This window comes from Patiria miniata, unplaced genomic scaffold (assembly GCF_015706575.1).
Source record: "Patiria miniata isolate m_02_andy unplaced genomic scaffold, ASM1570657v1 HiC_scaffold_3, whole genome shotgun sequence".
Lineage (NCBI taxonomy): Eukaryota > Metazoa > Echinodermata > Asteroidea > Valvatida > Asterinidae > Patiria > Patiria miniata.
Genome location: NW_024037069.1, coordinates 7932334 through 8004422, shown reverse-complemented (window position 1 = coordinate 8004422; position 72089 = coordinate 7932334). Strand labels below are relative to the sequence as shown.

The 72089-nt window shown below is 40.0% G+C and overlaps 6 protein-coding genes and 2 long non-coding RNA genes across 8 annotated transcripts in view; 6 read left to right on the top strand and 2 right to left on the bottom strand.

Annotated features, from left to right (window-relative positions):
* The first annotated feature begins 7059 nt into the window (after positions 1-7059).
* LOC119737257 (plexin-B-like) lies at positions 7060-8115 on the top strand. The gene has a single exon (XM_038211454.1). The coding sequence runs from the start codon at positions 7060-7062 to the stop codon at positions 8113-8115; it is 1056 nt and encodes a 351-aa protein (XP_038067382.1).
* A 2492-nt stretch (positions 8116-10607) lies between these two features.
* LOC119737442 lies at positions 10608-12018 on the top strand. The gene is made up of 3 exons (XR_005272380.1): positions 10608-10709; positions 11442-11574; positions 11926-12018. It is a non-coding gene; the product is annotated as an uncharacterized LOC119737442 (long non-coding RNA).
* Positions 12019-20985: 8967 nt separating this feature from the next.
* LOC119737191 lies at positions 20986-22042 on the top strand. The gene is made up of 3 exons (XR_005272348.1): positions 20986-21007; positions 21582-21749; positions 21972-22042. It is a non-coding gene; the product is annotated as an uncharacterized LOC119737191 (long non-coding RNA).
* Positions 22043-22673: 631 nt separating this feature from the next.
* On the top strand, positions 22674-24840 carry LOC119736415 (tyrosine-protein kinase receptor Tie-1-like). The gene is made up of 5 exons (XM_038210435.1): positions 22674-22832; positions 23084-23193; positions 23415-23577; positions 23962-24098; positions 24443-24840. The coding sequence occupies exons 1-5, from the start codon at positions 22674-22676 to the stop codon at positions 24756-24758; spliced, it is 885 nt and encodes a 294-aa protein (XP_038066363.1). The 3' UTR covers positions 24759-24840.
* A 7532-nt stretch (positions 24841-32372) lies between these two features.
* LOC119736414 lies at positions 32373-34275 on the bottom strand. The gene is made up of 2 exons (XM_038210434.1): positions 33092-34275; positions 32373-32445 (listed from the first exon to the last, which is right to left on the bottom strand). The coding sequence occupies exons 1-2, from the start codon at positions 34273-34275 to the stop codon at positions 32373-32375; spliced, it is 1257 nt and encodes a 418-aa protein (XP_038066362.1).
* A 95-nt stretch (positions 34276-34370) lies between these two features.
* Positions 34371-37864, bottom strand: LOC119736412. Its single transcript, XM_038210431.1, has 2 exons — positions 37121-37864; positions 34371-37028 (listed from the first exon to the last, which is right to left on the bottom strand). Exons 1-2 carry the CDS (start codon positions 37862-37864, stop codon positions 34371-34373), a joined length of 3402 nt encoding a protein of 1133 aa, XP_038066359.1.
* Positions 37865-55963: 18099 nt separating this feature from the next.
* LOC119736411 (hepatocyte growth factor receptor-like) lies at positions 55964-65185 on the top strand. Its single transcript, XM_038210430.1, is given in 14 exon segments — positions 55964-56002; positions 56502-56638; positions 57134-57301; positions 57995-58088; positions 58420-58647; positions 59184-59360; positions 59688-59889; positions 60506-60673; positions 61370-61465; positions 61987-62168; positions 62435-62544; positions 62809-62971; positions 63386-63522; positions 63877-65185. Coding segments are annotated over 14 exon segments (2217 nt in total). The 3' UTR covers positions 64193-65185.
* A 5541-nt stretch (positions 65186-70726) lies between these two features.
* LOC119736410 (plexin-B-like) overlaps positions 70727-72089 on the top strand; it is a 2262-nt gene continuing 899 nt past the window's right edge. Inside the window, exon 1 of the mRNA XM_038210428.1 lies at positions 70727-71869. Within this exon, the coding sequence (XP_038066356.1) occupies positions 70727-71869 (1143 nt within the window). The remainder of the gene's footprint in view (positions 71870-72089) is intronic.

Here is a 72089-nt window from a genome sequence, read left to right as displayed (position 1 = left end):
AGGTCAATGAGTGGCAAGAGTTTGGAACTCACTCAATGGTGATTTTGGTAGATGTTGTTACGTTTAATAATTAATATTAAGATTTATTAAACAAAATGCTGTCCCATTTCGTAAACAGTATGTTGTGAGTGTGGTATTTATTTATTCACTGGATGTTTTTACTTTTAATTTAGACCTTGGCGCCTTCTCTTCTGATGAGGTTTGCCTCACATGCCGCACTCGGTATGAGTTACTTGGCTCAGCACAAGTTTGTCCACAGAGATCTGGCGGCCAGAAATTGCATGTAAGTGTATCCTCTCTTATATGTCTTTATAAACGTGTTTGTATGAATGCAAAATTGGACTCCAGATATTTGGTAATCTTACCAAAAACTGGGTTAGCTGTTTCATCGAAAAATAATTTTAATGCACCAGATGTACCAGGGGACATGCATTCATTGAATTATCTGTAAACTTTGACTTAATTGTATAGCCAATCTTAAATGAAGAATTTAAACCTCTATAGGGTGGATAGTGATCTTCTGGTGAAGATAGCTGATTTTGGACTATCCCGTGACATGCACGAATCGGATTACTACACAAGCGGCGATGCCCAGGCTAAGCTGCCTATCAAATGGATGGCTCCCGAGTCCATGGAACGCCGAGTGTACAACGCCAGGACTGACGTGGTATGCAATTAAATCCATCTTTGATTGGAATGTAAGATGATGTTTAGATGAAGATCTGAAGGGAAAAAAAGCGAAACACATCTCTTTGCGTTCTGTGGAACTGTCCATCAAAGAGAAACTACAAAATCTTCGGTGCCCAGTCATGAAACGTCAATTTATTGATAATTCACATAGGATATGTTTTCAAGGCGCCTGACCCTCATCTGGAGTATTTCGTCTTAAGACGCCCATCTCGAACTGATTTCTAAGTTAACTTACTTATGAACGTTGTCTTCTCCATTTGACACAAGATCTCATTAAACAGTTCAATAAAGACTCATTGATGATGATTAGATGAAGATCTGAAGGAAAAGAGAGTGGCGCACATCTCTTTGTGTTGTGTGGAACTATCCATCAAAGAGAAACTACATGAACTTCGATGTCCGGTCATGAAACTTCAATTTATTGATCATTTACATCGGATATGTTTTCAAGGCGCCTGACCCTCAGCTGAAGTATTTCGTTTTAAGACGCCCACCTCGAACTGATTTCTAAAATAACTTACTTATTAACCTTTTTATTTCCATTTGACACCAAATATCAAACAGTTCAATAAAGGCTCCAATACAATGTATAAATTGGTCAATCTTCGTTAATCTTGCCTACCCTTTCCAGCTAGTTCATGTAAACTGATCTTAGCTCAATTGAACATGCTTCATTAGAATGATCTCTTAGATTGAGAAATAATTGTCTTCTTTGGTTTTCTACAGTGGTCTTACGGTGTGCTCCTGTGGGAGATTTTCAGTAAGGGTGCAAGACCGTACCAAGCAATACCCAACCAAGATGTGTATGATTTCTTGAAGAGTGGTCAACGCATGGCTGCTCCCAAGAACTGCCCGCCAGAAATGTATGTTCAAACAGCGCTCACCGTTACATTTAATAAAACACGTAACAAATTTAATGTCGTTTTAAGTGCTGTAAAAAGTATGCAAGGTTATTTTATGCTTCACTCAACTTTTTCCGAAGGTAAAGGAATCTTTATGTACCTATTTTGCTCTCAGGAGTTTTACTTAATTTTAAGTAGGTATAACACTCTTGGGGTTTCAAATTTGAATTTAAAAAAAGGTAGTGTCGAGTAATCAGTAATAATGAAAAGTTTACTGTCGGGGGTTTCAAGTAAAAATGCAAACAAAATTTGATACTGTCAAGCAAGCATATCTAATAATTCCTGTTACTTTACCTGACTGACACAGCTACGGCATAATGGTACGTTGCTGGCAGGACAACCCCAAATCACGTTGCACCTTTGTCCAAGTTGCCAACGAGCTGGAAGAACTGTTGGAGGGAGACCGCGACTACGTAGCAGCTCCTAGTGCGGGTGTGGTTGGTAAGCGACCCATCGAACATCGCCAAGAACCTGGTGTCACAGACGACAGCTATCTGGTCCCGATGCAGCAGGAGACTGCCTTTGGTGCTGACGGCCCGTGTAGTGACGGAGAAACCAGCGGGAGCCACGCGACCGCTGCCCATGATCCCTTGGATTATGTTAATAAAATTGTCATTAGATAAGTGCCGTGCACATTCCCCGATAAGAAATATCCGAAAAGAAAATAGTTTGAAGAAAAAGTCTGTTTCAAGTGGCCTACATATTAAAATCTTTACTTATCAAGATGGATACAAAGGACACACTCCTTGCTCACTTTCATTTCTAAGAATTTTTTTAAAATCTTTTAAGGTTTTTATTTTCTCCGTGGTTTAGAATGAAATCGTTTACAATATAAAGAAGGAAGCAAGCTAAAAAAAATAGCTAAAACATGTATTTTAAGCGTCTTAAACCAATGCCAAATGCCTTTTTTTCTCCTATTGACATTGTAGTTCATTGACAGTGGTATATTAATCTGAGGTATTATTGTTGTTGTTCACCATCATTGAATGAAACGTTCGCATGCAGTTACGTAATTTGTATTACTTCATAATATGCCGATTTTTGCAAATGCGTCATCGCTTTTCAAGAAGAAAATGCTTACATGTAATAATAATAATATTCTAAAAAATTTTAATCTAAAATACACAGTAAATTTCCAGCATTGTATTATATAACCATTAGCCATGCAAATTGCAAAATTTTAAAATAAGATCCTACGTTATCTGAACTTTGAAAATACATTCCTGTGAAAACTGTAGAATAATAATAAGCCATTCATGTTTGATTGCAAATGATAACTTGCCGATTGGGAAATTTCTTCATAGATTCCTGCAGGCTGCAAAAATCATTTACATAAAAAGGTTGAAGCTTTCAGGAAACCAACAACTTTCGATATCGCAATAAACTAAGAAGGGACAAACAATAGCAATGTTATTTTGTTTAACGTATTGTACACAGGTTTTCCAGCTTTTAATTTTTAAGATAAAAAGTGTATTACGTAATTGACATTTTATATTTGGAATACCTGTATAGGCCTATATTCTTAGTAACCAGATGGCACGTGCATATGCATTCTTCTGCAAAATAAGTATGAAATGTAGCTCATTTTATTAAAATGATGTCTTGTTTACCTTGAACAAAAATTACGTTTTTGTAAAGGAGAGTCTTCCATCAAAGATGTTGCGTGAAATAACAATTGTAAAGATGTACTTTATGCAATGTAACGGAAACTGCTCAATTTTTGCCTAGTAAATATACAAAAATAATTTGACTTAACAGGTAAAAAAAACCACAGAAACAGTTGGTAAATGCCTGCGAAAAAAAAATCTATAATATAACAGTGAAAGATCTATATAACACCAAGTGCTGTGTAAATGCTCATATTTGCTTCAATTGACTTTATATAATCTCGTTTTTTGGATCATTTATTCATTTGATACCCAGACACGTATAATCACTTCTTTAATCAGATTAGCAGAATTGCATAGAAACCGGTATATTGCTAACATAGCCAATGGTGAATTTCTGTTGAAAATATCAAGACAAATTTTAGTTCAGATGTGTTGAATCACATGCTCACATTTCACAGACAGATCGATCTATCCGATGACATTCTTCTTATGCTTGATGCTGAGGGTTTCATTTCGTAGATTTTTGGGGAAAACAGAGTTGATTGATTGTGATTTTTTATAATTATTGATTTAAGTCCTGATTTAAATCAAAGTACAAATCTGATAAAAACCCTTAATCCTTAGCATGATTTACAAGGAACTTATACACATTCTGGCAAATTCCAACACCATATGGAAAACTGCACACACATATTTCTGACTTTGATTCTGGATGTGTGCCAACCCAATGTAAAATACTAAGTTTAGTAAGGGAACTGTAGGCCTACTCATTCGGACAGATTCCAACAAAACATGCCATTTGGGTTTGATGAGTTGAGGTCTGTTAGGGGTCACTTTGGTTTTGTATGCTCCACATGCATTTTCTCAAAACAAATTGCTTCATAAAAACAGCATTTCATAACTAAATAGGTCTGTTTATTGTGCTTTATGCTTAAATACAGCCAGTTTCCGTACGCTATGCAAACCATTCACTGGGGATATCACTTGTAAAAAAAATGATGCTTTCTGATTAGAAGCAACATTCTTGAAGTCAGTCATCATTGTTTAATGTTTATCTTGACGCTCAATAGCAATACATTTGCCATCATTTATACAACATTTTTGGGCTCCAGGCCACTTCACAACAAATTTCCCTCACAAACAAAATTCGGAAATATTTCGCGAGAAAATGTTCTTGGTTATTTTTTATTTCTAGATATGTTAATCTCCCATCTAAGCAAGTCTTTGAGCGCCAACAGAGACCTGACTGACAGGTTGACTCACGGGATTTTTCTCATACAGAAGCCAAAAATCGGTTCTAGTGTATTTTGATCTATTGCATGTTTCTGCATAACCGCGTTTATAATGTCTGTAATTTTCTCAATTCTAGATACAATTAAACTCAGTCTTTTTGCGGAAATTGTCCTGCATGTTTTATTGTTGTTAATTTTTTTTGTAAGTTGGTCGGCAGTTGGTCTCGCCGCTGTATTCAGCGCAGCAAATGCAGAACGAGAAGCTAGTTTGAACGTTCACTGTTTACTAGTAATGCCTGCATGCTAAAAAAAAATATCAGTACAAAAGTAACAAATTCATACCATAATACTTATTTCGGCCATAAACTATCAAGCAAAAAACAATTACCAACACACCATCCCTATTAAATATAATAATAAAATGGGAACGATTTTGTGTGGCCTTAGTCAAACTTTTCTTTTATAATTTGTGGTATTCCATGGCATAACAATAAAGGTAGCAATATTAAAGTGGCATCAGAGTAGTGTATTTTACGTGTTTATTTTCTATTACAATAAGCAACTTTTAAAAATTAATAAAAATCATTGAAAATGATATTCATTGTTATTAAAACTAATTAATGCATCCATGCCAATTGTACCATTATAACAAGTGACTGGGATAAACCCTTACCTACTGCACCAGGAAACGAAAATCCTTTCCCATCACGTCGAAATACCTATGGTTCAGCTATAGTTCAACCATTATGTTCCAACCTTGGACCTTTGTTAAACTTGACACAGCCTTTTTTAGTGCTTCTATACAGTCAGTGTTTGCTTCATTACTTGGCACCCATAGGTTAGTATTTGCCCTGCAGTTAAATACATGTATTGTAAATAGCAGAACTTTGCACCTGGAACTACTCGTGGAAATTCGTAGCGATATTCACTTCCCACATGACGAAATACCTGAACAATTTTATGTGCTTCAAGCTAAACAAGTGTGATCTCGCCTGCATGTAGGACTGTAGGACTGTTTTGTGAAATTGTACATTCCGATCGACTTCTATTTCTATGGCATGTGGAGGTAAAAAAAAATGGAAGTTTTAATGTCGGGAATGTCGCAAATTCTTCAGTTGGTTGTCTCCATACAGGGAATTTATTCACCTTCCTGTCCACCTTTTTCATCCAAGTAGAATACTCTCTCGTATCGTTATTTATCCAGACAAATTGTTTTGCTATCTTGTTTGCTTGCATTATAAAAAAAAAAACCGAACCAAAACATAGAATCAGAGAGGGCATTGCGTGTCATGACGAAGCCTTGAAATACTGAATTCGTATACATGTAGTTCCATAAGTTGTTCAGTTTTTCAGGTTGGATAAAACATCACTGTCGGGTAATGTTATGTACCCAGCATTGGTAGAGGTTACCTCAAATTGGGTTGAATTTGGTAAAAGCTGTCACACAATTGGGAAGAAGTTACCCAAGAGTGTAGGCAGTTGATAAATCAGCCAGCGTTGCCCTTTTTTTTACAGTGGATATATGGAAATTTAACGATGTTAAAGACCAGGAGTACACTCTTTGTTAGGGAAGTGTATTCGGATTTAAATGGAAATCAGTACAAATATAACAGACATTTAAAGTTATCAAGGCAACACTGACATTTCATAGAAAAAAATAATCAGCGCTATAAGGGAACATTCACTGTGAATCGGATTTTCTTTTTCGTAGCAACTACATTTCTTGTCAGTCTCAAAAAAAAGAGATTCCAGTATTTTTATAAATAATGTTCGCCACAGCAACAACTAACACTGAGAGACACCTTTAATTGAGCCCTTCATTACCAACTGTTCAGGGAACTGGTAAACAGACCTTGAGTTTCAACACCCGGAAATGAACCCCCAAAATTTTACCAGGTTTACAAACTCAGCTACGGTAATTAACAAGTGATGTTCGTCGTTCCATGAAGAAACCTTTCTATTCTCCATTTTGTAAAATATGTTCATTGCTGCATTGTGGACACTATCGACATCAGATTGTTGCCGTTCTGCCTGAGTCCATTTGGTTGTGGTTGTTAGATGTGCTGAGTGGTAGGTAGGGTGATTTAGCAAACATAATTATGAAGATCCTTCATTGGAGTACCTACCCCACGATCACGGCCACTCACCCATTGTTCATGTGCTCTTTAGACTAAGCAGAGGGATTGCTTTGTTGAGGAGAATCACTTCGTACACCTGTGACTGCCTGAACGTTCTACAACAAACTCTCTCCATGTAGCCCATGTGGAATGGTTACTTGTGGTAGTTAACGCAGTGGTTATTTCACGCTTTGACTTTAGATGTCACTGCAATCGTCCAATCCAGTAATTCCAAGCGCCACAGACTATTTCCTGAGTGCAAGGGAATAAGCCTTTATTATCAGGTACGATTAATATCTCGTATTATTTTCCCCCGTTTCAAACAGTCGTTAGTCGTTGGTTATTGCGCAATATAGTAGAATACAAGTTATTATTTGAGGAAGAAGGGATGTTTCCAATACGGTATCATAAACTTTGATTATTGGGTTTTGTTTTCTCCGTACAGGCTGTGACTTTGGGCTAATTTGCCTATGATCCAAAACCATCTGAAATTTCTGATGAGAAGATCATGGAGTCTCACAGGAGCCATAATTCCGTCTTGTGGATAGTTGTTCTGACTTCGAGCATCATCTGCGTACATTTGTTAACCACATCTGCTGAGTGGCTCGGAGACCTGTCAGACTATGAGTTGGCCAGCTTGGACAATCCAGATATTTTGGATGAACCCCAAAGACGTGCATCAAAGTTCAATCATTTTACCATGAGTGACCATGGCGATGTGTATGTTGGAGCTGTTAATTGGTTGTACAGGCTGAACAGTAGTTTGAAAATGATACAGAATGTTTCAACCTGTAATGACAGCAGGCCAGATAGTGCGATACCCTGTCACCTAACAAACAACTACAACAAGATACTGGTAGTTGATAGTACCCGGCCAAACAGTTTGATAACCTGTGGTGGTGTGTATGATGGTATTTGTCAGTTGCGACAGTTACAGGATATCAGGAACGTGATGATGGAATCATATCCTTACGTTGGTGGGTTTGAAGATGCATCCACTGTTAGTTTGATTGCTCCAGGAAGAGGTGGAAACCAAATGATGTATGTTGCTGTTACTTATACTGGGAAAAATGTTGAGCCTGGAGGACGCTTTCAAGCAATATCACGAAAATCCATTCAAAATTATCCTTTTTTATCAGCACCAGAGATCGATACCATCCTTTTCCGTGTTGCTACAGAAGTGTTTGTTATTAACTATGTTGCAGCATTTGACTTCAAAGGGTTTACATACTTCGTAGCCTTACAGAAGGAAGATTTGAATTCTGCGCAGTTTGTTTCCAAAATCAACAGAGTCTGCCAGGACGGTCCGAACCTCGACGCTTACACAGAAATTACCCTACAGTGCAGTGGATCGGATGGCAGTGTGTACAGCTTGGTACAAGCAGCTCACTTTGGACCAGCAGGACCTGATCTAGCGGCATCATTGGGTCTCCATGCAGACGAGCAGGTGCTGTATGCTGTGTTTACCAGGAACCAAGGAGCTCCGGGTACCAGCGATGTACCCATCGATCACTCAGCATTGTGTGTGTACAGGATGACGGATATCTTGGCTGCCTTCAGATAAGCAGTGCGGGGATGCATTCAGGATGGGGACAATAATGGGCCAAACAAGATCGACTATTTGGAGGGTTCTTTTTGCAGTAGTTTCGGGGTGAGTACAGAAGGATATTTAGAATGATGTTGGCATTTTAAATATTGGCTGCCAGACAATAATTCAGCTCTGACAGAGCGGGTTATTTGCACACAAAATTAAATTGTTAAACATATGCATATTAAATAAACTCCACCTTTTGAAGAGCATAAGGTATGCATCTATAAAATCGCACGTACCACAAATCAAAAGGCGGATTATCTGTACTTTCCTGGCGTATTCCATTCCCACGGTTTCCAACCCAACTCAACGCAACCATATTACATGCAACAGTTGCCTAACCTACAATAAAACCGTCCAGAGTCATCCTAGTCATTGTAAGCACTACGTGCAAAATATGCTGCTATTTCACAACATAAATATGTGTCTCCCATATAGAACAGCAAAGACGAGAAACTGCAAAATAGTGTAGGCCCTTAAATGTAATATTTAAAACAAATTATCGATTTAGTAAAGGTTGGATATAAATTGGTGAAGCTTTCCTTCTGTTGAATAACAATTAACTTGTAAACGAAGCTTTGCAAACGACGAGGAAATCTGCGCACAACAATGTAACAATTGATTTAACCCCCCCCCCCATAAAAAAAACACTAAAATACCCACTCTCGTTTCATAAACGGCTCTCTTGAACTTCCAGGATTAGTGTTTCGTTGATAATTGCAAATTAGCCCCTTCGAGTAGAGATCTGTTAATTTTTTTTTTCTACTTTCGTTATAGATTCCCATTCTGGATCGCTATTTCTGCATACCCAAGACCGATGATAATGCTCAAACGCCATTATTCAAGTACGCCAAGGGCATAGCCCCCGTTCCATCCACGGCAATTCTAGAGCTGCCTGGTACTCTCATGTCATCAATCATAACCACAATAGAAGTCAACCACACCATCGCTTTAATCGGAACATCGAGTGGAGATCTACTCAAGGTAATTTCTTCCTTATAGATTTAAATGTATGGCTAAAGTTGTCATGGAGCCTAAGCCCGACTTGACCACAGCAATTTTAATTTGAAGCTTTTTACACCACTTAAAAGTGCACCTAGAATTTGGCTGGTGGGGGGCTAAATAAAAATTCAAAAAAAAAAATTGCCCAAACTTTTTGGCCGCAGAAAAAAAATGGATTTTTTTTAATTGGGGGGGGGGACTATTTTGATGTTTGTGGCGCCACTTACTTCCTTATTAATACTACCCGAAAATAGGCCACATTATCACCAAGGTCAAATCGTGGGACTAAAAAAAAATAATTATCAACCCCCCAAAAAATTACAAACTCTTTGGGCGGGCTCAAGCCTCCCAAACCCCCTTTGGGTGCGCCACTGCCACCTAAACTTAAAGATGTGTTTCGTGCCATTTTCGAGTTTCAAAAAAAAAAAAACCAACAACAAAGCGATTAAATACTGTATTTAATGCTTCACAAACTTCGATTATAATTGGCTGCTAGACAAAAGGTCTTTTTTATGCGCAAAATGAAACCCAAAGACACATTATAAATCTTATTGGGGAGAGAAGTAGTGTTTTGTCGTTAAAACAAAACATAAAATTGAAATCACTGAGGAGAAACAAATATTATTTCATGAAAACTGGGTAAGTACTCGATTATAAGGTTAGTACATGTACCATAATTCATACATCGCGAATCTCCAAACGTATTGATTTTGTGGATTTAAGTTTATGTCTTCTTTTGTACCAAAATGGCCTACGGGAACGACGGTTCTTGAAAAAAAGTCAATGTAAGCAGTGCATGGTTGATGGAAAATCGGTTTCTCGTCTTTCTAATGAAAAAAGAGGTTTAATGTGTCATCTGTTCATTAGGTTCACATTGAAAGTAACACTAACGGTCGACTGTATGAACGCATCGGCGTAGATACCAGTCCAGTTCTGCAAGATATCAAGGTGAATGACACGAGTCGCGTGCTATTTCTGTTGACGGAACAAAAGGTAACATTTCTGTTTAGTCGCATTTTCTAACCTGCCACACACAGTTAACTCCTATTATAAGTTGAAACGAATATAATTACTGCAGAAGTACTTTTTATGCGGCTTCTGTGCTCTACCTTTAAAAAAACACACACAAAGAGGTTGGCTTGGAGGCTTTCTCTCAAACGAAAAGAAGTCGGAAGTTGACTGGTTAACACAAGATAATGTATCCTAGCAGTGTATAGATAGAGAGGTCAGCTGTTTGCAACTGAAGATATAAAACAATATTTCTAGACATAATTATGTAATCAGCCAAAAGCTAATTTGACCGGCATGTGTGTTGTTAATTGCAATTAGATATAAAGTTATTCCATTTTCATAAGGTTTGAAGGAAACAGATAGCACCCTTTCTGCTGAAATCAAACACTTTCGGTCAAAATTAAGATTTAGAAGTACAATATGTTTTACTCTATATAGTTGGTGAAGATGCACGTGGAGAATTGTAGCCAATACACTACGTGCGAAACGTGTATTGGGACTGATGCAGGGAATGATGGAGACCCATATTGTGGATGGTGCACTCTGGAACGAAGGTAAGTCCAGTCACACCCAATATCGGACTTCGCTGTATTCATTGTAACGTTACAGAGTACACTATTGGCGTTATATAATCATAATGGATGTTTGGAAACGTATTGTATGAAAATGAGCTTCGCATGTGCTCGATTCATCTCATTCAGAGATGACAGACCGATATGTTTCTCATAAGAAAGTTTCTACTTAGCTATCCTGATTGTAATGTTCATTGTTCACAACCATTCAAGCCCAAGGTCAACTTATAGTCGTCCTACTCAAAAGATCTGGTAAAGTTTCACTCACAGTTTTTATAGTCATTAAACGCGGTTTGGCATATGGTTTGCAATCGGTTCATTCCATTTACGATTCCGTCTCCAACGGAATCACTTTCCACAGTCACAGATTCACATCAAATTTTCACCACCTCTTCAAAAAATGGTAAAATCGTAATCGTTAGGTCGTTTGACCGTTAGGCAAAAGACTGTTTCAAACGGTGTACATGTTTCAATCAATATCGCTAGGGTGTCGATTCCACATCGGGTAAACTTGCCCCATAATCCTTTGCAACAGCACGCTTCATAAGCAAATCACTATTTCTGGTCTTTAAGGTTGCATGCAAATAAGTAGTTAATAATTATACAATGTAACATAAATGTAAACAAATTAAAAGGCAAAGATCAAAATTCACATAAAAGATAATTTTGGAAACTACACTGCTGATGATAATAACAACATTGAATTCTTTCCAGATGTACGACATATTCAGACTGTCCATCAGCTGATGTCTCTACTCGATGGTTGGCCTACAATGCTGCTCAGTGCATTGATATTACTGATGTAGCTCCCTATGATAACCTGCCAATTACAGTCACTGAGCAACAGGTGAGAAACAAATGTATTTAAATTACATCTTATTTGCATCCTTAGAGAAAAATGAAAACTGTTTCAGAAAATACACTTCAACTTTAAAATGCACATTTGTTATTGACTATATATTCATATACCTTTTTCATTATGTTAATATGTTTTGAATTTTATGACTCTCTCAGAAAATATATTGTTAAGCGTCGGAAGGATACAGAAGGTTACTAATACCAGTCGCACATTCTCAGTGTTTCATCACCAAATTTTATTTCAACTCTGTCTATAGTATCCATGACCACTGGATCAATATTCTTGCAGTTCTTTGAATAGGAATGAAATAAAAATTAGTATTTATACTTTCACTTTTAGATCACCCTGACTGTGCAGCAGTTACCTGATCTAGGGACAGGCCAGAGTTATGCATGTCATTTCGGGTCATTCGAATCTCCAGCTACGAAGAATGGTGAAACGCTAGAGTGTACGTCACCTCCTAGTGATGAGGTACCTGTCATTCCGCATGGAGGCAAGTGCAATAAGAGACATCCATGTGACGTCATTTAGGGGACAATATATAAAACAAACATTGAAAAAGAGTTATGGTATATTTCTTGTCCCATTTAGAATGAATGGGGCTTCTTAATCAGCCTGTCTTTTGTTTTAAATTACATGAAAGGGAAGGTCACAAGGATATCGACAGAGAAAATGCGATCATTGGCAAAAACATTTGGTACAGAAAATGGCTTCTATTAGCGTTGTTTAGTTTGGGTCCTACCAATTAGCACCGATTTGAGTTCGTTACTATTGAAAATACACACTCATTTTCAAAGTGCCTTTTTCCATTCCTAAAATAAGTGAATTTTCCCCATACCCATTACACAGATGATGCAGTATACGTAGATTTGGGTGTCGAGTCGACCGAAACTTCAGATCATTTCGTACACACCGACTTCTACTTCTACGAGTGTTCAGCTCACACTTCGTGAGTATTCGGTTTCTTTTGTTTAAATACTCTTAAGTTTTAAGTTGTTCTAACAATGGTTCTGTGTTCAAGCGTACTTCCATAGATGTACGTTTTATACTGGCATTACATTGAGATATAAAACAAAGCAACCCACCGTGTTTAGTTATGGCTGATTACTTAACTTTTTGGGAATTTGTTTGCGGTCCGAGACGCAAAGATAACGTACAATAGCAGTATAGTTTGAAAAACGTGAAAAATAAAAAAGAGTTTTTATTAACCATAAAACATCAATTCGTCAGGACTAAAAAAAAAAGTGGAACTTGCTAAGAGCACGAGTAGAGAAAGCTTAAGTTATTTTTGATTGTCAGTAAAATTTGGTATTTAAATACGTAATATTTAGTATCCAGTCGGTTTTATGTGTTCTTTTTTTAAAATTGATCCTATTTGCATTTGCTTTTGGTGTTTGCATAGATGTGTATCCTGCGTTGGTAGTCACTGGGCATGCGATTGGTGCGTGTTTGAGAACAGATGTACTCATGATAGCTCCACATGCCCACAAGCTGATGAAATCATCGTTCCCGGAGATAACGTAAGATTAATTATACAAGCTATTAGACCAACACAATCGTTAAAATACTTACAATTATTTTAAATCCACAACATTAGCTGGCCTGGTATTTCAGTCTTGACTTAAGTCTTGGCTTCCGGTCAATTCAGTCAGTTTGCAGCATTTGAATCCATTTTTCATACAGTTATTTTAGCTGAATGTCTTGATTGTAAAGATCACGTACTGAATTTTCAATAACTTAGTGTTTTGCGCTTTTATTACTGAAAACCACACAAATTGGGAGGTAGCTCCCCTACCGCTTTGCATGCATCTATCAGCTTTGGGTTGCGGAAGTTGTTTTGGAGTGTGAACAAATCAACTTTAATAGCTTGACCGGAACTTGTGCGGCCTATGTTTCCTGGCAGGATTCTTGTTTTAGGAACAAGCTCGTTTTCCAGATTTCTGTCGAATCAGGCTTAGACCACAAAAAAAAATAAGTCGGTCTCTGGTCAGCGCGCGCGTCGATTTTTCATCATGCGCGTCAATATTTTTTCTCCAAAATGTTCCGCGGTAGCTCTAACAGCGCCCTCTATTGCCGCACCTCCTCCATTTTTTTAACAAAGAGCACCAAGGAATGGGAAATTGCACTACGGCAAATGATCGAGAGCACCAAAGCAAATTATGAAGGACACCAATGCACATGAGGACACCAAAAAAGCAAAATAGTACACAACCTTGTCTGTACAATCCAAGCTTGAAGAAAAAACAAAAGCCGCGTCGCCGCGTCAATTCCGGAACTTTAGTCTGACCAGAGACCGAATATTTTTTTTGTTGGCCTTATATTTGTTGGAGAGTTAATGATAATCATGTACTTTATATTGTTGGTTTTTACCTACAGAATCCAGCCGCTTCTGCAGTCAAAGGACCTGAGTTTTGCCCTCAGCTGCTGAACCAGACTGCTGAAGTTCTGCTTGCTAATAACATTATGAGGAGAATAACTGTCTCGACTAAAAACCTGCCAAACGAAATTGAGGTATGTTTATTCACACAACTAACACAAATAATGTCAATCTGTAAATGATGTGCACGTTAATCCCCGTCTATCATTAAATTGCCTTGTCAATGTCTGATAGTGACATTTGACAAAATTTCTCTGAGTCTAGTTACCACTTTGCTTAATTCTTCCCCTGTTTTCTCCCGTGTAATACTGCGTTATAATATAGTTTGCTAAATTGCTAAATGATCAAGATATCTGACCGTCTTTATGTGACATTGAAATGAATACAAAGTGAATTGCAAAGTTATCATTCATTACAATGCTTTTTGGACGGTATGTAAACTTGAGGTCAGTGATGTCGGAGCAGTTTGCACATGCCTCATGCATACTTCATATATTATTCAATATTATTGTCATCGTTAACATTGCGTGTGCTGAGATAGAAGTTAATGTTTGGATGATAAGCTGCTCTTGAATTGCCCTTTGGTGGCATCTAAATACAAGTCTGCATTGTATTCATTATACACTTTATTAGATTTGCTGAATAACTTCATTAAAACACATTGCGTCGCATTGTCAAGTATCGAAACGTCAAAGGAAGCTGTTCACTTTCAAACACCTTTAACAAGAGTCCATGCAAGGAATTTACTGCCAAGTAAATATTAGTGGTACTCTTTCCTGGCTCACTTAACTCTGCCAAATGTTGGTTCTTATACCCTTTGTTTTCCATGCGCAGATTTCTAGCTATCAGTGCAGCTTAAATGTAGAAGGATCACCTCAGGTTGTTAATGCAGACCGCAATGGAGATTTAATTACTTGCAGAGATAAGGCTGTAAGTTAAAGTTCAACTTATTTTGGGCCTTGGATTGCTTATTTCTTTCATAATAACAATGAAAGTAAATTACGGTTCATGCTTCGAGCTTAAGATACTTAAAGGTGAGGTTGACTGCTTGCCTTCAACAGTATACCTACCTCTCCCATGATGAACCAGAGATGGAAGTGAAACTGACTGTTTCATGGGCTGACACCGTCGGTGTTGTGCACATCCTGGATGACATACATGGATTTATTGGTAAGGAATAAAGACTGCTTAAAGAAATTTACGCTTTCGTCAGTCTAATGGTCATAATTTTCATTGACTGTTATCAACAGTTTTGCAAGGAGGTTGTTCTTTAAAATATCAAATTGTAAGAAATGACATTATTTTAAACTCTGTTCATTATATCAAACAGTAACATTGTACAAGTGTGAAGTCCAGAAGCCAGACTGCAGCCGCTGTGTTACAGCCCGCCCAGCGCTTGACTGTGTTTGGTGTGGTGCCATGCCGAGCGAGTCTGGTGTTTGCCAACCGAGTGAAATTTGCAGCGAAAAGATGGTGACTTTGGATAACGGATTGAATTGCCCTAACCCATCGCTGAGTAAGGTAGGTTATAAAACTTTACAGTTGAATACATGTATTATTCACTTTGAAGTATCTTGAATATTCTTTATTAATGTTCCAGGTGAGGCTACTTTTCAACATGTTTGTATATAATTATCTATAGTTCCCACAAAGTATCAAACAATGTCGCCAGAAAATGAAGCACACCTTGTATCCATTTGACTTGCCTTTGTGACAGAATGGAAAAAGGGAAATTTTGTCATGTGCCAGATGGAAAAAAGCCACATTTTTAAGACTGTGTAGGGCCTTTTATATTAAGTAGGCCAATACGGATGACTGCAAAAACCACCAAGCCGAATGATTTGTCTTTCAAAGCATTTACCAATGCATCTTCAATAAAAAAAAGTGTTGTATTTAAATGTATTGTGTCATGTTACATGTACTTGCGTTTGTATGTAACGTTATTATTGTTTTAAAAATCACGCATTAGGTATTTCCCTTGACTGGGCCCATTGAAGGCAACACAGTCATAGATGTGATGGGAACTGATATCGGTCGGAGATTTGAGGATGTCGTGTCAGTGATGGTTGGCAATCAGCCCTGTGATCTGTCTGGATTAAACTCAGACTACCAAACTGGAGCAAGGTTGGGTCAAATCATACTTCATGCAAAGACATTACCTTGTACTTTTTATTCAAGCTTTGACTAATTAATGTTCAGCTTTTCATTGTTTCCCCAACGCTTTAACCTTCCTAATCGAACAATTGTATCTGTCAGTTACAATAAGTGGTGTTTTTTTCAGTATTTATAGGAAATGTCAGTATGCCTCAGCCTTGCTTAAGTTGATGAACATGTTAGAATCTTAAAAGTATACATTTGTGCTTAACAGTTAAACGGTATTATTTAGTTGGTATAAGCTACAGAGTTGATGAGATTGAGGAGTTTTGCTCAACCTCCATCTATTTTAAATGTCACATATCATTTTATGTTTCAGTGTCAGCTGCATAACAAGGGCAGAAAGTGCAGGAGCCAAGCTGGTTACTTTGACAGTCACGGGTGCAGATGGTACAATGCAACACAGCTCAGGAATGGTCAACTTTAACTTCAGAGTAAGTCACGTCTCGCACGCATTCGTTTTCCTTACATTAACTCAACCACTAGGAACAAGCGTCCAAGAAAAATGTTTTATACACTGTTATGAAAAAAGTAAGCACGCAATGTATGATCACGAATGAGATCAATTCACGGGTGTTCTTTTCTTAGAAGTTCGGCACAGTATTATGTCAGCCAGAGCAATATTTAGATATAACATAGCTGAATGTATAGTTTCGCACCAAAAATGGAGGTTTTCTGTTTTAATTTTTAAGTTAAGAATTTGTATAAAAACCACGGACTTTTGAGTGAATTTCCTGAAAACCTTGGTCAAAGTGTCCAAATTTGTGTAAAGGATAGGGAGAAATATATAAACAATATTACTCCAGGAATCGATGGACGAATAACCATGGCATCAACTTATTCCTACGATAACAATGACTGGGAGTCAGGTTGGCGTAGCTGTACTTTCCTCGCCTTCCACCGCTGGGACCTGGGTTCGAATCCCGCCTGGGCCAATATGTCGATTGGTTTTCAGTCCCTGCCTGATTCCGTGGGTTTTCCCCAGAATATTCTTCTGGGCTTTTCCTCCCACCTCTAAAACTGTAATTTCTTCTCATTGTCTTCTCTCTACAGGTTTCTTCAGGCTTGCGAGCTACAGTGCCTTGGGCGCTTTTGAGGAATCCTTTGTTTCATTACCAGAAATGATTAATGATAATAATAATAATAATATAATTGATGAGGAAAATTTGTTTGATAGACAAACACAGTTAGTTCTTCAATGTTTTCACAAAATAATTCTCGTTAACAGGACCTGACGATTACAGATTTCCAACCCCGCCTCGGCCCAGAAGCCGGTGGGACGACAGTTAGTGTGAATGGTGCGGCCCTCAACACAGGACGCGATATTGAAGCGTTTATCGGCGACAATCCTTGCAACATAACAGGGTATTATGTCGCTTTCGTTGCACATCATTTTTCAAATTGTTGTGTACACGGCACAAATCGGAGCATTGTCTAATTGTTTTCCCCTGGAACTCAAGAATGACATTATTTGAAGCAATCATTGGAAACTGAAAAATAAAAGTGTTTTTGTACGATAATTATCAATTCAACATTGGTACAATCTCGCGTTCCAAACAATGGACTCCTATCAAGCTTCAGTTGCTTAAATGTCCTTTAAAAGGTTTGCTTTTTCCCTCCTTTGTGGACCGGGTTAAAGTGTTTTTTTGGGAGCATATTTTGGTTACTGTATTATAAATATATACTCCATCCTGTTCTGTAGAACTACTCGAAATTATGCCAATATTTACCATGATACATTGCTATACATACATTTAGTATTAAGGGGCATCAAACACGTAACACAGATGAATTTCACTTTTAAAATCTCTGCAAAAATTTAATATTGTAATTATGTGAATTGTTTTTTTCCCAAATTACTCAGCAACTCAGTTGAATCCATGCTAGAATGCACAACCACTGCTGGCCAAGTTGGATATCAAGGTGCTGTGAAAGTCTCCTTTGATGGAGCCATGAGAACCTCATCAGATATGTACACTTACAGTGAGAATCCTATCATTGCTGGTGTGTCTCCTCTGAAAAGCATCGTTTCGTGAGTCTGCATGATTGTTGTCTTCATCTGTATTACCTGGGCTATATATACTTCAATGTGCATCTTCCACATTATTTGTGTCTCTATTACAGCATGTATTGTCCAAAGATAGTTTCGGTGTTTTAAATATTTTTAAACACGAACAACAAATGAGGTTTAAAAAGGGAATTTACATTGTTAACCCTACTATTACTAAGGTGGATCCTCTGACAAGCATCATTTCGTGAGTGTTCATGATTTTTCTGTCTTCCTCTGTTTTACCATGGGCTATAAGTTCAATTTGTATCATCCACATTGAAAGAGGATTTCTGGTGTTTTACATCGTTTTTAATGCAAACATAACAAAATGAAGGTAAAAAGGAATTTTAGTCTAGGTATTTCTGAAATGTTATGTTTCTATTGTAAGACACGCTTTCAAGATAGCAAACTCGTAGACACAGTTATGCTTGGCTGTTTTAGAAGCGTGCTAATACAAATAATCTTATAAGTCAAGACTACTGATAATCTGAGTGAACAGAAAACAAATATAATGTTTGATTCTAAAGTTGTAAGAAAATTATCTGCTCAGAATGTTTTTTGAGTGAATCCTTCGTGCATTTCTTCATTGTTTAAATTCTTCTATACACCAACCAGGATCTTTCAGTGTATAACGCATTTTCATCACTTGTATCGGTGTTTCTAATTGTCAGGGGTGGTCGAATGTTGACGGTTACTGGCACTTTGCTAAACACAAGCAGAAACCGTCAAATCTTTGTCACTTATGGAAATGGTGATCTTAAAGAGGTGAGAAATGTGTTATACCTGTTACTATAAATGATTTTTATCTCTGTCCTACCCTGCTCAGTCTCCCCTTAACATCCGATCCCTATATCCACTTGCTCCACTCTTCCAACATACAATTAAGAACTTTTTACAACTTCTTTTTTCTCAGTTACCCCTGACGACTTCTTCAAATGTGAAAATGGCAAAAAGTGTACGATGTATAAAGTGTGATAGCCATTTACATCATTAAAACATTTTGTTTTTCAGTAGAAGCAAAGAAGGTGCCTTTGTCAACCTGAGCTAATGCTGAACAGAATTGTCAACTGAATAATGTGGGACTTTGTTTTGCAGGAATGTCAAGGTGGATCTGCAACGAGCATGGAGTGCCGGTCTCCTAACATAACAGACCTCAACATGAGGAATAAAAAGTTGACCTTTGGCTTCATCATGGATGGGGTCACTCAACTATTGACATGGTCTCAGGCTAACGATGCCAGCTTGGAGTACTTTGAGGATCCAGTGTATAACAAATTTGAAGGCGGCATGAATGACAAAGAAGGAGAAACCTTGAAATTACGGTTGGTATGCGTGTCTCATTCTATGCGCCTGTCATTTTCAGTGTTGTGTTTTTCTATCTGTAGGTTATGGGGCCTGTCGGTAACATGCACGAAGCACACTTGTTTGGTGCTTTGTTAAGTGATCTCACCTCTGATTATGTGACTAAAGATAAATTCAAGTTGATATCTCTTCCTCCTGAATCACGTGGATCTTCCAAAAATACAGTGGGCTTATTTGAGTAACTCGTGCTGAGTTACAAAACTTCATAATCTCAGATCAGTCATTGCAAAAGCAAATGTAAATGTAATTTGAAATAAAAGTTCAGGTTCTTTTTTTACCTCAGTCCTCATTCGGTGTGTATAGGAGTACATGTGCACGAACAACGACAGAAAGTCTTACGTGGGACATAGGTTATGAACTTTCTATTTAGAAGTAAAACAAGTGTTGCACATTTTGCCACAACCGAAAAGACTAAACTCTTCCGAAATATACCAATCCAGATACTAATTACTTTCCTTTAAAACAATTTAGCTTAAATTACCTGTGGATGCTTTGACAGCGCTATCACAGAGGGAGAAATTATCGTGAGGATCGGCGAAGAGAGCTGTCCCATTATCCTGTTCAGTGCGACAACACTCGTATGTGAATTGCCCGATGAGGCACCAGCAGCCGGTGACTACATGGGAGGAGATACCGGGAAAGGTCTGCCTGTGGTATGGGTAAGTCAGGGGCGGATCTATGTGTGAATCAGCGGGGAGTATACAGCTCAATGCAGCCTGTTAGGCGCAAGGTAATTCAATCACAATAACCATCTCTGCCCTCACAGGTACCCATTTACTCCTGGGTTGAAAGAAGCAATGAGTGGCAAAGTGCCTTGCTCAAGGGCACACGCACCATGACCCCTTCAGGACTCGAACCCACAACATGCAGCTTTACCCACCGACCACGAATCAGTGCCCTTAACCACGAGGCCACAGCGCTCAACAAATTAATTTGCCTGATAGCAAAGCAGAATTTCATAGTATTTGGTCATTGCATTCCTGAAATCTGAAGAGAAAACCGCCCCGGATGTAAAATGACCAAAAAACCGGCTCTTCTAGGATTGAAAATGATTAAGGTTCATGTTCCTCAGATGGTATGAACAACTCTTTACGCTCTCTCTAAAAGGAACACAAACGCCCAACATTCAATCACTTCTCACCAAACACTAATTACACTATACTTTTCACTTGATTCTTTCTTCAAAAGTAATTGTTATAACGTTGACGTGAAAGTAATTGGTTAAGTCTATGTCAGTTGTTGCATCGTTTATCATTTCATTTGTATTATTCCATAGGTTTTCCACAATAACTTAAAATCTCGGTTGGGCTACTTGGTCTATCCCCCGGTGCCACTTGTCGCTATACTTGTACCGAGTTTGATCATCCCACTCTCCATGGCGATTCTGCTCGCTGCTACCTTCGTGTATTGCAGACAATTGCGAAGGAAGCGCACCCACGACCGAAGACTATTGGGGAGGATAGTGGCGATTCATCTCGGTAAGTGCTGGTGGCAGGAGGTGACTTGAGTTAACTCAAATATTATACTCCTGAATGCCAAAAAAGAGGGTTCACCAATCTACGATGAAGAGAGAGTATAAACTCAGTCTACCTATGAATTGAGCTCTTGCACATTAAAATCAAAATGGTAAACAACCGGAAACCCTTTAAAATAGTTTAGAAACAAAATTAAACAGTTCATGCGTAGCTGCACATCTCCGTGTTAAAATTAAATTATGTTCTATTTATAGAAAAATATTCCTTAAGATGGCTGCTAACGGGCAGCCGGTTTTGATGGTAGCATACATGGCAAAAGAATTCAAATGGCAACCTCCTCAGTTGATTGTAAAGTTGCAGACAGGATGAAACAAATTCCTCTTTAACAAAAATAAATAAAGAACTCTTTTGTTAGGATGAAGGTTAGATTCTGATTGTCATTTTAGACAACTTGTGAATCTTGTGTAGCATGCAGAGATTGTTTTGTCTGTTGATTTGTAAGCCTGAACGTGCTCGTAAACTTACCACTATATTACGTTGTTTACTGTTAATGCGACATTGTATCTCTTTTCTTCAGAAATTGACTCCCACGTCAAAAGACGCAGGTGGTATAGATCCCAGAAACAGTCGGAATCTGCTCAGCCAAAACAAAAGCGCATTGTCCTGAACAACAAAGTCAGCTTCGTTCCCGACGAGGTTCATATCGACTTCAGCCAACTGGAATTGGGAGAAACTCTCGGACAAGGTAGTGACTTTGCAAGAAGAAACAATGAACATTTCATGAGTTCAAAGTGTAAGCTGTTGTTTTACACGAGAAGAAGAGGCCTACATAATTAAGTACAGGGTTGTGTGTGCAAAAACCGTTAAATAAAACGCATTTTCACGTTTCGCACTAGTTCTTCAGTACCAGCAACAGATAATCAATATAAACGAATATAGCTGTTCTACACTTGACCACATTTTACAGGTGCATTTGGGCGTGTACTGAAAGCTGTTCTACACGATACGTCCAGGGAAGATCAAATTGTGGCAGTGAAGACCGTGCAAGGTTGGTGACGACAATGTTGGCCATTTGTGAGAGATGTTTGCTATGACAGTGAAGATTCTAAACACAGCAATGAAAAGTGGTCCCTCGATTTAAAAAGGGCCTATTTCGAAGGGGCATGCATTTTGGTCTTGAGTACACATGTTGTTGATTAGATTTACAGAAAAGGTGTTGGATGACCTTACACCGAGAAAAAGAAACTAAAACAGCAAAAATCAGTGTGCGTCTTGAATGAAAGAGGCGAAAGAGTCTTTTCATTCAGAATTGCAAGCTGTGGGTTGTATGTAAAAATTTTAAATGAGACTTAAGACTTAATGTGAATGATCTATCTTTTTGAGTTGTCTGTTTCTGAGAAAAAAAAACAGTTGGTTTAACTCGACGTTTCGAACGGTATGCTCTGTTCGTCATCAGGAGAGACTTGTAAAATGTTCTTGAACTGGAATGAATTCAAATGTTCTCCGGTGTCACTGGGTTATTGTATTTCTGTGATGATGAAATTACTATGACATACATTAAGTTGCTGTTTTTATGTGGTATCGTGGCCAAATGTTAGTTGGGCGTGCCAGTTGTCACATATTAATGCAATATTTTGCTTGTACAGACACCTCGGACCCGAAAAATGTGATGAAGTTCCTGGAGGAAGGCCTGATCATGAAAACCTTCGACCATGTCAACGTACTGGGGCTTCTGGGGTTGACCTTTGACGCGGATAAAAACCCCTTGGTGGTGATACCCTTCATGGCAAACGGTGACCTCAAGACATATCTGGTCAAGAAGAAACAGGTATGTAGTCAAGAGCGATCAATGTCGATAATAAGTGGTGGAAGGTTTGATAAAAGAATTGGTGATGAGTGGCATGAGTTTGGAACTCACTTAATGGTGATTTTGGTAGATGTTGTTACGTTTAATAATTAACAGTTCAGTCACGATATTTATTGAACAAAATACTTTCCCATTTGGTAAACAGTATGTCATGTGTTTGATTGTGAGTGTGGTATTTATTTATTCACTGGATGTTTTTACTTTTATTTTAGACCTTGGCGACTTCTCTTCTGATGAGGTTTGCCTCACATGCCGCACTCGGTATGAGTTACCTGGCTCAGCACAAGTTTGTCCACAGAGATCTCGCTGCCAGAAATTGCATGTAAGTGTATCCTCTCTTATATGTCTTTATAAACGTGTTTGTATGAATGCAAAATTTGACACCAGAGATTTGGTAATCTTACCAAAAACTGGGTTAGATAGTTCATCGAAAAATAATTTTAATGCACCAGATGTACCGGGGGACATGCATTCATTCAATTATCTCAAAACTTTGACTTAATTGTATTGCCATTCTTAAATGAAGAATATAAACCTCTTTAGGGTGGATAGTGATCTTCTGGTGAAGATAGCTGATTTTGGACTGTCCCGTGACATGCACGAATCGGATTACTACACAAGCGGTGATGTCCAGGCTAAGCTGCCTATCAAATGGATGGCTCCCGAGTCCATGGAACGCCGAGTGTACAACGCCAGGACTGACGTGGTATGCAATTAAATCCATCTTTGATTGGAATGTAAGATGATGTTTAGATGAAGATCTGAAAGAAAAGAAACCGAAACACATCTCTTTGCGTTCTGTGGAACTATCCATCAAAGAGAAACTACAAAAACTTCGGTGCCCAGTCATGAAACGTCAATTTATTGATAATTCACATCGTTTTAAGACGCCCACGTCGAACTGATTTCTAAAATAACTTACTTATTAACCTTTTTATTTCCATTTGACACCAAATATCAAACAGTTCAATAAAGGCTCCAATACAATGTATAGCTAGTTCATGTAAACTGATCTGTAGCTCAATTGAACATGCTTCATTAGAATGATCTATTAGATTGAGAAATAATTGTCTACTTTGGTTTTCTACAGTGGTCTTACGGTGTGCTCCTGTGGGAGATTTTCAGTAAGGGTGCAAGACCGTACCAAGCAATACCCAACCAAGATGTGTATGATTTCTTGAAGAGTGGTCAACGCATGGCTGCTCCCAAGAACTGCCCGCCAGAAATGTATGTTCAGACAGCGCTCACCGTTACATTTAATAATACACGTAACAAATTTAATGTCGTTTTAACTGCTGTAAATATGCAAGGTTATTTTATGCTTCACTCAACTTTTTCTGAAGGTAAAGGAATCTTAATGCACCTATATTGCTCTCAGGAGTTTTACTTAATTTTAAGCAGGAATAACACTCTTGGGGTTTCAAATATGAATTTTAAAAAAAGGTAGTGTCGAGTAATCAGTAATAATGAAAAGTTTACTGTCGGGGGTTTCAAGTAAAAATGCAAACAAAATTTGATACTGTCAAGCAAGCATATCTAATAATTCCTGTTACTTTACCTGACTGACACAGCTACGGCATAATGGTACGTTGCTGGCAGGACAACCCAAAGTCACGTTGCACATTCGTGCAAGTCGCCAACGAGCTGGAAGAACTGTTGGAGGGAGACCGCGACTACGTAGCAGCTCCTAGTGCGGGTGCGGTTGGTATGGGACCCATCGAACATCGCGAAGAACCTGGTGTCACAGACGACAGCTATCTGGTCCCGATGCAGCAGGAGACCGCCTTTGGTGCTGACGGCCCGTGTAGTGACGGAGAAACCAGCGGGAGCCACGCGACTGCTGCCCATGATCCCTTGGATTATGTTAATAAAATTGTCATTAGATAAGTGCCGTGCACATTCCCCGATAAGAAATATCCGAAAAGAAAATAGTTTGAAGAAAAAGTCTGTTTCAAGTGGCCAACATATTAAAATCTTTACTTATCAGGATGGATACAAAGGACACACTCCTTGCTCACTTTCATTTCGAAGAATTTTTTTTTAATCTTTTAAGGGTTTTTTTTCCTCCGTGGTTTAGAATGAAATCGTTTACAATATAAAGAAGGAAGCAAGCTAAAATAATAGCTAAAACATGTATTTTAAGCGTCTTAAACCCATGCCAAATGCCATTTTTTTTCTCCGATTGACATTTTAGTTCATGGACAGTGGTAAATTAATCTGAGGTATTATTGTTGTTCACCATCATTGAATGAAACGTTCGCATGCAGTTACGTAATTTGTATTACTTCATAATATTCGGATTTTCCGCAAATTAGTGCATCATTGTTTTTCAAGAAGAAAATGCTTACATGTAATAATAATAATAATCTAAAACCGTTTAATCTAAAATACACGGTGAATTTCCAGCATTGTATTATTTAACCATTAGCCAGGCAAATTGCAACATTTTAAAATAAGATCCTACGTTATCTGAATTGTGTAAAACATATTCCTGTAAAAACTGAAGAATAATAATAAGCCTTTCATGTTTAATTGCAAATGACAACTTGCTGTTTTGGAAATTTCTGCACAGATTCCTGCAGGCTGCAAAAATCATTTACATAAAAAGGTTGAAGCTTTCAGGAAACCAACAACGTTCGATATCGCAATAAGCTAAGAAGGAACAAACAATAGCAATGTTATTTTGTCGTATTGTACACAGGTTTTTCCAGCTTTTAATTATTAAGATAAATAGTGTATTACGTAATTGACATTTTATATTTGGAATACCTGTAAAGGCCTATATTCTTAGTAAACAGATGGCACGTACATATGCATTCTTCTGCAAAATAAATATGAAATGTAGCTCATTTTATTTAAATGATGTCTTGTTTACCTTGAACAAAAATTACGTTTTTTAAGGAGAGTCTTCCATCAAAGATGTTGCGTGAAATAACATTTGTAAAGAAGTACTTTATGCAATGTAACGGAAACTGCTCAACTGTTGCCTAGTAAATATAGAAAAATAATTTTACTTAACAGGTTAAAAAAAAAACAGAAACAGTTGGTAAATGCCTGCGAAAAAAAGTCTCTATATAACAATGAAAGATCTATATAACACCGAGTGCTGTGTAAATGCTCATGTTTGATTCAATTGACTTTATTTAATTTCGTTTTTGGATTATTTATTCATTTGATACCCAGACACGTATAATCATTTTTGTAATCAGATTAGCAGAATTGCATAGAAGCCGGTATATGCTAACATAGCCAATGGTGAATTTCTGTTTAAAATGTCAAGACAAATTTTAGTTCAGATGTGTTGAATCACATGCTTACATTTCACAGACAGATCGATCTATCCGATGACATTATTCTTATACTTGATGCTGAGGGTTCCATTTCGTAGATTACTTTGGGGGGGGTTGATTGATTGTAATAATTTATAATTATTGATTTAAGTCCTGATTTAAATCAGTACAAATATGATAAAAATCCTAAATCCTTAGCATGATTTACAAGGAACGTATACCCATTCTGGCAAATTCTGGAGGTGTGCCAACCCAATGCAAAAGACTATATGTTTAGTAGGGGTACTGTACCCAACCTGACAGATTCCAACAAAACATTCCGTTGGGGTTTGATGGGTTGAATTCTGTTTGGGGTGGTTGGTTTTGTACGCTCACATACATATTCTCAGAACCAATTGTTCAATGAAAACAGCATTTTAAAACTAAATAGGTCTGTTTATTATGCTTTATGTTTAAATACAGCCAGTTTCCGTAATCTTATGCGATCCATTCATTTGGAATATTACTTGTAAAATAAATGATGCTTTCTTTTGATATGCAACAATCTTGAAGTCAGTCATCATGCATTGCTTAATGTTTAACTTGGTGCTCAATAGCAATCAATATGTCATTTACGCAACATTTTTGGGCCCCAGGCCACCTCGCAACAAATTTCCCTCACAAACAAAATTCGGAAATATTTCGCGAGAAAATGTTCTTGGTTATTTTTTATTTCTAGATATGTTAATCTCCCATCTTAGCAAGTCTTTGAGCGCCAACAGAGACCTGACTGACAGGTTGACTCACGGGATTTTTCTCATACAGAAGCCAAAAATCGGTTCTAGTGTATTTTGATCTATTGCATGTTTCTGCATAACCGCGTTTATAATGTCTGTTATTTTATCAATTCTAGATACAATTGAACTCAGTCTTTTTGCGGAAATTGTCCTGCATGTTTTATTGTTGTTCATTTGTTTTTGTAAGTTGGTCGGCAGTTTGTCTCGCCGCAGTATTCAGCGCAGCAAATGCAGAACTAAAAGTTAGTTTGAACGTTCACTGTTTACTAGTAATGCCTGCATGCTAAAAAATATCTGTACAAAAGTAACAAATTCATACCATAATACTTCCGTTGGCCATAAACTATAAACGTTCAAGCAAAAATAATTACCAACAAACCATCCCTATTAAAAATAATAATAACATGGGAACGAATTTGTGTGGCCTTAGTCAAACTTTTCTTTTATAATTTGTGTATTCCATTGCATAACAATAAAGGTAGCAATATTAAAGTGGCATCAGAGTACTGTATTTTACGTGTTTATTTTCTATTAAACGTGAACAAATTACCCGATACCCGGCAACACTCCTCCCTGTATAAGAGCAGTTACGTGTGATAATTACACGAGGTCGCTGTCTTTGCATCTGACTCTAAGGTTGTCCACAATAAATACAATTCTTGATCCACGGGTGTTTGCATTGCGTGTCATGACGGAACCTTGAAATACTGAATTTTAAACGTTTCCCATAATAACGGCATACAATTGGCAACTTTTAAAAATTAATAAAAATCATTGAAAATGATACTCATTGTAATTAAAACTAATTAATGCATCCATGCCTATTGTACTATTATAACAAGTGACAGGGATAAACCCTTACCTACTGCACCAGGAAACAAAAATCCTTTCCTATCATGTCGAAATACCTTTGGTTCAGTTATAGTTCAACCATTATGCTTCAACCTTGGACCTTTGTTAAACTTGACACAGCGTTTTGTAGTGCTTCTATACAGTCAGTGTTTGCTTCATTAATTGGCACCCATAGGTAAGTATTGCCCTGCAGTTGAATGCATGTATAGTAAATAGCGCAACTTTGCACCCGGAAACTACTTTTGGAAATTCGTAGCGATATTCCCTTCCCATATGACGAAATACCTGAACGATTTTATGTGCTTCAAGCTAAACAACTGTGATCTCGCCTGCATGTAGGACTGTAGGACTGCTTTGTGAAATTGTACATTCCGATAGACTTCTATTTCTATGGCATGTGGAGGTGAAACATTGCACGTTTTAGTGTCGGAAATGTTGGAAAATCTTCAGTTGGTTGTCTCCATGCAGTGAATTTATTCCTGTCCACCTGTTTCATCCGAGTAGAGTACTCCTTCGTATTATATCGTGATTTATCCAGACAAACTATTTTGCTGTCTTGTTTACTCGCATTATAAAAAAAAAACCCTGAACCAAAGCATAGAAACAGAGAGGGCATTGCGTGTCATGACGAAGCCTTGAAATACTGAATTCCTATACATGTAGTTCCATAAATTGTTCAGTTTTTAAGGTTGGATAAGACATCACTGTTGGGCAATGTTATGTACCCAGCATTGGTAGAGGTTACCTCAAATTGGGTTGAATTTGTTAAAAACTGTCAAACTATTGGGAAGAAGTTACCCAAGAGTGTAGGCAGTTGATAATTCAACCAGCATTGCCAATTTTTTTTTTACAGTGGATATATTGAAATTTAACGATGTGAAAAACCAGGAGTACACTCTTTGTTACGGAAGTGTATTCGGATTTAAATGGAAATCATTACAAATATAACAGACATCTCAAGTTATCAAGGCAACACTGACATTTCATGGAAATAATAATCAGCACAATAGGGGAACATTCACTGTGAATCGGATTTTTTTTTTCGTAACTACTACATTTCTTGTCAGTCTCAAGAAAAAGAGATTCCAGTATTTTAATATATATTGTTCGCCACAGCAACAACTAACACTGAGAGACACCTTTAATTGAGCCATTCATTACAAACTGTTCAGGGAACTGGTAAACATACCTTGAGTTTCAACACCCGGAAATGAAACTCCCAACATTTTACCAGGTTTATAAACTCAGCTACGGTAACTTAACAAGTGATGTTCGTTGTTCCATGAAGAAATCTTTCTATTCTCCATTTTGTAAAATATGTAAATCGCTGCATTGTGGACACTATCGACATCAGATTGTTGCCGTTCTACCTGAGTCCATTTGGTTGTGGTTGTTAGATGTGCTGAGTGGTAGGTAGGGTGATTTAGCAAACATAATTATGAAGATCCTGCATTGGAGTACCTACCCCACGATCTTGGTCACTCACCTATTGATCAGGTGCTCCTCAGACTAAGCAGAGGGATTGTGTTGTTGCGGAGAATCACTTTGTACACGTGTGACCGCCTGAACGTTCTACAACAAACTCTCTCAATGTAACCCATTTGGAATGGTTACTTGTGGTGGTTAACGCAGTGGTTATTTCACGCTTTGACTTTAGATGTAACTGCTGTCTTACAATCCAATAATTCCAAGCGCCACAGACTATTTCCTGAGTGCGAGGGATAAGCCTACATTTTCAGGTACGATTAATATCTCGTATTATTTTCCCCAGTTTCAAACAGTCGTTAGTCGTTGGTTATTGCACAGCAGTAGAGGAAGAAGGGACGTTTCCAATACGGTATTATAAACTTTGATTATTGGTTTTTGTTTTCTCCGTACAGACTGTGACTTTAGGCTTTTGCCTATGATCCACAACCATCTGAAAATTCTGAAGATCATGGAGTCTCACAGGAGCCGCAACTCCTTCTTGTGGACAGTTATTCTGACTTGGATTATCATATGCGTAAATGTGTGTACCACGACTGCTGAGTGGCACGGAGACCTGTCAGACTATGAATTGGCCAGCTTTGACAATCCAGATATTTTGGACGAACCTAAAAGACGTGCATCAAAGTTCAATCATTTTACCTTGAGTGATCATGGCGATGTGTATGTTGGAGCTGTCAATTGGTTGTATAGGTTGGACGGTAGTTTGGAAGAGAAACAGAATGTTTCAACCTGTGATGACAGCAGGCCATATGTGATGCCCTGTCACCTTACAAATAACTACAACAAGATACTGGTAGTTGACAGTACTCGGCCAAACAGTTTGATAACCTGTGGTGGTGTGTATGATGGTATTTGTCAGTCACGACAGTTACAGGATATCAGGAACGTGATGATGGAGTCGGTTCGTTACGTTGCAGGGTTTGAGGATGCATCTACTGTTAGTCTAATTGATCCGGGGCAAAACAGAGGATCGGCACTTTTTGTTGCCGTTACTTATACTGGTAAAAATATTGGCCATCGAGGAAGCTTTCCAGTAATTGCAAGAAGAACCCTGGAACAAAATGGATTTTTATCGATGGTGGAATATAGGGATGCCATATTGTTCAGTATATATGCAAATGTGGTACAGTTTTGCGTGAAGTATGTTGCGGCATTCGACCATAGTGGATTCACATACTTTGTTACATCTCAGAAGGAGGATTTGAATTCTGCGCAGTTTGTTTCTAAGATAAGCAGAGTCTGTCAAGGCCATGTAAACATGGACGCTTACACAGAAATTACCCTACAATGCAGTGGATCAGATGGCAGTGTGTACAGCTTGGTGCAAGCAGCTCACTTTGGACCAGCAGGACCTGATCTAGCGGCATCATTGGGTCTCCATGCAGACGACCAGGTGCTGTATGCTATGTTTGCCAAGAACCAAGGAGATGCGGGTGCCAGTGATGTACCCATCGATCACTCAGCATTGTGTGTGTACAAGATGACGGATATCTTGGATGCCTTCAGAGAAGCAGTGCGGGGATGCATTCAGGTTGGGGACTTTTATAATGGTAATGGGCCAAACAAGATTGACTATTTGGAGGGTTCTTTTTGCAATGGGTTCAGGGTGAGTACAGAAACATATTTCAAATGATGTTGGCATTTTCCAATGAGATTCATTTCCCGTGCTATTTTCGTGTTTCATCTCGAAAAGTAGATTTGTTTGTTGCTCAACTGCTAGTTTATTAGCAATATGAAAATTAGTCACTTTTAAATGAGACGTTTAACACGTCTCACCTACGTTTATTTATTGAATTATATCTTCATTCAAATTATCGGCTACTAGACAATAAATCTGCTCTGCAGTATTATTTGTGCACAAAATGAAATCCTTAAAAAAATAACAATTAAACAAAATCCATTTTTAAGAGCACAAGGTGTGCGTCTTTAAATTGCTCTTACTACGAATCAAAGGGTAGATAACCTGTATTTTAGGGGCGTAAATCCAATCCAACCCGACTTAACGCAACATTTATTTTGTAACGATTCCCTGAAGCAATTCGTCCAGAGGTCTTAGTCTCTGTAAAACAAGCACTACGTGCCAAATATGCTGATATTTCACAACATAAATATTTGTGTTCCATAAAGAACAACGAAAAGGAGAAACTGCAAAATAGTATAAGCCCTAAAATGCGATAATAAAAAAATGATCGATTTGGTTGCCTTGGTCTGCGCTTAACAATGTATCAATTGATTGAACTCCCCCTCCCCCCCCCAAAAAAAAAATACACTAAAATACCCATTTTCGTTTCATCAACGGCTGTCTTGAACTTCCCGGATTCGTACTTCGTTGATAATTGCAAAGTGCCCACGTTGACTCGATCTATATTGCTTGAACTGAAACATTGAGTAGGGATCTGTTTAATTATTATTTTTTTGCTTATTTTTGCTAATTTTTGCTAATTTTTGCTTCGTCATAGATTCCCATTTTAGATCGCTATTACTGCACAGCTGCCGGTGATGATGGTGCTCAAACGCCATTATTCAGGTACGCCAAGGGCATAGACCCCGTTCCATCCACGGCAATTCTAGAGCTGCCTGGTACTCTCATGTCATCAATCATAACCACTATAGAAGTCAACCACACCATCGCTTTAATCGGGACATCGAATGGAGATCTACTCAAGGTAAATTATTTCTAATCGATATCAACGTGTGACTGAAGTCGTCATGGACTTGAAATCAGCAATTTTATTTCGAAACATTTTACAATACATGAACTTAAAGATGCATATAAAAAAACTTAAGTGTTAAATCCAACACATACATGAGTCCGGTCAGTGACCACACTTTCAAATTGTTATATCCAGCATTTAAATGTAAGTCCAACACTTAAACTGTTAATTCAACATTTAAAATGTTGATCAAGTTGATTCCACACTTTCAAAGTGTTACATTTGAAAAATGTTGAATTAACACTTAAATTGTTGAATTAACTGTATTAGTGTTGGATTTTACATTTAAAATGCTGGGTGTAATTGAAAAGAAGGAGGCGGTCACACCGGTGATGGGCTGAGATTGGTTTTATTTAAATGGGTACTTGGCCTGGTCTGGTCCTAGTGTAAGCCTGTGTGGTCTGTGTAGTATGTGAGGTCTGTGTAGTCTGTGAGGTCTGTGTAGTCTGTGGTCCTACAAGAGGAATAAACACAAGGGGAACTAATAAATACGTGCACATGCCTAGGAAATCCTAATCATATCATTAACAACATAAACGTATGTCACTATAATCAGCCCAGCAATATACACAACATGTTTACATAAACCCAAATATATGAAGGTAAGGGCCAAAACACTTATAAATTAACACTGGATTTACAAAAGGGTCCCTAAATATCCCCAGCGAAGAATTAACCCCATGCAAATGTGTGTAGGTATGACATGGCATGTGATTCCAATATAAATCAGTACAATAAACATTACAACCCAAATCTAACAATAAACATGATAAACGTGAAGTGAAATCCCTCCAAATATCGTATCAAGATTAACCAAAATTATACTCACTTTCAGTAATTCACGCACAGGGGGTATTTATAATTAACCTGGTGATTGGATTATAAAGTCAAATGATGATTTGGAGTCATTAACAAGGATTTTACGGACTAAGAATTATCTGGAAACAACGTGATTCGACAAGGATTTGGCAATTATAACAGTCAGTCACAAGAGGGCGCTGTTGTGCACTCCAGTGGCAAAGACGCTTTCGCACAGCCGCCCCTAAATTTGGGCACTAAATTTATGGAATAGAAAGCATCGGAGCCACTACAGTTCTCACTCAGAGTCCATTAGGGCTGGATCTTTGTCGTTTCCCTGGTCATCCTTGACACCTTCATCGGTGACTTCTGGGAGTCGTATCAGGCGGGCGACAGGGCGAGTGTAGTTCTTCTTCCTCACTCTCACGCTGGCAGTGCGCACACGACCATCTGGTCCAGGAAAGGTGTTGACGACTCGTCCGATGGGCCACTGAGCCCGGCTAAGTGCAGGATCAACGATCATGACAACATCATCAGGCTTCATCTCTGCACCGTCTCGTTGCCACTTCTGTCGTATCTGCAGAGAGGGTAGGTACAGCCCGATGAAGCGCGACCAAAAGTGATCTGCTAACACCTGGCTGTGTTTCCAGTGTCGTCGGCTGAGTAGGTCCCTTGCTGGGTAGACAACTTGTGGCAGCGCTGCATCATGTCGTCCCATCAAGAGGAGGTTCGGGGTAACTGGATCTAGGTCGGCAATGTCTGAAGAAACATAACCCAGCGGTTTGGAATTAAGAATACCCTCAATTTCTATCAGAACGGTGCGCAGGACTGGTTCGGGTACAGCCTGACTGAGGACGACTCTCAGGCCAGATTTGACAGACTTTATCTCCCTCTCCCACACGCCACCAAAGTGTGGGGCCTTCGGTGGGTTGAAGACAAACTTGACTTGTTGTTTAGAGAGCTCTTCTTTCAGTCTGGGTTCCATGGCAGAGAATGCCTCATGTAACTCTGAAGCTCCGCCCTTAAAGTTGGTACCACAGTCGGACAGTATCTCGAAGGGCTTCCCTCTTCTGGACACAAACCGTCTAACGGCCATCAGGTAGGCGTCAGCACTGAGACTTTCTAGCAGGTCAAGGTGCACCGCTCTGGTAGTCATACATTTAAAGATAATGCCCCAGCGCTTCTCGGTGCGTCTCCCTGTCTTGATTGTCATTGGCCCAAAACAGTCAACGCCAGTGGAAAAGAATGGCGGCTTGTACAGTCGCAGGCGTGCTGGTGGCAAATCTCCCATCTTTGGTACGTCAGGATTGGCTCGCCATCGTTGACATCCAAAGCATTTGCGCTGATGCTTGCGAATGGCCTCTCGTCCTCGCAGAACCCAAAACTTACGTCTCATCTCTGCAAGCACACGCTCAGGCCCGTAGTGAAGTAGTTTCTCATCATATTCTCGGATCAGAAGTTTGGTAATAGGATGTGCTGGATCCATTACGATGGGATGACGGGAATCTTTGGGGATGTCTTCCGCTTGCCGTAGACGCCCACCAACATGGATGAGACCAGTGAAATCATCATACTCTGGAGCTAACTGGAGGAGCTTGCTGGAAGATCCCTTCCAGCCTTAAGGGCAGCTAAGTCATCAGGAAAACGTCCTTGCTGAGCACGGCGGTACAGTAGCAGCTCGATGTTGGCTCGATCTTCAGCACCCAACTCAGGTGGGTCACCAGTGTCGGCCGCCCAATCACGATGCTCCTTGGTAGCCATGATGAGGTCTTCCCACGTGTCACATTTGGAAAGGTCGGGAGGATCTACAGGATCCACAGCCACGGCACCACAGAAGGTTGACTTCTTGTACTCAGAAACATCTTCTGGTGGTGTGGCCGGGTGGACAGGCCACTGGTCAGGAGGTGACAAGAGGAATGGGGGTCCGTCTCGCCATCTGGACTCTTGGGCAAGCTCCGTCAGGGTCTTGCCTCTGGTGAGGTCATCAGCCGGATTGTTCTTGGTATTGACGTAGCGCCACTGTTTGACATCAGTGAGGGTCTGGATCTCCGCGACTCGAGTGCCGACGAAGACCTTATAGCGACAGGATTCAGACTTCAGCCAGGTGAGGACAGTTGTCGAGTCGCTCCAAAGGACAACATACTTTACAGGTAAACTCAACTCTCTCTTGAGTAGCTGGCACAGCTGAGCACCAGCCAAGGCAGCCGATAGCTCCAAGCGTGGCATGGATAGCTGTCGTTTGGGGGCAACCCGGGACCTGGCCATGACGAAGCTGACATGGATATGATGGTGTTTATCTTCTGCTCGAAGGTAGGCTACAGCACCATAAGCTCTCTCTGATGCATCGCAGAAGATGTGGAGTTGGTAGCTTGATGGCTTAACATCTACCGCTAGGGGTGTGTAGCATCTATCCAACTGGATGTCGGTCAGTGCTGGTAGCTCCATTTCCCAGGCCTGCCATTGGTCTCTGATGGCACCAGGCTCTAGAACGTCGTCCCAGTTGCACTTGGTTTTCCACAAGTCTTGGACGATCACTCTGGCTCGGGTAGTGAACGGAGTGAGATAGCCGATGGGATCATACTGGCTTGCTAATATTTTGTACATGTTCCTCATGTTAAGGGACTCGTAGTGGACTGTTCGGTGGCGGTACTGCAGGTTGTCTGTGCTGCAATCCCACTGCAGTCCAAGGGTGGCCTCAAGGGAGTCAGTGTCACCGTAGGTCAACCAAAGTTCACAGCCATTGGACCGAGCATCTGGTGGGAGATCCTCAACTACCGTAGGGTCGTTACTGGCCCACTGACGTATCTCGAACCCGGCATCGGCCAGTAGGTTTCGCATCTGATGGACCAGGTGCTTGGCTTCTCTGGATGAGGGTAAGCTGTCCAAGCAGTTGTCGACGTAGAAGGACTTGTCGACCGATTCTGCTACTTCAGGATACTGCTCCTTGTGGTCGCTGGCATGTTTCCTGAATGCGAAGGTCGCACAGCACGGACTACATGTGGAGCCGAAAGGGAGGACCTGCCATTCGTGTATCTGTGGTTCTGCTTCCACCTTCAGGTTTCGCCACAGAAAGCGAAAGAGGGGCCTATCTTCTGGTAGAAGTCGCACCTGGTGGAACATCGCTTTGATGTCTCCGGAGATGGCTACGGCGTGTTGCCGGAAACGTAGAAGCACGCCGATGAGGGAAGCACCCAGTTGTGGTCCGGGAAGGAGATGCTCGTTGAGCACTTGGTTATTGTACTGAAAAGAACAATTGAAGACCAGTCGGTACTTCCCATTGTGATGGACAGTGTGGTGAGGAATGAACCAAGATTCATCAGACATTGCGGCTTCATCATCAGGTAGAACTCGCACATGACCTGAGTCGACCAGCTTTGTGATAAGCTCGTTGTGCTTTTTCGCCAGTTGTGGGTGCTTCTGTAGCCGCTTCTCTGCTCTCCTTAGTGTAGGAAGAACGGCATCTTTCGTTACCTGGAATCTGTCTCCATCCTTGGTTCTCAGGAGGGGCGTGGCATAACGTTGCACACCATCAAGGCTGACACGGGTGGTTTTAGACTCCAGCATCTTAAGAGCATACTGGTCTTGTTTGGATCGGGTGACTTCCTTATCATTGGCGTAAGGGAGCACATCTGCCTGCCATAACATCTGCACATGCTGCAGGAGGTCATTTGTAACCGGGAATGTGGATGTCTTGAAGACTCGTTGCTCCAGCTGTAGATCATGATTCCCAGTGGGTCCTTGGAGGGTCCAGCCAAGCCTTGTGTAGATAGCAACTGCTGCACCACGGGGTCCAGATCTTATTGGGCATTGGGGGATGATAAGATCTGTTTGGTCAGCTCCAAGGAGTAACATCGGCGATGCCTGGTTAATCACTGGTAGCGGCAGGTGGCGGAGATGGTTATACCGCTGCTGGAGAGCCTTTACTGGATATGTGTACACCGAGAGACACAGATTGCTGGCAGAGAAGGCTCCATTGATGGTGTACTTGATGTGGGGCTTTCCCTTGGGTGACACCTGCAGAGACATAGCCGAACCTTGGCATTCGACTATGTCATCACGGACAGTTCTAAGGAGGACCGTCTCTGGCTGGCCTTTAAGCTGTAACTTCTCGGCTGCTGTCTGAATTAGCATACTTCTCTCAGAACCGTCGTCCAGGATAGCATATGTCTCAATGGTGCCAGCGGGCCATGAAGGAGAACTGGCACAACCTTTAACATCACACCATGCGGACGGATTGGCCTGTCAACATAGACATTCAGACTTGATGTCTGCACTCTGAAGACATGACTGGTAGTCTTGTGAGCGGCATCATGAAGTACAGTTAAGTGTACTTGTTTGCAGGTGTGACATGGCTTCTTGAGGGTACACTCATCGGGCTTATGGGCACGACCGCACTTCCAACATCGTCCCTTGTCCTGGATCCAACTGACGATCTGATCAGTGTTCAGCTTCTTGAGTTGTGGACATCCACCCAGGTAGTGTTCCTTATTATCACAAAAGGGACAATAAGGCTGGGGTTTGTACTTCGGCTTTGGTACTGTCATGAGTACTGCTGTTGGGGTATCCTTCCTGGATATTCGCTGCTCCTGGTATCGCTGCGGTCTTGGGTTACTCAAAGTATGCCCGGACACTGCTCTACTGGCAAAGCTGTGTGACTGAGATTTCCTACGGAGCCAACTTGCAAACTGGGGTAGGGTGTAGGTTTGACTACAGTTTGACTTCAAGATGCCCTCCTTCAGGCAGTGCTCCATGAAACTCGTCCTGTGGCTGGGGGCAACCTTGCTGAGAAGACGGTCGACGTGCGAGCCACAACGGAGTTCAATGCCGTCAGGACCTTCCAGGGATTGTAGCATCCCCACAAGGGAGAGGACATCCAGGGAGAACTCCTCAAATGCTTCAGTATCACCATACTTGATGGCAGGGGTGGCCATTATGGCTGCGATCTCGCACTGGACGAGCTGTCGGGGTTGGCCGTACTTGTCGGTAAGAGCAGCTAGGGCCTCAGTGTAGGGCTGACGAGTGTACATGAAGGACTTGGCAAGTTTCAATGCTCTACCACCAAGTCGGTCGAGCATCACCTGGAACTTGTATTATTCTGTGAGGTGTGGATGGACGTTGATAAGGTTGTCCAAGGCCATGCGGAGTAAGGCAAATTCCTTCTCTCTTCCATCGGAGAATCTTGGCAGAGCCGGCTTGGGAATTCCATTGGACGAAGCTACAAGGAGGTCAATGGCTGTTACACCGGGTACCATCGGAGGGGAACCGGTGGGAACAGGTTGAGCTTGATGTGCTGAGTGTGGTGACATGTGACTGGTTGTCATGGGTGCATGTCCATCAGCACACAATGGTGTGGGGTGGCCACTGACTAGTGTTGTCATCGAAGGAAACTGTGACACTGCAAAGGTTGTAAGACTTGGGATGGCTCGAAGAGATGTATCTGGTACGGTACGGTTCTCTACGGGAGATGTAGAGGGCACAGGTTGTGCAGAAGTACACACGGGGATTGTACCCTGGCTTGTCGTAGTAATGGTGACATCTGTCAGCGTTGTATCATCACTGATCATGGCGCTGATGGCTTCAGCTTCGACTAGCTCCTGTTGAGCCTGACGCAATCTGCGTTGACGTGACAAATTTGTAGATATGGCTTCACGCTCTCTCAAAGCCTGACGCTCTATTTCTTCAGCCTTGAGTCGAGCTTGTCGAGCTTGGTCATCAATACGATGGAGTGCTTGGTCTGCAGCCTCTTCTTCCTCTAACTGGTGCTGCAACTCCTCAACTCAAATCTTCTTTCGAAAGGTTCGGATCTTTGCTGCGTATTTGTCACTCAGACCAGATAGGTGGGAAGCGACGGAACTATTAGACCGGTTGCTGCGATGGGAGGAGTGTTCGCTGTTGGCCATAGCCACATCACCTGTATGGCCATTGGTCGGTTGACCGAGAACGTCATCTTGTGGTTGAGACATTCTGGAGGTTGAAATGGTGATCCAAGGGTCGCTGGTTGTAGGATCCCGGGTTTCGGCACCATGAAAAGAAGGAGGCGGTCACACCGGTGATGGGCTGAGATTGGTTTTATTTAAATGGGTACTTGGCCTGGTCTGGTCCTAGTATAAGCCTGTGTGGTCTGTATAGTATGTGAGGTCTGTGTAGTCTGTGAGGTCTGTGTAGTCTGTGGTCCTACAAGAGGAATAAACACAAGGGGAACTAATAAATACGTGCACATGCCTAGGAAATCCTAATCATATCATTAACAACATAAACGTATGTCACTATAATCAGCCCAGCAATATACACAACATGTTTACATAAACCCAAATATATGAAGGTAAGGGCCAAAACACTTATAAATTAACACTGGATTTACAAAAGGGTCCCTAAATATCCCCAGCGAAGAATTAACCCCATGCAAATGTGTGTAGGTATGACATGGCATGTGATTCCAATATAAATCAGTACAATAAACATTACAACCCAAATCTAACAATAAACATGATAAACGTGAAGTGAAATCCCTCCAAATATCGTATCAAGATTAACCAAAATTATACTCACTTTCAGTAATTCACGCACAGGGGGTATTTATAATTAACCTGGTGATTGGATTATAAAGGCAAATGATGATTTGGAGTCATTAACAAGGATTTTACGGACTAAGAATTATCTGGAAACAACGTGATTCGACAAGGATTTGGCAATTATAACAGTCAGTCACAAGAGGGCGCTGTTGTGCACTCCAGTGGCAAAGACGCTTTCGCACAGTAATATTCAAAATGCTGGATTCAACACTTTGAAAGTGTGATCACTGACCGAACTTATGTAAGTGTTGAATTCAACACTTCAGTAAATAAGAGTATGTGTTGGCCGTGCCATTTTCTAGTTTCACCTCTAAAGAGATTAGATATTGTATATTGCTACACAAAATTCATTTAATTGGCTGCCAGACAAAAGCTCTTTCTTATGCACAAAATGAAACCCCAAGACAACTATCCTATTACTGTGGCGAAAGTGTTCTAAAACATGTAGGCTGGTTAGGAGACTAGCACAATTTAGGGATATTCCCCCAGTGAGCAATGTCACGGGGTGGAGCATTAGTGTACGTGACTGCGCGCAGAGATGTGATTGGCTGCGCGTCGCCCAGCATTGTTTTGTGTGCTGTGGAGACGTACACACACGTGGTTGGACGGTCAGTGTGTTGATGGCAGTTGGGAAGTCAACAGTCAGCGTCAAAAGGTAAGCACGAACTTTGTAGAGTATGTGGTTTGTGTGTGGTTTACTAGGATCGGCCTTGTGCCGTGGGTAGCGCTTACTAGGGAGCCGAGATCGCTAGGTTGTTGCTGGCGAGCTGTGTGCACTTAGCCCGGTAGCGTTTAGTTCCCCGTTGTAGCGGAGAACATAAGTAAGCCCTGCGTTGGGAGTAGCATCAGCCAAAGGTGGTTGAGCGTGCCAAGTACCGGAAGAGGTGTCGGTGTTCCTGCTGTGGTGTACACCTTTACGGTGAAAAGCGGTGAACGTGTACTGACCTTGCTTTCATACGGCTGCGTTCCCTGTGTGGCTGACTAGCGACCCCAGCAGCTGTGTAAGCCACGTTGAGCGTTTGCAGCTTAAGTTGTTACCTCAGAACCTCTATAATACACATAACGACTGTCGTAGTTTGTAAGCCTTGTAGTAAGCCAAACAGCGAGGTAGGCAGCCTTGCACATCGGGTAGTAAGCCATACAGCAAGTTTAATTAATAATAAAAGGTTTCCCCAAGTCCAAGAAGTTTAATCAGGTCATTTAATTATCAATCATTCATAAGACAATTGTTGATTCAATAAACCATATTTAAATCATTGTGGTCCGAAATCAAGTGTATTTCCACCAAAACGAACTTGCATCCATTAGCCTTGAGGCTGCTCGTTAGTCTCCGGTCCGAGGAAGTAACTGGGTTCGGGAGCAATCCGCCACATTACAATGGGGCAAAAGTAGTGTTTTCTCTTAAAACAAACATAAAATCGCAATCAGTTAGGAGGAAAACCTTATTAAATTATTATTTTGCCATGAACACTGGCTATGGACATTTACATGTACTCAATTAGTGCCATTATTCATACATCACAAATCTCCAAAAGTATTGATTTCGTGGATTTAAAGGAATCTAAGCGGAGTGTATGTCTTATTTTGTAACGAAACGGCTTACAGGAATAACGGCGCTTTAAAAAGTCAATGCCCACGTTAAATTAGTTTCAAATCTTCCTAATTAAAAAGGCAGATATAAATGTGTCATCTGTTTGTTAGGTTCATATTGAAAGTAACACTACCGGCCGACTGTATGAACGCATTAGCATTGATACCAGTCCAGTTCTGCAAGATATCAAGGTGAATGACACGACTCGCGTGCTATTTCTGTTGACAGCACAAAAGGTAACATTTCTATTTAGTCGCATTTTCTAATCTGCCTTACACAGGGATCCTCTATTAACTAGAAAGGAATATAATAAACAAGGGAGTGTTTTTGGCGACTTCCTTGATCTCTCTAAGAAACCCCAAGAACTTGGTTTGAGGGCTTTTTCTCAATCGAAGAGATGTGGGAAGTTGACTGGTAAACGTAAAAAGATGTATCCTAGCAGTAACAACATTTCTAGACATTATTTTATGTAATCAGCCAAAAGCTAATTTGACTGGCATGTGTGTTGTTCATTGCAACTATTGATTTCAAGTCAATCCATTTTCATAAGGTTTGAAAGAAAAAGACAACACCGTTTCCGTTGAAATTTCGGTCAAGATTAAGATTACCTTTTTACTGAAAAAGTACAATATGTTTTACACTATATATAGTTGGTGAAGCTTCGTGTGGAGAATTGTGGCCAATACACTACATGCGAAACGTGTATTGGGACTGATGCAGGGAATGATGGAGACCCAAATTGTGGATGGTGCACACTGGAACGAAGGTAAGTCACACGGGATGTCTCCAAAGTGTTTAAGTGAGTTGAGGGGTGTAAGACCGGTAGTCTATCACCACTCAGACGGGGTGCAACAATTAGTTCCGATGCATTAATGATGTAGGTAAATCTATAGCTTGTGCACTCTGAGATAAAAGTAATTTGTCTGAAAAGTTCCAACAGCTGGTCAGTTTAGTTGTTGATGGTGTCAGTGAAAGAAGTTCCTTTATATTTATATGATTAGTACATAGTTCACCAGCTCATATGGTTTTCCGATGTTATTTGTACGTAAAAGAACATTAGTACGATTCATCAAATTCAACGGTGACTTTGATAACGGTGTTTCTAAATTCTCAATGAAATCTAGAAAGTAAAGCATTTCATGTTTTTCCGTTTTGGTTTTTGCTTTTGATGACTGTCGACTACCAAGCTATTCTGGTCATGTGATAACATTGCATTCCTCCTTAGATGTACGAGATATTCCGACTGTCCATCATCTGATGTATCTACTCGATGGTTGGCCTACAATGCTGCTCAGTGCATTATTATTACTGATGTAGCACCCTATGATAACCTACCAATTACAGTCACTGAGCAACAGGTGAGAGAAAGATGTATTGAAATTACATTTTACTTGCATCCTTAGATTACATAATTGAAACCTGCTTTAAAATAATGTAACATTTTTTATTTATTTATCACATGAGGGCGCCATTTAAATTGAAGCAATGTGGTGCTGCCCTCGCTTGGCTAGGTATTTTGTACATGTAGCTATTGTTGTGTGGAATTCAGCAGTTGCTGCCCCGCCTCGAGTCAAGCATGTTGTACTTTTTTGGGTTAAAATTTCGCTTTTGTTTATGGTGAGTTTCCTCGTCTTTAAATTTTCCTCTTTATTTCCATGTACTAAGGAGTTACAATAGTGTATTATGTAGACAGTTTTGAGGTATATTTTTGAAGATTTTGTTGTATTTTGGACGGATATTTTTTAGGGCTGTGTGGTAGGGCCTGGGTGTGTCGGCGTGACATGGTGCCTTTGTTAGCCCAGTCTTAATTATTTTTGAATCTTGACTAAGTTTGAATTAAAAGGCAGTTCTGAAGTCACTTAAGGGTGTTTTGCAACTCCTTGACATGGGATTTAAGGGGATTGAAAATGGATGGTTGATATTTTCACAGGTTTTGCTGGTGAGAACTAGTCCGGTTAATTTTTGACTGATATTGTGTGAGTGCATGTACATGTGATTGCATGTACATCACGGTACATGAACATTAATAGCCTACCTGGCTATTAATTTTAAGAGGTTTTCCTGAATATTTCTTTTTTGGCTATTGTGGAATTTGTAATTTTGTTTGTGCATTCCTCATAAGCCAACATTTTTGGTTTATGCAAATTTGGGCGTGGCTTGGAATTTCGCTCAGATCTTTTGTTACATGGGGATTAATCCCATTCTAATTGGTTCTTGCCCGCAGCTGGGTGTTGACATGTGTAGACGAGTCAAATGTTGCACTATTGTTTTGTAACTGGTATTTTCTGGTCTGGGTGGTCGCACACCTTCAAATTGCAATTGTTAATGTTTTAAAAATGAGAAGTGAAATTTGATTTTGATTTATTTTTGCCGGCCTATAATTTGTTTCTGATTTGTATCAATTAACTTGCACCTTCATAGTAATTTAATTAAGTGTGTAAGTTTCTCTAAAAATTAAGAAAAGGAGTTTCACTCTTCTAATTTGGGATCTCATGTAATTTAACTGATTGAAACACATTATTTTTTTATTATGAAAGCGAGTTGCTAAACTGAAGAAATGAATTTATTTTTGTGACCCAATGCGTATTTAGAAACTAATAAAAAATGATCAAAAGGGAGCTTCCATCAAAGATTTTTCAACTTGTATTTTCTTGATTAAGTTCGTAAGTTTTCTGGAATCGTTTAGAGGATTATAGTCGCCACAATTCTCTTTAAAACAAAACCATGCAAATTCCGCTTTGAAGTACGAACCAATTTGTCTTGTTAAATTCAGGTGTTGTAAAATAATATAGGTTTTCGTTGCAGTAATTTATTTATTTGTTTTTTTTTGTACACTTATTTTATGCGGTGCTGTTTTCGGAACTGAAGACAACGTATCCTTTTGAAAGTGATTGTTGTTGTGACCTTCAACCTCGTTGATGATAATTTGCCATCGAAAAGAATTTTCCATTTGTGTGCGACCAACTCAATTGTGTGTTATTTCGTGTATTTACATGTATGTATCTGACTCGTGGTAAAACCAAGAAACTTGGTCTTTCCGACACTATGTCTGAAAAGGCCGAGTTACCTACACCCAGTGTGAAAAAGTCATCCTTAAAGACGAGGCTACCACCTTCATGGGCTTATAATTCTGATGAGGTGGGGCAGCAATTCACTGGGTATGCTTCTCCTTCGGAAACTAAACCTTCAGGGGCTCGTTCAAAATTGTTTGGTAGATCCACTGACATATTGTTTCATAAGGAAGATGAATTAGACCAGACAAATGTGGGTAAAAGGAGTCCTGAGAGTTCCAAAATGACAAGTTTGGGAGCAGTTGGGGAGAAGGGCGTGTCTTTTTCCAGTGATACCGACGTTCCCAAGAAGGGTGGTGCCTCTGTAACTGTTGGTCAGCAGTCAGCCAAAAAGACGAATCCTTCCGGAAAAAGTTCCGCACCCGAGAGTCAAAATAATCCGTCTAGTCCGGAGTCAGTTCATTCTAGGCCCACAAAACCTATTGCCATGCCTGATCCTTATCATGGGAAGGGGAAGGTCTCCCTGCCGAATTGGTTGATTCATTTCTATTTTGTTTCAAAAATCAACAAATGGGGGGCGGAAGAAAAGGCCCAGTACATGGCTACAAGTTTGAGAGATGAAGCCCTGACTGCTTTCACAGAAAGTTTGCCAGGAAGGTCGTCCTTGTCTGTAGATGAGATCATAGGTATTCTGCGTGAGAATTTTGATAGGCCTGACTCGATGTCAACCTATAGACAGCGTTTTCAAGCCAGGGGACGGAGACCGGGGGAATCACTCACAGTTCTGCGTCATCAACTGTTGAACCTGGCAAAGCAGGCTTATCCGCTGGCATCTGCATCGATGATAGATGATTTGACCAGGGAACAGTTCATAGTGGCTTTGGACTCCCAGCATCTTCGTAAAGAGGTCCGTCGAGGAGCACCAAAAACCTTGGAGGAAGCGTTTAAAATGGCAGAGAGGGAGGAAAAGTTCTGGAAAGAAGAAGAGGGACAACTTCCACAGCGTCGAAATGCAGGAGTTGGTCCGTCACAGGAACAAAACACTACAGAAAATCAAACGTCTTCCACCGAGAAGTCACAGTCATCTGTTCCATCTGATGGGGAAAGAATTCAACAACTTGAAACTCAGTTGCAACAACTCACTCAGTTGGTGAAGGAATTAACCATGTCTTCTTCTCGTACACCTGGGAGGAACTTTTCCAGAGGTCAATGTTGGGTATGTGGTGAGGTAGGGCATTACAGGAACCAGTGTCCATACAGAGGGCAGCAGAATGTGTCTCCTCAGAATCAGGAAAACTAGGAGGGGTTGGACCCAGGGCCGATATCCAGCCCATTGGAGGGAAAAAGGCTCATCTCAGTAGTAGTCACGCTTACTATGCTCGAGCGTCAATTTATGGGATTGATGTCAACATGCTCATTGATACCGGATCTGTGAATGAGATACCTATTCTCTGTGAGGTAGAGTTTTCACAAACCTGGTGGTTATTGCTGATTTGGATACCAAAGGAATTGTGGGTGTTGATTTTCTTCGTGCATATGATGGAGTTTGTGATTTGGGGAATGGTCGGTTCATTGTCCAGGGCAGAGAGGTTCCTGTTGTCGAGGAAAAACATGTCACTTTCTGTTGTAGGGTTGCAGTCGCGCAAACTGTGCAAATTGAACCAGAAGGTGAGATGATACTCCCAGGTCGAGTCCTGCGAAGAAATTCTGCAACAATTAAGGGAATAATTGAACCTACAAGTCGATTTCAACACACAAGGCCCGGAATTTTATTTGCCAAGTCGTATGTCATGCCAACTTCAAATTTTGTTCCATTGCGAGTGATGAATTTGAACACCGAACCAGTTGTCATCTATGATCGAACTCACATTGCTTTGATTCAACCGGCAGATGTAGTCTCGATAGAGGAAGAAAAGGGTGAAAGTGAGGCTGAGGTAGAGTTCAGAAAGGAAATGGAGTCTCTCTTGGAGCGAAGTTCAAAAGAATTAGATCATGGTCAGTCAGAGATTTTGGAAAAGTTTCTGGGAAAAAATTAAAAGTTGTTTGCTAAATCAGGAGACTTGGGTAGAACAAATCTTTTACTTACCATCAGATTGAAGTGGGCGATCAACCACCTATTAAACAGCAAGTGAGACGAGTTCCCTTTCACAAGAAACAAGAAATTCAACGACAAGTGCATGAGATGCTAGGGCAAGGAGTTATCTCTCATTCTGAATCACCTTGGAACAACCCGGTTATGTTGGTAAGGAAGAAAGATGGGTCAATGAGATTTCGTCTGGATCTATGTCGTTTGAATAATTGTGCCAAGAAAGATGCGTACCCTTTGCCAAGGATAGACGATAGTTTGATGCACTTTCAGGGTTTCGTTGATTTTCAACCATGGACTTGGCCTCCGGATACTGGCAAGTTGAAATTGATCCCAGAGATAGACCGAAGACAGCATTCTCTGCAGTTTCTGGTCATTATCATTTTAATGTGATGAGTTTTGGCTTAACTAATGCTCCAGCCACCTTGGAACGCCTCATGGAGAGGGTCCTTTAAGGATTGCAGTGGGAAATTTGCTTGGTGTATCTAGACGATATCATTGTGATGGCAGATTCTTCTGAGCTACATCTGGAAAGATTGGAAACTGTTTTTGGGCGTTTGAGGGCGGCTGGTCTAAAGTTGAAGCCAAAGAAGTGTAATTTTTTTCTGCTCAGAGGTTATGTATTTGGGACACCTTGTCACTTCTAAGGGACTATCGACTGATCCAGAAAAAGTCAAAAAGGTGAAGGATTGGCCAACTCCTCGATCTGTGAAAGATGTCCGAGCATTTCTGGGTTTGGTGGGTTATTACCGCAAGTTCATCCGACATTTCAGTGTCATAGCCTCGCCTCTCCATAAGTTAACACAGAAGGATGTGCGTTTTAGGTGGACACCTCCGCGTGAAGATGCATTTCTGAAGCTGAAAACTGCGTTGACCTCGGCCCCAGTATTGGTGTATCCTGATTTTTCCAAGGAATTTGTTCTTGACACTGATGCCAGCGGAGAAGGAAGTGGAACTGTTCTGTCTCAGCTAGTAGATGGTCAGGAATGTGTTGTAGCCTACTTTAGCAAGAAATTTAGTAAGACTGAGCGTCAGTATAGTGTCACTCGAAGGGAGTTGTTGGCGATGGTTCTCGCAGTAAAGCATTTTCGGCATTACTTGTTTGGGCGCAAGTTCCTGGTGCGAACTGATCATGGCTCACTTCGCTGGCTCATGAATTTTAAAGATGCTGAAGGGCAAATGGCTCGGTGGCTGGAGACGTTAGGAATGTTTGATTTTGTTATAGAACACCGTCCAGGTCCTAAACACGGAAACGCCGATGCTTTATCACAAATACCACACCAGGAAGGGAAGAAAGGTGAAGCAAGTCAATCTCGGTGTGCTGGAGTTTTCCTGAAAGAAGTTAGTCCAGATGAGATCAGAAAGGCACAAGGAGATGATCCTCGGTTACTTCCTTTGATTATGGGGTTAAGGGACAAGAAGAAACCAGTTTGGAGTGGTATTGCTCGGTGTGAAGTAACCACGAAGTCACTGTGGATGCAGTGGGACCAGTTAGTGCTTCATGAGGGAATTATGTACCGGCGATTTGAGCGAGTTGGATTTGGGGAGATTTTGCAGTTGGTGGTTCCCTTTACTTTGAAGAAAACTGTCCTTCAGCTGGCACATGATCATCGTTCTGCTGGACATTTGGGTCAAGCCAAAACCTTGGAAAAGATTAGACAGGGTTATTTTTTGGTCAATTTTCGGCAGGATGTAGCAGATTGGGTTCGAACTTGTGTTAAATGTCGGCGGAGAAAAGGAACCCCTCGAAAGAGGAGAGCAGCTTTGCAACCTTCAGCCGTGGGCTTTCCTCTCGAACGAGTAGCCATGGATATCATGGGTCCCTTACCTGTTTCTGAGAAAGGAAATCGCTATGTCTTAGTAATCATGGATTATTTTACAAAGTGGGCCGAGGCCTTCCCCCTACCAAATCGAGAGGCTGAGACAATTGCTCAAACATTTGTGACTCAGTTTGCGTGTAGGTACGGTATGTCTTTGCAGTTGCACACTGATAGAGGAAAGAATTTTGACTCTCGGTTGTTCAAGGCAGTGTGTCAGTTGCTTGAAATTGAGAAGACTTGGACCAGTAGTTACAGGCCCCAAAGTGATGGTTTGGTTGAAAGACTAAATCGTACTCTTGAGGACATGATTTCTAAGTATGTGCAGTATGATCAAAGGGACTTTGATCTTCCTTATGTGCTTATGGCATATCGTGCCAGCCCCCAAGAAACTACTGGGGTATCTCCTAACCTCATGATGTTTGGGAGGGAGATTAGCATTCTTCTGCATTTAGTCATGGGAAGGGTCCCGGGGTCTGAGGGAGAAGTTCCGGAGCAGCAGTATGCCCAGAAGGTTCGCGAGCGACTCGGAGTTGTTTTCGAGATCGCTCGTGAATCTTCCTTCGTCGCACAACAGCGACAAAAGCGGTATTATGATTTGAAGGTGTGCGGCCAGCCCTATAGGGTTGGAGAAAAAGTACGGGTTTTCAATCCAGCTAAGACCAAAGGTATTTCTCCTAAATTTCAAAGCCGTTGGCAGGGGCCATGTGTAATCATTAAGAAGCTTTCTGATGCAAACTATGTAATTCGTAAGCCTCGTGGAAGACAACGAACGGAAGTTGTATACTTTGACAGGATGAAGCCGTGTGAGAAGCGACTTGCAGAGAAGGATGTACCGACAGAGATGCAGGGTGTAAGGAGTGGCAATGGCGAGCGGAGTGATGGTGAGAGTGAGGCGCCAGTTTCCCGTTGCACAAATGATGATCCATCTGCACTCATCCAGCAGGGAGCTGTCCGGTACACCCAGAGCGATGTAGGAACCACTGAGGCTCGTCTTCCAGAAATTCCGACTTCAGAGAGGGCTCCACCAACACACTTAGCCGATCATGGGAACCACAATTCTCAAACGAGACCCACAATTGTTGCATCACAACCCAAGTCAAAGCATCGACGAGTAAGGCAGAAGTCTTTTAAGGAGTTGGCGGGACAAAATCAGTGCATATCTGAAACTGTTGACGCAGAATCTGATGTTACAGAAAACGATACAAAGTTGTCGCACCTTGTACCAGCCGAGTCCAAGTCTGTATTTAAGGCAGACAAGTCAGAGATAAGACCCCGCCGAACTCGCCAACGTCCTGCTCGATATCAAGACTTTGTGATGGAGTAACTTCTGACCACCAAGATTGAACTATCTCAGTTTCATTGAGACCGCGGTTTTATATACTTGATGAACATGATAGCTCCTCAACGGTCTACCCAAGTTGTCTGTGTCTATGGATCTTGATTAAGTTACCTCTGAAGGAATAAACCTCCTGTTCAGTTAAACCGACCAAAAGGATGGAACCACCCTGAACAAGAACCGTGATGGGATTTGATCTTCGAGTTTGCAGTCTTTCTTCGATGTGACACCTGGCTTGGGAATGGCCACCCCGCTTGTGTTGTCGCTTGCTTGCTGTTGTCACTTTTACACCACAGCCTTTTGGATGAACTTTCCTGAATGGATAGACATCTTTACAGCGACCTTTGAGAGAACTGCTTAAGTAGATCAGGGTTTTTTTTGAACTCCAACTTTTAGATATAGCTGTTCACTGACGACTAAAGTTTGGGTTCCTTGATAAGTTAATTTGGCTCGCCTGAAAAGTTGGAAGATAATATTTGGAGAAATGTGCATAGTTTTAGCTATGTCACGGGGGCGTGACCTTACAAGTAGAGGGGAGTATTGTAACTTTTTGATTTATTTATCACAAGAGGGCGCCATTATAATTGAAGCAATGTGGTGCTGCCCTCGCTTGGCTAGGTATTTTATACATGTAGCTATTGTTGTGTGGAATTCAGCAGTTGCTGCCCCGCCTTCAGTCAAGCATGTTGTACTTTTTGTTGGGTTAAAATTTCGCTTTTGTTTATGGTGAGTTGCCTCGTCTTTAAATTTCCTCTTTATTTCCATGTACTAAGGAGTTGCAATAGTGTATTTTGTAGACAGTGTTGAGGTATATTTTTGAAGATTTTGTTGTATTTTGGACGGATATTTTTTGGGCTGTGTGGTAGGGCCTGGGTGTGTCGGCGTGACATGATGGCCATGTTAGCCCAGTCTTAATTATTTTAGAATCTTGACTAAGTTTGGATCAAAAGGCAGTTCTGAAGTCACTTAAGGGTGTTTTGCAACTCCTTGACATGGGATTTAGGGGAATTGAAAATGGATGGTTGATATTTTCACAGGTTTTGCTGGCGAGAACTAGTCCGGTTAATTTTTGACAATTATATTATGTGAGTGCATGTTCATGTCATTGCATGTGCATCACGGTACATGAACATTAATAGCCTACCTGGCTATCAATTGTAAGAGGTTTTCCTGAATATTTCTTTTTTGGCTATTGTGGAATTTGTAATTTTGTTTGTGCATTCCTCATAAGCCAACATTTTTGGTTTATGCAAATTTGGGCGTGGCTTGGAATTTCGCTCAGATATTTTGTTACATGGGGATTAATCCCATTCTAATTGGTTCTTGCCAGCAGCTGGGTGTTGACATGTGTAGACGAGTCAAATGTTGCATTATTGTTTTGTAACGGGTATTTTCTGGTCTGGGTGGTCGCACACCTTCAAAACCGAAAGAAATGAATTTATGTTTGTGACCCAATGCGTTTTTAGAAACTTATTAATAAAAAATGATCAAAAGGGAGCTTCCATCAAAGATTTTTCAACTTGTATTTTCTTGATTAAGTTCGTAAGTTTTCTGGAATCGTTTAGAGGATTATAGTCGCCACCCTCCCCCTCGGCACGCTACAATAACACTAATACTTCAACGTGCAGATTTGTTATGGACTTATACAGATAAGCCTATAGGCCTACGTATTTTTTTGTCAATCATTTTGCCTTCTTAATTGTGATGAGTAAATATTGTATGCAATTGATTTTCTGTACTCTTATACAGAGATCTGCATATTTTGATATCAAACATCTATATTAAGTTTTGAAATTTGTGACTCTCTAAGAAAATATTTTATCGTGCGTTGGAAGGATTCAGAATGTTGTGCTTCATGTACTAACCTGTTACTCATTCTCAGTCATTTGAGCTCACTAAATGTTGTTTCAACTCCGCCCAGTGACGTAAATCTGTGCTGGCGAGTGGGGGGGTATCCTGACAACTGGAGTCATATTCTTGGAGTTCTTGGAATATAAATGAAATAAATATTAGTATTTATACTTCCACTTTTAGATCATCCTGACTGTGCAGCAGTTACCTGATCTAGGGACCGGCCAGAGTTATGCATGTCATTTTGGGTCATTCGAATTTCCAGCTACGAAGAATGGTGAAGTGCTGGAGTGTACGTCACCTCCTAGTGATGGGATACCTGCCATTCCACAAGGAGGCAAGTGCAATAAGAGATATACATAAGAAGTTATTTATAGCAAAATATATAGAGAGAGAATTTTCAAAAAGTCGACTTTGTACTTTTGTAGATTTCTAGAATGAAATGATGCTTGTGAACCAGCGTGACGTTTGTCATTCAATCGCAATATTTGGTCAATAAGTAAATAAAGAGAGGAAATGTGTTCATAGGCAATACAATATGGTACACTGATATACTTACTGTTAGAATTAATGTGATGTCTGCAATTGGTACCCACACAAATCGATTTAAAATACAAGCTTCTTTTTTGTAATGAACTGTTTCAAGTAATAAATGCAGAGATTTGTTATTGTAAATTGTTATTGCTTAGATGGTGCAGTACACATTGATTTGGGTGTCGAGTCATCTGAAACTTCGGTTCAATTCGTAGATACCGACTTCTACTTCTACGAGTGTTCAACGCACACTTCGTGAGTATTCGTGTTATATACCATGTTAATCAGTTGTATTTGAAATTCAAGTACTACGTTTGACTGATGATTTTTTTAATCTTTAAGTAATGCATTTCCCTTTGGTTGTGTACGTAGCTGTGTGTCCTGCGTTGGTAGTCGCTGGGCCTGCGATTGGTGCGTGTTTGAGAACAGATGTACTCATGAAAGCTCCACGTGCACACGTGCTAATGAAATCATCGTTCCCGGAGATAACGTGAGAACATAAGTTATAACAAGCTAAAGTCGAGTTGGGTCATTAGTTTAAGAAGGTCGTGTCGAGGCGAGTCGAGTCACGTCGCGTTACAATGTGTAGTCGAGTCGAGTCGAATCAAGTCAAGAGTCAAGTGGGACTCGAGTCTTATTAGCCTTCCTTGAGTCGAGTCATTCTGATGAGGGACTCGAGTCAAGTCCAGTCGGGTGCCCTTAGGGACTCGAGTCGAGTCGAGTCACCAAGTCGGCTCGAGTCGAGTCATTGACTCGAGTCATTACAACTCTGCATAATCGTTAATATATTAACAATTATTTTAAATAAACACAATTAGCTGGCCTAATGTTTCACTCTTAAGTCTTATTGTATGTTTCAGGTCAATCCACTCAGTTTGCAGCAGTTGAATTCATTACCCTACAGTTAATTTAGCTTAATCTCATGATTGTAAAGATCACATGCTGAATATTCAGTAACTGAGTGTTTTGCGCATTGGTTATTGAAAACCACAGAAATTGGGGGGGGGGGTAGCTCTCCCTCCTACTAAGCACACATGGCTGGATTCTTGTTTCAGGAACTAGCTCATTTTCACATGTCTGTCCGAAGCAGTTTATATTTGTAGGGGAGTTAATGATAAACATGTAGTTAGTGTTTGTTGGTTTTTACCTACAGAATCCGACCTCTTCTGCAGTCAAACGACCTGCGATTTGCCCTCAGCTGCTGAACCAGACTGCTGAAGTTCTGCTTCCTAATGACATTATGAGGAGCATCACTGTCATGACTACAAACCTGCCAGACGAAACTGAGGTTTGTTTATTAATGTCTGAAAAAACACAACAAACAAAAACAATGATAATCTGTTACTGATGTCCACGTTAACCTCCGTATATCAGAAATGTCCCCTTTCCATGCCCGACAGTAACAGTTTTTACAATTTCACTGAGTCCAGTTACCGCTTTGCTTAATTCATCCCCAATGAGAAAATACGGTTTTCCCAGTGGAATACTGCTTGATATATAGTATGCTAATTGCTTAACGCTCTTGATATTTTACCTTCTTTATGACAATGACATGAATGCAAAGTGAATTGCAAAGTTATCATTTACTGTTTGAAAACAAAATGTTTTTCGACCGTATGAAAACCTGCGGTCAGTGTAGTCGGTGCACCGACTACATTGACTACATTGTGTTATCATCTTTACAGTGCGTGTGCTTATAGATAGAGGTTAATGTTTGGTTGATAAGCTGCTCTTGAACTGTATTATATCGGTAAAACTTTATAGGATTTTCTGAATAACTGCTTTTAAAAAAATGCATCGCGTTGCCAAGTATTGAGCTTTCAAAGAAAGCTGTTTACTTTCAAAGACCAATTACTGGAGTCCATGAAAGGTACGTAAGATGGGGATACTACCGACATGTAAATTTGAGTTTTACTCTTTCCATACTCACTTTATTTTGCATAAAAATATTGGTCATCCTTTGTTTTCCATGTGCAGATTTCTAGCTATCAGTGTAGCTTAGATGTAGAGGGATCACCTCAGGCTGTTAATGCAGAACGCAACGGAGATAGGATCACATGCCAAGATAAGGCTGTAAGTTAAATTCCAACTACTTTAGCTATGTTGATGTTTTGAGCTTCAAATATTAAAAGGTGAGATTGTTTGCTTGCCTTCAACAGTACATCTACCAATCTAATGGTGAACCAGAGCTGGAAGTGGGACTGACTGTTTCATGGACTGACACAAGCGGTGTTGCGCACATCCTAGATGACATACATGGATTTAATGGTGAGAAATAAGGACCGAGTGAGGGTAATTTACGCATTAGTCAGTCTAAAATATTTTTAATAAAGAGTTTATTTCCAAAACGTGATGAACGTCAGTGCCTAGGTGTTAGAATCACACCTAGGCAACTCTTGGTAGTATCGAATTAAGAGTACAAGAAAGCGACAAATGATGTTTGTATAATATTCTTTAAAGATCAGAACCGTGCAAACATTTCCCTTTTTTTGAAACGGGAATATCGCGTTTTTGTAAATGAACTTTTCATATGCATTTCATCGTTTTGTATTGGAGGTCGTTCTTTAAATTTTCGAGAGGAAAGACATGAGATGATCTTGTATTCTGCTCATATCAAACAGTAACATTGTACAAGTGTGAAGTCCAGAAGCCAGACTGCAGCCGTTGTGTTACAGCCCGCCCAGCGCTTGGCTGTGTTTGGTGTGGTGCCATGCCGAGCGAGTCTGGTGTTTGTAAACCAGGTGAAATTTGCAGGAAAAATATGGTAACTTTGGATAACGGATTGAACTGCCCTGATCCAGTTCTGACTGAGGTAGGTAATACAACTCTACAGTTGAATACATTATTCACTTTGAAGTATCTTGAATATTCTTTATTAATATTCCAGGTGAGGCTACTTGTCAACGTGTTTGTAATAATCCACAGTTCTCATAAAGTATCAAAGAATACTGCCACATAATGAAGCACACCTTGTATATATTTGACTTGACTTTGTGACATAATGAAAAAAGGGAAACTTTGTCACGTGCAAGAAAAAAAACATTTATGACTGTGTTAGCAAAGGTGTAGGGTATATTATATAAATGGATGACTGCATATAAGCCAACAAGCTGAACAAAATTTAAAGAGCACTTACCAATGCATCGTAACTAATAATGTGTTGTATTTTAATGCATTGTTTCAACGTTACATGTACTTGTTTTTTGTGTGTTATGTTATTATTGTTTCCAAAATCACGCATTAGGTATTTCCCTTGACTGGGCCCATTGAAGGCAACACAGTCATAGATGTGATGGGAACTGATATCGGTCGGAGGGTTGAGGATGTCGTGTCAGTGGTGGTTGGCAATCAACCCTGTGATCTGGCTGGATTAAGCTCAGCCTACCAAATTGGAGCAAGGTAGGGTCAAATCATACTTCATGCAAGGACATTATACCTTGTAATTTTTTTTTTATCTGTGACTAATGTGCAGCTATTAAGTTTTTGATAACATTTTTAACCATTGGCGGCGGAACCCCCCCCCCCCCCCCACCACAACCCAGATTTACCCAAGTGCCCCTCTTGCGGACATAAATGTGCTCTTCGAGCATCAATGAGCCACCTCGAAAACAAAACTGTTACTAAAATTTCGGATTATTTGTTTTCTGTAGTCATGTCCCAAAATGGTATAGATAATTCTGATATGAACGAGGAATATGAAAACCAAGCCAAAAAAACTCGTTAAATGCGCCTTGAAAATGGGCACATAATGCGTAGTTTGCTTAGTTTGAAGAGCGCCCCTATTTTTGAAGATGGTACACCCCCCCCCCCTCCTCCGCCTATTTGATTGCTATTTGATTTTACGGAGGCTATTGTGTCCGGTGCAAAAAAAACCGTGTCGACATTTCAGCACGGATGTGCCAAAAATAAAATGCTGGATACGCTGCTGCACCGACGGAAGATGCCTTTTACTGAGCAAGTGGCCCTTTTTTTGGTAATGCCCCCACACACACACTTTGAAAATCGTTCCGCCGCTGCTGATAGGTGTTTTTCAACATTTGTAAGCAATGTCGGTATGCCTTGCTTAAAAATTGAATTTCTAGTCAAATGTATTGTTTTCCCACAAAATTCGTAATTCACAATGATGTAGTCAACAGCGAAAAGTGTGCCATGTTGTTGCTCATTGTAAAATCTAAAAGTATACATTTGGTGATTAACATGTAAACGATATTATTTAGAATTCATTCCAGAGTGGATGAGGTTGAGGAGGTTTGCTCAACCTCCTTGTCTTAATGTCACATATCACATTACGTTTCAGTGTCAGCTGCAGAACGAGAGCAGAAAATAAAGGAGCTGAGTTTGTTACGTTGACAGTCACGGGTGCAGATGGTACAATGCAACAGAGCACAGGAACAATCAACTTTAGATTCACAGTAAGTCACTTGTCGCCATCGTTTTCCTTACATTGATTTAGCAACTGAGGAATCTGCCTGACAGAGGAACAAGCGTCCAGGGAAAAATATTATATCTACTGTAATGAAAATGTTAAGCACGGAATGCATGAAGTTTGTAACATCATTAAGTCAGGCGGAGCAATAATTAAATATGATAATGAAGGCTGAATGAGTTGACCATATACAAATTGGCTTTTTTTTTTGAATATTTGATTTCATTCTTTAATCGACAGGATTTATAGGAAAACCCAAGGCTTTTGAGCGAATTTCATGAAATCTTAGGTCAAATTACATAAGAAACGTGAAACGTGTGGAGAATACAGGGAGAAGTATACATATAAAATACTCCAGGATTTGAAGCAGAAAATACTAAATTGCATATACTTATTCCAACGATAATAATATAATTGGAGTGAAAAATGGGTGATCGACAAACACAATTTTAGAAACTTTTTCACAAAATGGTTTTCGTTAACAGGACCCAACGATAACAGATTTCCAACCCCGCCTCGGCCCTGAAGCCGGTGGGACGGCAGTTGGTGTGAATGGTGCGGCCCTCAACACAGGACGCGATATTGAAGCGTTTATCGGCGACAATCCTTGCAACATAACAGGGTATTATGTCGCTTTCGTTGCACATCATTTTTCAAATTGTTGTGTATACGGCAAAAATCGGAGCATTGTCTATTTTTTTCCACTCGAACTCCAGAATGACATTATTTGAAGCAATCATTGGAAACTGACAAATAACAGTGTTTTGTACGATAATTATCAATTCAACATAGGTACAATCTCTCGTTCCAAACAGTGGACTCCTATCAAGCTTCAGTTTCTTAAATTTCCTTTAAAAGGTTTGCCTTTTCCACCTTTGTGGACCGGGTAAAACTGGGTTTTTGGGAGCATATTTTGGTTACTTTATTATAAATATATACTCCATCCTGTTCTGTAGAACTACACGAAATTATGCCAATATTTACCTTGATACATTGCTATACATACATTCAGTATTAAGGGGCATCAAACACGTAACACAGATGAATTTCACTTTTAAAATCTCTGCAAAAATTTAATATTGTAATTATGTGAATTGTTTTTTCCCAAATTATTTAGCCAACCAGTTGAATCCATGCTAGAATGCACAACCACTGCTGGCCGAGTTGGATATAAAGATGTTGTGAAACTCTCCTTTGATGGGGCCATGAGAACCTCATCAGATATGTACACCTACACTGAGAATCCTACCATTACTGAGGTGTCTCCTCTGAAAAGCATCGTTTCGTGAGTCTGCATGATTTTTGTCTTCATCTGTATTACCATGGGCTATATATACTTCAATGTGTATCTTTCACATTATTTGTGTCTCTATTACAGTTTGTATTGTCCAAAGATAGTTTCGGTGTTTTAAATATTTTTAAACACGAACAACAAAATGAGGTTTAAAAAGGGAATTTACATTGTTAACCCTACCATTACTAAGGCGGATCCTCTGACAAGCACCATTTCGTGAGTGTACATTTTTTTTCTGTCTTTTCTCTGTTTTACCATGGGATATAAGTTCAATTTGTATCATCCACATTAAAAGAGGATTTCCAGTGTTTTTAATCGTTTTTAATGCAAATATAACAAAATGAGGGTAAAAAGGAATTTTGGTCTAGGTATTTCTGAAATGTTATGTTTCTATTCTAAGACACGCTTTCAAGATAGCAAACTCGTAGACACATATTTTATGCTTGGCTGTTTTAAAAGCGGGCTAATACAAATAATCTTATTAGTCAAGACTACCGATAATCTGAGTAAACAGAAAAAAATATAATGCTTGATTCTAAAGTTGAAGAAAATTGTCTGCTCAGAATGTTTTTGAGTGAACCCTGCGTGCATGTCTTAGTTGTTTAAATTGATTTTATACACCAACCAGGATCTTTCAGTGTAGAACGCATTTTCATCACTTTTATCGGTGTTTCTAATTGTCAGGGGTGGTCGAATGTTGGCTGCTACTGGCACTTTGCTAAACACAAGCAGAAACCGTCAAATCTTTGTCACCTATGGAAATGGTGATCTTAAAGAGGTGAGAAATGTGTTATACCTGTTACCTTAAATGATTTTTATCTCTGTCCTACCCTGCTCAATCCCCCCTTAACATCCGATCCCTATATCCACTTGCTCCACTCTTCCAACATACAATTAGGAACTTTTTACAACTTCTTTTTTCACAGTTACCGCTGACGACTTCTTCAAATGTGAAAATGGCAAAAAGTGTACGATGTATAAAGTGTGATAGCCATTTACATCATTAAAACATTTTTGTTTTTCAGTAGAAACAAAGAGGGTGCCTTTGTCAACCGGAGCTTATGCTGAACAGAATTGTCAACTGAATAATGTGGGACTTTGTTTTGCAGGAATGTCAAGGTGGATCTGCAACGAGCATGGAGTGCCGGTCTCCTAACATAACAGACCTCAACATGAGGAATGAAAAGTTGACCTTTGGCTTCATCATGGATGGAGTCACTCAACTGTTGACCTGGTCTCAGGATAACGATGTCGACTTAGAGTACTTTGAGGATCCAGTGTATTACAAATTTGAAGGCGGCATGAAGGACAAAGAAGGAGAAACCTTGCGAATTATGGTTGGTATGCGTGTCTCATTCTATGCGCCAGTCATTTTCAGTGCTGTTTTTTTCTATCTGTAGAATATGGGGCCTGTCGGTAACGTGCACGAAGCACACTTGTTTGGTGCTTTGTTAAGTGATGTCACCTCTCATTATGTGATTTAAGATAAATTCAAGTTGATATCTCTTCCTCCTGAATCACGTGGATCTTCCAAAAATACAGTGGGCTTATTTGAGTAACTCGTGCTGAGTTACAAAACTTCATAATCTCAGATCAGTCATTGCAAAAGTAAATGTAAATGTAATTTGAAAACAAATTCAGGTTCTTTTTTTACCTCAGTCCTCACTCGGTGTGTATAGGAGTACATGTACATGAACAACGACAGAAAGTCTTACCTGGGACTTAGGTTATGACCTTTCTATTTAGAAGTAAAACAATTTGCACATTTTGTCACAACCGAAAAGATTAAACTCTTCCGAAATATACCAATCCAGATACCAATAACTTTCCTTTAAAACAATTTAGCTTAAATTACCTGTAAATGCTTTGACAGGGCGAGCGGATTGACAGCGCTATCACAGAGGGAGAAATTGTCGTGAGGATCGGCGAAGAGAGCTGTACCATTATCCTGTTCAGTGCGACAACACTCGTATGTGAATTGCCCGATGAGGCACCAGCAGCCGGTGACTACATGGGAGGAGATACCGGGAAAGGTCTGCCTGTTGTATGGGTAAGTCAGGGGCGGATCCATGTGCGAATCAGCGGGGAGTATACAGCTCAATGCAGCCTGTTAGGCGCAAGGTTATTCAATCACAATAACCATCTCTGCCCTCACAGGTACCCATTTACTCCTGGTTGGAGAGAAGCAATGAGTGGCAAAGTGCCTTGCTCAAGGGCACACGCACCGTGACCCCACCAGGACTCAAACCCACAACATGCAGCTTTACCCACCGACCCCGAATCAGTGCCCTTAACCACGAGGCCATAGCACTCAACAAATTAATTTGCCTTCATAGTATTTGGTCATTGAATTTTGGTCATTTGTATTATTCCATAGGTTTTCCACAATAACTTAAAATCTCGGTTGGGCTACTTGGTCTATCCCACGGTGCCACTTGTCGCTATACTTGTACCGAGTTTGACCATCCTACTCTCCATGGCGATACTTCTCCCTGCTACCTTCGTGTACTGCAGACAATTGCGAAGGAAGCGCACCCATGACCGAAGACTGCTGGGCAGGATAGTTGCGATTCATCTCGGTAAGTGCTGGTGGCAAGAGGTGACTTGAGTTAACTCGAATACTATACTCCTGAGTGCCAAAAAAAGAAGGTGCACAAAACTGCAGTGAAGGGAGAGTATAATCTCAGTCTACCTAGGAATATGCTCTTGCACATTAAAATCACTTGATCTCAAGACAGCGAAATGGTTAACATCCCTAAACCCTTTAAAACTTAATAGCCAATTATTCATTTTCAAACATATTTATGATAGTTTGGAAAAAAATAAACAGTGTGTAGCTGCACATCTCCGTATTCAATTATGTTCTACTTCTAAAACAAATCATCTCAAGATGGCTGCTATTGGGCAGCCGGTTTTGATGGTAAAATACATGGCAAAAGAATTCAAATGGCAACCTCATCAATTGACTGTAAATTGTAAAGTTGCAGACAGGATGAAACAAATTCCTCTTCAACAAAAATAAGTATAGAACTCTTTTGTCAAGATGAAGATTGAATTCTGATTGTTATTTTAGACAGCTTGTGAATCTTGAGTAGCATGCAATTGTCTGCCGATTTGTAAGCCTGAGAGTGGTCGTAAAGTGAACACTATATTACGTTATTTAATGTGATGCGACATTATATCTCTTTTCTTCAGAAATTGACTCCCACGTCAAAAGACGCAGGGGGTATAGATCCCAGAAACATTCGGAATCTGCTCAGCCAAAACAAAAGCGCATTGTCCTGAACAACAAGGTCAGCTTCGTTCCCGACGACATTCATATCGACTTCAGCCAACTGGAATTGGGAGAAACTCTCGGACAAGGTAGTGACTTTGTACGAGGAAACAATGAACGTTTCATGAGTTCAAAGTGTAAGCTGTTATTTTACCTGAGAAGAGAGGCCTATATAAAGTACAGGGGCTGTGTGTACAAACCATTCCAAGGCGTAAATGAAACGCATTTTCACGTTTCGCACTTTAGGAGTTTATTTAGACTCGGCCAGTCGCTAGGTCTGTCAGTAAGTCGGTAGGTCAGTTTGTCTCTGCTTTCAGGCAGGTTTTTCGGTACCAGCAAAAGACAATGAGTTTTGATGAGTATTAGGCTATCAGCTTCGGTCCAAAAATTGGGCCACCGGTATCAAATGACCGAATGGAACAATGCTCATAGCGATGTCTGGCAAGGTATGCACCTCTAGAGTTGGAAAATGTGTGACAGCTTTGCAATGTGAGCGGTGGCAGTTTTTTTGATGTTATCACTTTTATTTTTTTTTAATGGCCGCCAATATTCTTGTTACCGAACTAATTATATGTGGTAACAAGCATGTTTTGGCCGCCATTTTTTTTTCAAAAAGTGAAAGCACCCCAAAAAAGCTGCCAACCGCTGCAATGCTATTACATATTTTCCAAATGCAGGGTAGCATACCATGCCAAAAATCACAATGAGCATTATTCACCTCATTTTGATACCGACCAAACTCCCAGGCTGATGGCCTATATTAAACACTTGATCAAATGTTTCAGGTGCATTTGGGCGTGTACTGAAAGCTGTTCTACACGATACGTCCGGGGAAGATCAAATTGTGGCAGTGAAGACAGTGCAAGATTAGTGACGAGAATGTCGGCCATTTGTGAGAGATATTTGCTATGACAGTATAGATTCGAAACAGAGCATTGAAATATGATCCCTCGGTTAAAAAGGGGCCAATTTCAAAAGATTATGCATTTTCGTCTTGAGTATCTACTTGTTGCTGATTTGATTTACACCGAGAAAGAGGAACTAAAACAACATAAATGAATGTGCGTCTTGAGTAAAAAAAGACCCGAAATAGTCTTTTCATTCAAAATTGCGAATTGTGGGTTGTAAAATGTTAAATTAGACTTAAGGGATTGCATGGTAGACATGATCAATGAATGGAAGGTTTGAGGCAACACCTTTAAGAGTTGTGTGTTTAATTCTAAAAAGAACCTGTAGGTTTAACTCGACGTTTCGAACAGTATGCTCTGTTTGTCATCAATAACCTTGTAAAATGTTCTCGAACTAAAATTAATCAAAATGTTCCCCGGTGTAAGGCTTTGTCAAACGTTAGTTAGGCGTGCCAGTTATTACATGCCTTATTTTTGCTTGTACAAATGTATAGACACCTCGGACCCGAAAAATGTGGTGAAGTTTTTGGAGGAAGGCCTGGTCATGAAAACTTTCGACCATGTAAACGTGCTGGGGCTTCTGGGGTTGACCTTTGACGCAGACAAACACCCCTTGGTGGTGATACCCTTCATGGCAAACGGTGACCTCAAGACATATCTGATCAAGAAGAAACAGGTATGTAGTCAAGAGCGATCTTGACAATCAAAATGTCAATAGTAAGTAGTGGAAATTTTGATCAAAGAATAAGTGACTTTGGCATGAGTTTGGAACTCACTTAATGGTGATTTTGGTAGATTTGGTTTAGTTTGATAATTGGTAGTTTACTGATGAGAAATAATGAACAAAATGCTGTACCATTTGGTAAACAGTAGCCTATTTAATTTGTTTTGTTCTGAGTGTGGTATTTAGTTATTCATTAGAGGTTTTTCCTTTTCATTTAGACCTTGGCGACATCTCTGCTGATGAGGTTTGCCTCACATGCCGCACTCGGTATGAGTTACTTGGCTCAGCACAAGTTTGTCCACAGAGATCTTGCGGCCAGAAATTGCATGTAAGTGTATCCTCTCTTCTATGCCACTCTGTGATTTTGCACATGTCTTTATATAAGCGTTTGTATGAAAGCAAAATTTGGCTTCAGATGTTTTAGTAATCTTACGAGATATTGGTTAGCTGTTTCGTCGAAAACAATTTTAAAGCACACGAGATGTCAGGGGACATGCATTCATTGAATTTACTCAAGAGTTTCAGTGAATGGCATTCCAATTCTTAAATGAAGAGATCCGAAAGTAAGATCAACGTTTATTAACCTCTATAGGGTGGATAGTGATCTTCTGGTGAAGATAGCTGATTTTGGACTATCCCGTGACATGCACAATTCGGATTACTACACAAGCGGCGATGTCCAGGCTAAGCTGCCTATCAAATGGATGGCTCCCGAGTCCATGGAACGTCGAGTGTACAACGCCAGGACTGACGTGGTATGCAATTAAATCCATCTTTGATTGGAATGTTCCATGATGATAAGATGAAGATCTGAAGGAAAAGAAAGTGGCACACATGATTTTACGTTCCGTGGAACTATCACTTAGAGAGAATGTATGTCTGGTAATGAAACGTTAATTATTGATAATTTACATCAGACACCCTCAGCTGGAATATTTCGTGTGAAGGCGGCGATCTGAATTGATTTCTCCATAATCAACGTTTTTGGTTAGGCCTATTTACATTTGACACATGATATTTTGAAATAGTTTAATAACACTCGATTACAAAGTAGGTATTGTCAATCTTCATTAATTTTGGCGAACCTAAGTGTTATGTGGCTCATTGACAGGCAACACTGGAATGGTCTCTTAGATTGAGAAATAATTGTCTTCTTTGGTTTTCTACAGTGGTCATACGGTGTGCTCCTGTGGGAGATATTCAGTAGGGGTGCAAGACCGTATCGAGGAATACCCAACCAAGATGTGTATGATTTCTTGAAGAGTGGTCAACGCATGGATGCTCCAAAGAACTGCCCGCCAGAAATGTATGTTCAAACAGCGCTCACCATTACTAATTTACTTTTAATAATACATGTAACAAATTTAATGTCGTTTTAACTGCTGTAAAAAGCATGCAAGTTTATTTTATGCCACACTCAACTTTTTTTCGAAGGTAGAGGGGTCTTAATGCACCTATTTTACTCTCATGGGTTTTACTTAATTTTAAGTAGGAATAACACTCTTGGGGTTTCAAATATGAATTAAAAAAAGGTAGTGTCGAGTAATCAGTAATAATAAAAAAGTTTACTGTCGGGGGGTTTCAAGTAAAAATGCAAACAAAATTTGATACTGTCCAGCAAGCTTATCTAATAACTCCTGTTACTACCTGACTGACACAGCTACGGCATAATGGTACGTTGCTGGCAGGACAACCCAAAGTCACGTTGCACATTCGTCCAAGTCGCCAATGAGCTGGAAGAACTGTTGGAGGGAGACCGCGACTACGTAGCAGCTCCTAGTGCGGGTGCGGTTGGTAAGCGACCCATCGAACATCGCCAAGAACCTGGTGTCACAGACGACAGCTATCTGGTCCCGATGCAGCAGGAGACCGCCTTTGGTGCTGACGGCCCGTGTAGTGACGGAGAAACCAGCGGGAGCCATGCGACTGCTGCCCATGATCCCTTGGATTATGTTAATAAAATTGTCATTAGATAAGTGCCGTGCACATTCCCCGATAAGAAATATCCGAAAAGAAAATAGTTTGAAGAAAAAGTCTGTTTCAAGTGGCCAACATATTAAAATCTTTGCTTATCAAGATGGATACAAAGGACACACTCCTTGCTCACTTTTATTTCTAAGAAAAAAGATTTAACCTTTCAAGTTTTTTTTTTCTCCGTGGATTAGAATGAAATCGTTTACAATATAAAGAAGGTAGCAAGCTAAAATAATAGCTAAAACATGTATTTTCAGCGTCTTAAACCAATGCCAAATGCCTTTTTTTTCCGATTGACATTGTAGTTCATGGACAGTGGTATATTAATCTGAGGTATTATTGTTGTTTAATATCATTGAATGAAACGTTCGCATGCAGTTACGTAATTTGTATTACTTCATAATATTCGGATTTTCCGCAAATAAGTGCCTGATTGTTTTTTAAGAAGAAAATGCTTACATGTTATAATACTAATAATCTAAAACCGTTTAATCTAAAATACACAGTGAATTTACAGTATTGTATTGTATAACCATTGTAGCTAGGTAAATTGCAACATTTTAAAACAAGATCCTACGTTATCTGAATTTTGTAAAATATGTTCCTGTAAAAACTGTATAATAATAATAAGCCATTCATGTTTAATTACAAATGATAACTTGCCGATTGGGAAATTTCTTCACTGATTCCTGCAAGCTGCAAAAAATCATTTATATAAATATGGGTAAAGTTATCAGGAAATTAACATCTGTCGGTATCGCAATAAAACTAGAAGGAACAAACAATAGCAATGTTATTTAGTTTAACGAATTGCACATGGGTTTTTATTAAGATAAATCGTTTATTACATAAATGACATTTTATATTTGGAATACCTGTTAAGGCCTATATTCTTAGTAGACAGATGGCACGTGCATATGCAATTCTTTGCAAAATAAATATGAAGTGTAGCTCATTTTATTAAAATCATATCTTGTTTACCTTTAAAAAAAGCTTTTTTTAAGAGTCTTCCGTCGAAGGTGTTGCGAGAAATTGGCGTATTTTTTAAGAAGTTCTTTATGCAAGGTAACGGAAACTGCTCAATGGTTGCCTAGTAAACGTAGAAACACAATTTGACTTAACAGGTAAAAAAAAAAACCACCAGAAACATGGTAAATGCCCGCGAAAAAAGTATTTTGAAGATCTATATAACAATAATTGTAGTTAGCATCGAGTGCTGTATAAATGCTTATATTCGATATTCATTTGACTTGATATAATCTCGCTTTTGGATCATTTATTCATTTGATACCCAGACACGTATAATCACTTTTTAATCAGATTAGCAGAATTGCATAGAAACCGGCATATTGCTAACATAGCCAATGGTGAATTTCTGTTGAAAATGTCAAGACGAATTTTAGTTCGAATGTGTTAAATCACATGCTCACATTTCACAGACAGGTCTGTCTATCCGATGACATTCTTCTTATACTTGATGCTGAGGGTTCCATTTCGTAGATTATCGTTGGGGAACAGGGTTGATTGATTGTAACTTTTTATAATTATTGATTTATGTCCTGATTTAAATCAGTACAAATATGATTAAAACCCTAAATTCTTAGCATGATTTACAAGGAACTAAAACACATCCTGGCAAATTCCAACACCATTATGGGAAACTGCACACACATATTTCTGGCTTTGATTCTGGAGGTGTGCCAACCCAATGTAAAAGACTAAGTTTAGTAAGGGAACTGTAGGCCTACTCATTCTGACAGATTCCAACAAAACATGCCATTTGGGTTTGATGAGTTGAGGTCTGTTAGGGGTCACTTTGGTTTTGTATGCTCCACGTGCATTTTCTCAAAACAAATTGCTTCATGAAAACAGCATTTTTTAACTAAATAGGTCTGTTTATTGTGCTTTTATGGATACAGCCAGTTTCCGTACGCTATGCAATCCATTCACTTGGGATATTACTTGTAAAATAAATGATGCTTTCTGATTAGAAGCAACATTCTTGAAGTCAGTCATCATTGTTTAATGTTTATCTTGACGCTCAATAGTAATAAATTTGTCATCATTTATACAACATTTTTTGGCCCAGGCCGACCCCGAGAAAAAAAATTCTCTCACAAACAAAATTCTGAAATATATCGCGAGAAAATGTTCTGGGGTATCTAATAGGTATGTAAATTTCCCATCTTAGCAAGTCTTTGAGCGCTAATAGAGACCTAACTCACCTGTTGACTCACGGGATTTGTTACATACAGAAGCAAAAAGTCGGTTGGGGTGTATTTGGTTCTATTGCATGTTGTAGCTCTACCATGTTCAATGTCTAATACCTTCTCAATTCTAGATTCAATTACACTGAATCATATTATTTTTTTTTTTTTTGCGGAAATCGTCCAGCATGTTTCACTCGGAGTTCATTTGTTTTTGTAAGTTGGTCGGCAGTTGGTCTCGCCGCAGTATTCAGCGCAGCAAATCCAGAATGAAAAGTTAGTTTAAACGATCGCTGTTAGTAATGCCTGCATGCTAAAAAAATATCAATACAAAAGTAACAAATTCATACCATAATACTTATTTTGGCCATAAACTATCAAGCAAAAAACAATTACCAACACACCTATCATATTAAAAAATAATAATAAAATGGGGAACAAATTTTGTGTGGTCTCAGTCAAGCTTTTTTTATAATTTGTGGCGTTCAAGGGCATAACGATAATGGTGGCAATATTAAAGTGGCGTCAGAATACTGTATTTTACGTGTTTATTTTCTATTAAACGTGAACACATCACCCGATTCCCGGCAACACTCCTCCTTGTATCAGCAGTTACGTGGGACAATTATATTAGGTCGCTGCCTTTGCATCTAACTATTTATTGGTTGTTCACAATAAATACAATTCTTGCTCCACGGGTGTTTGCTTCCGAACGGATGAAGACAAGTATTTGCCCTGCTGTTGAATACACGTATCGTTAGTAGCGTCAGTTTGCTCCAGGAAACGACTTGTGGATATTCGCAGCGGGGTTAATCGTTTCCCATAAGGACGATATACATTAGCAATTTTATATACTTTGAGCTAAACAACCGTGTACCTGCAAACAGATAATGCTTTGTTAAATTGTACATTTCGATAGACTTCTATTTATGTGGCCTAAGGAGTTGAAATGTTGGGTTTGCGAGTGTACGGTCAGCCGTTCATCACGGACATGGACACTCCTCTGTTGGTTGTCTCCAGTTATTCCTGCCATGCCCACCTCTTGTCAGCCGAGTATTCAACTCCTTAGTATCGTGAGTTATCCACACACGATGGGTTTATTGCAGGACAACTATTTTTTTCTTGCATGCCCTAATTATAAAAGCAACAGAACCAAATCAAAACTGAAAGCATGGTGAGAAACTGAGAGGGCATTGCGTGTCATGACGGAGCCTTAAAATACTGAATTCTAAACGTTTCCCATAATGACGGCACCAATAAGCAACTTTAAAAAATTAATAAAAATCATTGAAAATGATATTCATTGCAATTGAAACTAATTAATGCATCCATGCCAATTGTACCATTATATTATGTGACTGGGATAAACCCTTACCTACTGCACCAGGAAACGAAAATCCTTTCCCATCATGTCGAAATACCCATGGTTCAGCCATAGTTCAACCATTATGCTCCCACTTCAAACCTTTGTTAAACTTGACACAGCCTTTTGTATAGACTTGAAATCAAGTCTGTAATGAGTGGTTTTAATCGCGTCCGCCGCGCGCGACTGCCAAGCTCTGTGCCGGGGGTACGACGTACCCAATGCTGTCCTAGTAGCGGGGACGGTACGTACATTTTCGACCCATTGCGTGTGCTCTGTGCATACTGACCATGACGCGCGGTAGTACATGACTTTTGCATGAATGGTTGTAGCGCTCACGTTGCATGAACGGCGGTGGTATGCGGATTCTGGCGCTGACGTTGCATGAACGGCGGTGGTATGCGGATTCTGGCGCTGATGACGGACATAAACCACTATAGTCGAACGACTTGTCATCAAGTCTACATTTTGTAGTGCTTCTACACAGTCAGTGTTTGCTTCATTACTTGGCACCCATAGGTAAGTATTTGCCCTGCAGTTGAATACATGTATTGTAAATAGCACAACTTTGCACCCAGAAACTACTTTTGGAAATTCGTAGCGATATTCACTTCCCATATGACGAAATACCTGAACAGTTTTATGTGCTTCAAGCTAAACAACTGTGATCTCGCCTGCATGTAGGACTGCAGGACTGCTTTGTGAAATTGTACATTCCGATAGACTTCTATTTCTATGGCATGTGGAGGTGAAACATTGCAAGTTTTAGTGTCCGAAATGTCTCAAATTCTTCAGTTGGTTGTCTCCATGCAGGGAATTTATTCCTGTCCACCTTTTTCATCCGAGTAGAATACTCCTTCGTATTGTGATTTATCCAGACAAATTATTTTGCTATCTTGTTTGCTCGCATTATAAAAAAAACCCGAACCAAAGCATAGAATCAGAGAGGGAATTGCGTGTCATGACGAAGCCTTGAAATACTGACTTCGTATACATGTAGTTCCATGAGTTGTTCAGTTTTTCAGGTTGGATAAGACATCACTTTCGGGCAATGTTATGTACCCAGCATCGGTATAAGTTACCTTAAACTGGGTTGAATTTGGTAAAAAAAAAGTCAAACTATTAGGAAGAAGTTACCCAAGAGTGTAGGCAGTTGATAATTCAACCAGCATTGCCCATCTTTTTTTTTTACAGTGTATGGAAATTTAACGATGTGAAAGACCAGGAGTACACTCTTTGTTAAGGAAGTGAATTCAGATTTAAATGGAAATCAGAACAAATATACCAGACATCTTAAGTTATCAAGGCAAAACTGACATTTCATAGAAATGCACTATAAAGGAAAATTCACTGTGAATTGGATTTTTTTTTCGGAGCAACTACATTTCTTATCAGCCTCAATTAAAAGGGATTCCCGTATTTTAATATATTGTTCGCCAAGCGAACAACTAACACTGAGAGACACCTTTAATCGAGCCATTCATTACCAACTGTTCAGGGAACTGGTAAACAGGCCTTGAGTTTCAACACCCGGAAATGAAACCCCAAAATTTTACCAGGTTTATAAACTCAGCTACGGAACCTTAACAAGTGATGTTCGTTGTTCCATGACGAAACCTTTCTATTTTCCATTTTGTAAAATATCTACATTGTGTTCCTCGTCGACATCAGATTGTTGCTGCTCTGCGTATGTGTTCATGCAGTTGTGACTGTTATCGACGTGCTGAGTGGTTGATTTAGCTAACATAATTATGAAGATCCTTCATTGGAGCACCTACCCCACGATCTTGGTCACTCACCTATTGATCATGTGCTCTTTAGACTAACCAGAGGGATTGCTTTGTTGAGGAGAATCACTTCGTACACCTGTGACTGCCTGAACGTTCTACAACAAAATTCTCCAAAACATTCATTCTTACGAACTAAATCTTTGTGAAAGGTACTGCTATATATTGTTTTGATACCAATAATATTGTAGTTAGTGTTTGGGAAGGCATGTGCGGTATATAAAACTGGGTTTCCGAAAAACTGAGTGTGGCATTGTACAGCCGCTTCCATTTCATTGGTTTTAATATCATATCATATCATTTGTGGGCACGTGTGGTCTAGCGGTGGAGCACAGGATTCGTGATCGAGAGGTTGTGGGTTCGAGCCCCACCGTGGCCATTCGTGTTGTGCCCTTGAGTAAGGCGCTTTACCTCAATTACTCCTCTCAACCCAGGTGTTAAATGGGTACCGGCATTGTTTAATGCTGGGAAGATAACAGACGCGCTGTGGAGGAGGTGTGGCGATCCCCCCAAAGCAGCATATGAGTCTGGCCCAATCGCTTCGAAGGAGAGATGGGCACTCCGTTCCTGTGTATACAGGCACGTCCCCCTTTACCTTTTTTTAATATCATAAATCGCGAATTCCGAACTAACATTACTTTAAAACGAGCAACAGCCAACTGCCTTTGAAGATATTGACGAAAATGGAGAATTTGTTTTCAAAAAGATACGAGCAGTGAAATCGCCAGTTCACCTCTTAGTTTTGCATTTTCAATAACAGGAGCTCACTAAGATTCATAACTGAAACAGTAAAATGCTATAAAATTACCTGGATGTCATATATATCGTTACTGACAATTATTTAATTTTCTCATGTTCTAGGTATTTTTCTAAAGAATTGGACGACTTTTTTTTCTTAAAGTCATATTTCGTTATGTAATAGAAATGGTTCCAATGAATCGAAGATCCGATCGCTGCATCTGGTTCTAATTTCCTAGTTCCATAACCTGAAACTAATTTGCCAAACAAACAGTTAAAAGAGATTTTTTGTTAAATCCTTTTGAAATGAGGAGAATATTCCTTTCATTGAACTGTTTCCAATACGGTATTATAATTTTTTTGTTACTGTTTTTTCTCTGTACAGACTGTGACTTTAAGCTTTGCCCTATGATCCACAACCATCTGAAACTTTGGAGGATCATGGAGTCTCACAGGAGCCGCAACCCCGTCTTGTGGATAGTTCTTCTGTCTTGGATCATCATCTGCGTACATTTGTTAACCACATCTGCTCAGTATCTCAGAGACCTGTCAGACTATGAGTTGGCCAGCTTTGACAATCCTGATGTTTTGGATGAACCCCAAAGACGTGCATCAAAGTTCAACCACTTTACCTTGAGTGACCATGGTGATGTGTTTGTTGGAGCTGTCAATTGGTTGTACAGGTTGGACAGGAGTTTGGCAGAGATGCAGAATGTTTCAACCTGTGATGACAGCAGGCCGTGGAGTGTGGCCCCCTGTCACCTTACAAATAACTACAACAAGATACTGGTAGTTGACAGTACCCGGCCGAACAGTTTGATAACCTGTGGTGGTGTGTATGATGGTATTTGTCAGTTACGACAGTTACAGGATATCAGGAACGTGATGATGGAGTCGGTTCCTAACGTTGCAGGGTTTGAGGATGCATCTACTGTTAGTCTGATTGCTCCAGGAAGAGATGGACAACAACTGCTCTATGTGGCTGTTACGTTTACCAGGGAAAATATTGGAGATCACGGAAACTTCCTAGCAATTACAAGAAGACGCCTTGACAGCAATTCCTTTTTATCAGTATCATACTTTGAGGATACGGTCTCTTACAATAACAGGGCATATGTGGGCTTTTATACCATAAAGTATGTTATGCCTTTTGAGCATTATGGATTCACATATTTCGTTGCCTCCCAGAAGGAGGATTTGAATTCTGCGCACTTTGTTTCAAAGATCAACAGAGTATGTCAGGTCGGTCTAAACCTAGACGCTTACACAGAAATTACCCTACAGTGCAGTGGATCAAATGGCAGTGCGTACAGCTTGGTGCAAGCAGCTCACTTTGGACCAGCAGGACCTGATCTAGCGGCATCATTGGGTCTCCATGCAGACGAGCAGGTGCTGTATGCTGTGTTTGCCAAGAACCAAGGAGCTCCGGGTACCAGTGATGTCCCCACCGATCACTCAGCATTGTGTGTGTACAGGATGACGGATATCTTGGATGCCTTCAAAGAAGCAGTGCGGGGATGTATTCAGGATGGAAATGCGTACTCTGTTTACTATATAGAGGGTTCTTTTTGCAGTAGTTTCGGGGTAAGTACAGAAACATAGTAAGAATGATCTTGGCATTTCTCTAATGACATTCAAAGATGAATTCCCCGTGCTATTTTCAAGTTTCACCTCGAAAAGTACATTTTTTTTTCAGTTACTGTTTTACTACCAATATAAAATGTATTCACTTTTAAATGAGACATGACGCAAAAATCAACCGACGTTTATTTATTGAATAATTTCTTCATCAATTTCAAATTAT

Coding starts and splice junctions, on each gene's coding strand:
- LOC119736412 (XM_038210431.1), bottom strand. CDS start 37,864: ATGCTCGACCGACTTGGTGGTAGAGCATTGAAACTTGCCAAGTCCTTC. Junction 37,029..37,120: donor CATGTCACACCTGCAAACAA/GTACACTTAACT, acceptor CTATGTTGACAG/GCCAATCCGTCCGCATGGTG.
- LOC119736415 (XM_038210435.1), top strand. CDS start 22,674: ATGAAGTTCCTGGAGGAAGGCCTGATCATGAAAACCTTCGACCATGTC. Junction 22,833..23,083: donor ATCTGGTCAAGAAGAAACAG/GTATGTAGTCAA, acceptor CTTTTATTTTAG/ACCTTGGCGACTTCTCTTCT. Junction 23,578..23,961: donor ACAACGCCAGGACTGACGTG/GTATGCAATTAA, acceptor GGTTTTCTACAG/TGGTCTTACGGTGTGCTCCT.
- LOC119736414 (XM_038210434.1), bottom strand. CDS start 34,275: ATGGATCCAGCACATCCTATTACCAAACTTCTGATCCGAGAATATGAT. Junction 32,446..33,091: donor CCAGCCCTAATGGACTCTGA/GTGAGAACTGTA, acceptor TTCCTCTTGTAG/GACCACAGACTACACAGACC.
- LOC119737257 (XM_038211454.1), top strand. CDS start 7,060: ATGGAGTCTCACAGGAGCCATAATTCCGTCTTGTGGATAGTTGTTCTG.